Below are 72,089 nucleotides of genomic sequence, written 5' to 3'. Positions count from 1 at the left end.
AGACAGATCAGAATATAATCAGAGAAATACAAGCATACCTGTAACCCATGCAAAGCAGGGAGCATGGCGTTCACAGATAGACATGGAAACTTGCCTGGAACCCATGCGGAACAGGGAGAATGGCGTTCGCAGACAGACATGCCTGGAACCAGGGGCGGATTGTCCATAGACCTTACAGAGAAACCTCCCGGTGTGCCGATGCCCAGAGGGCCACCAGCCTGATTAGTAATGATCTGATGCTTCCCTCCTGACTCCTGAATTCAACTGTTATGCCATCCTTAGGCAATTGGAGTAGGAGGACAGAACATGGTAGCTGATGCTGGCAACCACAAAGGGGCAGATATAGGGGAGTTATATTGTGTTTCTCCGGCATTATATTGTGCTGCACTGTGGTATTTGAGGTATTTGACTCTACCTGGGTTGGTATTATGTCCCGCAGTTTGTTAAGGTTGGCTCCATCTTCTTGTATTGGTCCTGCCTTCTGTCAATTTGGACCTGCCTACAACATGGGGCTACTTTTAGTTTTTTTCCAGGGCCACTTTAAGTTAAGTTATATGGCCAAGAAACTGTGCATGCACTTTAGCCACCCTTACTGTTCAAAACATGCCCTCCTTGAGCTGCAAAGGCAGAATGGTGTTCCCCAACAACGCCTCATATGTGGATGGAACTCCACTCTCCACATGTTGGACCAAATACAGGTAGAGGCGTCTGCTTTTACATAGCTTCTAAATGTAAGACAGCTTCCTACCAGGCATAGAAAGTGGTAAAGGAGACGGGCCTGATGGCATGTCCCCTTACCTGCCCTGCCACGCCCATTTTTTTAGATCTGGCATGAGTGGGGAAAAGTCGCAGATTGCCGCAAAAGATTTTGCACCGCAATCTGCGCCAGAACTACGCCTAATATAGGTGTATTTCTGGTTAGGAAATGACCCCTATGAGTCCTAGGACACTAGAGGGTGTTATAAACCAATTTTTAGGGAAATTGGAGCCATTTAGGGCAAAATACTTAATTTGCGGCCTTGTCTGCATTTGTCAGTGTGAGATACACGCTTTAGATACTGCTGTGCTATTCTGGTATTAAAAAAAACACCCATTTTGGGCAAAGTACTTAATTTGCGGCCTTGTTTGCATCTGTACATGTGAAATTCAAGCGTTACATACTGCTGTCATATTCTGGTATTAAAAAAACACACATTTAGGGCTAAAATCTTAATTTTGCAGCCTTGTCTGCATCTGTACGTGTACACCCTTTAGGTACTGTTGTTCTATTCTGCTATTAAAAAAACACCCATTTAGGACAAAAATCTTAATTTTGCATCCTTCGCTGCATCTGTCATTGTGAGATACACCCTTTACATACTGCTGTGCTATTCTGGTATTAAATAAACACAAATTTAGGGCAAATACTTAATTTGCGGCCTTGTCTGCATCTATACGTGTGAAATTCAAGCGTTATATACTGCTGTTATTTTCTGGTATTAAAAAAACACCCATTTAGGGCAAAAAAAAATATTTTGCAGCCTTTGCTGTATCTGTCATTGTGAGATACACGCATAAGATACTGTTATTCTATTCTGTTATTAAAAAAAACACCAATTTTAGGCAAGATCCTAATTTTGAGAAATATGAAGAGAGCGTCAAATAAGTGACGTGGCCCCGGTCATGGTGCTGCTGGTGGAGCTCCTGTTGCAGGGAGAGGTCGTGGTCGATCTGTGCCAGCTACACGCACAATTAAAAAACCTTCCTCAGGTGCTAGTAGGCGACAGAACCTTCAGCGGTATTTGGTCGGCCTAATGCGGCTCTACGAATGGTGAGGCCAGAACAAGTACAGGCAATAATAGATTGGGTTACTGACAGTGCCTCCAGTTTCTTCACATTGTCTCCCACCCAGTCTCCTGCTGAAAGATCAGAGATGGCACCTGCAGCCGATGTCCATCAGTCTTTCACCTCACCCCCTTGCAAATCAGCCAAGCAGTCTGAGCCCCAAGTCATGCAGCAGTCTCTTCTGCTTTTTGATGACTCTGTTAGCAGGGTTTCCCAGGGTCATCCACCTAGCCCTGTCCCAGAAGTGGAAGGGATTGAGTGCACCGATGCCCAACCACTTATGTTTCAAGATGAGTACATGGGAGGACCATCGCAGCACATCTCGGATGATGACGAAACACAGGTGCCAACTGCTGGGGCTTTCTAAAGTGTGCAGACCGACAAGGAGGGCAGGGGTGAAGACTGGGTGGAAGATGATGTGGAGGACGATGAGGTCGCACAGAGCCACAAGCACAGCAGAAGAGGGAGCAGGGTGCAAAAGCGGAGCGGCCGTCCCCTAGACAGTACGCCTCCTACTGCCCACCGGAGCAAGGGACTGTGCACACCAAAGCCAGCTCCAAGTAGTTCCCTGGCGTGGCAGTTCTTCAGACAAAGTGCTGATGACAAGACACAAGTGGTTTGCACACTGTGCAATCAGACCCTGAAGAGAGGCATAAACATTCTCAACCTGAGCACAACCTGACCAAAGCACAAGATGCAGTGGAGTAGACACCTTAAAAACCAAGAAAGGTCTCTGGCTCCTCCTGCTTCCTCTTCTGCTGAAGTTTCGGCCTCTTCATCCACCTCTGGAGTGATAGTGCCATCTGCCACCCTGCAAACAGAGGATCTGCCAGCAACACCACCATCTGGGTCACCAAGCATCTCTACAATGTCCCACGGAAGTGTTAAGCTCTCCATCTCCCAAACAATGGAGCGGAAGAGGAAGTACTCCCCTACCCACCTGCTATCTCTGGCCCTGAATGCCAGCATTTCAAAATTACTGGACTTTGAAATGCTGTTATTCCGTCTGGTGGAGACAGAGAGTTTTAAAGGCCTTATGGCGGTGGCTGTCCCACAGTACGTCGTGCCCAGCCGCCACTACTTTTCCAGGCGAGCCATCCCTTCCCTGCACAATCAAGTGGGGGACAAAATAAGGTGTGCACTGTGCAACGATATCTATGGCAAGGTGCACCTCACTACGGATACGTGAACCAGTAAGCACGGTCAGGGACGTTATATCTCCATAACAGCACACTGGGTAAATGCAGTGGCAGCTGGGCCTTAAGCGGAAAGCAGTTTGGCGCATGTCCTTCCACCACCGAGGATTGCAGGGCGCTTCAGTTTGCCTCCTGTTGCTTCTTCCTCCTACTCCACTTCCTCATCCTCTACCGCATCCTCATCCAGTCAGCGTAACACCTTCACCACCAACTTCAGCACAGCCAGGGGTAAACGACAGCAGGCAAACGTATCTGTTTGGGGGACAAACCCCACACTGCGCAGGAGCTGTGGACGGGCCTTGAACAACAGACCAATGAGTGGTTGGTGCCAGTGAGCCTCAAGCCCGGCCTGGTGGTGTGCGATAATGGGCGAAATCTCGTAGCAGCTCTGGGACTAGCCAGTTTGACTCACATCCCTTGCCTGGCACATGTGCTGAATTTGGTGGTGCAGAGATTCCTTAAAAATGATCCCGATATGTCAGAGCTGCTGCATAAAGTGCGGGCTGTCTGTGCGCGCTTTTGGCGTTCTCACCCTGCTGCTGCTCGCCTGTCAGCGCTGCAGCGTAACTTCGGCCTTCCCGCCTCATATGCGACATGCCAGACTGTGCGAGCAGCAGCAGGCGATAGTAGAGTTGCAGCTCACACGAGTCAATCGCTCTGTTGAACATCACCACTTCATCACCAATGACTGGGCTTCCATGCGAAACCTGTGTTCCTTGTTGCGCTGTTTCTTATTTTTTTGGCGTGGTGGGAGAAATGGTTTCTTTTTTCTGACACCAACCCTTTCTCTGAAGCAATAAGGTGGTATGGCCGTTACATTGATGACCTGCTCTTCATCTGGTCTGGTGATGTGGCCGCCATACCAACCTGTTTTGCCTATCTTAACCAGTGTTTGGAAGCTATTTCCTTTGACTGCCAATATGACACTGAATGCATCCACTTTCTGGATCTGTCCCTTAGGGGTAATGCTGACATGTCCGGTATCCATGTTTCCTTCTACAGGAAAGATACAGCAGGCAATACAATGGTGTTGGCAACTTCGTGCAATCCATCACATGTTGTGCGCAACATCCCTAAGGGGGAAATGATCCGTACCAGGCGTAATTGCACTGATGTGCACACATTTAATAGGGAGTCCAACAAAGTCAAGGGGAGATTAAAGCAGAGGCTCTATCCCCCAGAATTTTTAACTGGTCAGAGGAACTTGGCGCTATCATTGGATAGAAAGGCTCTGATTTTTCCTGAGAGCAAACAACGATCGAAACGGAATGGAGGTGGTCTGTCCAATGATAACGCTATCATGTTCTCCACAGTTTATAGTGAGGAGTACAGGGACATATGCCATATAATCAAAAAACATCTCCCTGTTCTGAGTTTTGATAAGGATTGGTCCAAGTTCACAAGTGTATTGTGCGACGGGCACCAACACTGGGAAATCTACTTAGCCCTAGTCTCTACATGGAGGGTCCCAAGTTACAATCAACCTGGTTATCCAACAAAGGCAGTTTTAAATGCAGGCGTGCTAGATGTATTTGCTGTGGCCACATGGAGAGAAGCAGCACTTTTACATCTACGGCAAATGGGAGACAATTTGCAATCAAGACTTTCTTGAATTGCAATACCAAATATGCCATTTATTGAATTACTTGTCAAGTCTGCTTACTCCAATATGTGGGTTGCACAACAAATACAATAAATACCAGGATCAGGAAACATCGGATTTTTATATACTGCATTTATATACTTTATATACAACAAGAAACGTCTCCGCTGTTAGTCTGCATTTTGCCCTAGAGCATGGAGGCGACTCTTCAGCCTTGAAGGAGCTGGGTGGGGACCATCGGAGAAAGCTTCTCAATAGGAAGACTTTCTGGATGTTCCAGCTTAATACCCGCATTCCAGCAGGTTTAAACAAAAGACAAGATTTAATCTTACAGTACAATTAGTTACTTTTCACACCATATTGCGAAGTATAAGCTTCTGTGTTTTTTGCTGTGTTTCGATTTTATTAGTATATGCACAAGCTGTTTTAGTAAAATGTTTGTTCTAATCCTACTGAGGGGTTAATAACCATGTGACATCTTAATGGATTGGCGTGGGAGGAGTATATTAGTAACTGCTCAGTATGTGTTATCCATGTCATGATTAAGGACTGAAATATGAATGTCCGAAACGCGTAGACTGTACTCTTGCCTATGAGGATTGGAAAGTTTTTACCGCATTAATAAAAGTGTCTCCTGGGGCGTGGCTAGGCTGCCGAACGAGATGGCTGCCTGAGTGAAGAGCTCCTGCACCTTCTGCTACTATAATCCAGCCTGCTCGTTATCACCCACTGATACCAGTGAACAGCCTACCTCCCCAGATGCTTTACGCCTCAGCAGTCACGATGGGGAAATCAAAGAAGCACCTACAGAAGCTGCAATATGGGAATCTGGAGAATTACTTCGACTGGGGACGGACTAAAGATGGCGCCGATGGTGCAGACAGGCTGGCATCGGGATCTCCCGTCGGCGCGATGTCACCAGCGCTTGCAGCCCGTTCACCCTCCCCACCGATTCTACCAGGCAGCACTGACCTGCTACAAGTGTCTCCCCCGTCGCTTCCACCGACTCCAGAGGAGGCCAGAGTCCCGCAGCACCGCATACAGGGGATCCAAGATGGCGCCCGCTCCCTGGCGCGGCAAGAACAGCCGCTCGGCCTCCAACGCCAGCAAGTGATACAGCGGCAGCTGAGTGAGTACACCCCGCACAGTACTGAGCCCCTGGACCCATTTCAAGCGCTCCCTGCCTCAGATAAGCCTGTCACTGAGGATTCGCTTAAGACCATGCTTCTTGCCCTGAAGTCTTCCCTGCAGGCAGACATAGTGGGACTGATTAACCCTCTAACCGCCAGACTGCAGTCCACAGAAGATAAAATACAGCATGTAGAGGTGAAAATGGGCGAATTTGCCGAATCACAAAACGCCATAATAGATGCCCACAACGCCATGGCTGATGAGCGGGAGGCTATTAAATGGAAAATGGCGGATCTAGAGGACCGTTCCAGGCGGAACAATGTCAAATTCAGGGGCATTCCTGAGGATGTGGCCCCACAAGATCTGCAAGCATACCTGAAAGGGTTAATAAAAGCTTTACTGCCACAGATCCCGATCCCTGATATGATTATTGATAGAGCCCACAGGCTTCCCAAACCTCCACACCTGGGCCCTAATATACCGCGGGATACTTTGGCGCGGATTCACTTCTTCCATACCAAAGAGGCAATCATGACAGCGGCAAGAAATAAAACTGCACTACCTGCGCCATACCAGAAGATTAAACTATTCACAGACCTCTCCATGGTCACCCTTCGTCGACGCAGAGCACTTCAACCTATAACTGCAGCCCTTAGGGATAATGACTTTCCATACAAATGGGGCTATCCTCTAAAGATCCTCGTCCGCAAGAATGGACAGACACACGCCATTAAAACCTTAGAAGAAGGAAAGAAATTACTCCATTTATGGCAGATTCCAATGTCTTCCAGCACTGTGGGATCTGACCCCACCACCAAGGCCTCCGAGGATCCACTTATAAGGGAGGGTGAGCCCTGAGCCCTGGAGCCTAGCAATTGAGAACCTCCACAAGTGAACAGTTTTGTTCTTCACCATATCGGGACTCCCTGTGTTTCCATGTTCGGGCGCTAAACCAGCAGAGTCTATATGAATGGGTGCAGGTCCCTCTGACACCTTCACCCTTTTGAATTTACCTCAATCTAATGTTGAACTTTCGCCCTGTTCTCGCCTAGACGGTTATATCCGTCTTGTTCAATACCCACTAAGCCTTAAACGAATACTTAAGCTTCATTCGTTGTTTGTTATTCTCTCCTCCCTCCCTCTCTCCTTCCTCTCTTCCCCTTGTTGTTGAACCACAGGTGCCAGCAATCCTTGTCTCAGTGATATTAAATTCTAGACACGGTGTTCACACACTGCAATCTGCATTGGTAGTTCCCTCTTGACACCATGGGTCTTAAAATCATGTCCCTTAATGTTAAAAGCTTGAACTGCCCTCAGAAAAGGTCGTATATGTGGAAAGAGGCTTTAGCAGCTAATGTTGATGTTTTGTGTATTCAGGAGACCCATCTGCTACAAGCAGATGCTGACAGAGTGCGCCATCGCCTATTTCCTGAGGTCCTGCATTCACACTGTAACAAGAAAAAGAGAGGTACCCTGATTGCGGTGAAAAACACTGTCGCCTACACTCAAAATAAATCTAAAATTGACCCACAAGGTCGATACATTATCCTAGTCTGCTCCATTAATAACATCATATATATACGCTAGTTAACTTGTATGCCCCAAATTCGCATCTGCTAGCTTTCTTACATAAACTGATGCGCAACGTGAACAGGCTTAAACAGGGGAAATTGGTTATGTGCCGGGATTTCAACACTGTTCTACATCCCAATATTGACTCCTCATTTTCGGCCAGACGCTCAGATGTGGGAGTTGCCACTTTCCTGCACTCTGAGGGTCTCGCAGATGTGTGGAGAGCACAACACAGCCTTGAGAGAGACTATACCTTTTTCTCCCCAATACATTTGTCTTACTCGAGAATAGACATGTTCATGGTGGACCATACAACCTTACTTCATACTATTTCAACTGATATTGGCCTCATTAAATGGTCCGACCATGCCCCAATTACTATCACCCTAGAAGAGCAATTTCAATCCACCAGACCCCCTATTTGGAGGAATAATACATTTCTCTTTAATAACCCAACCCACGTCTCTGAGCTTTCTGCACAGCTGGATGAATTCTTCCAATTTAACAAAGGTTAAGTTTCTAATAAATTTATCTTATGGCAAGCCAATAAAGCGTATATACGAGGCTCTCTAATTAAACTGAACTCTGTTGTGAGGAAGCGCAGAGAACGAGACATCGCACAAACCTTAGAATGTATCGCCAAACTGGAAGCTACTAATAAACTGGCCCCAACATATCTGTGCTCCAATGAGCTTAGAGAGGCACGTAACAAGCTTAGCAGCCTACTTCTTCAAAACTATCATAAATCTCTTCTAAGACTTCGCTCTAGATACTATCACCAAAGCAATAAAGCTGGCAGACTTCTAGCACAACAACTAAAATCTCAACAATCAAAATCTAAGATTCCACATTTGCTACACCCCGAAACCAAAGCAAAACTAACGGACCCCCGAGACATTGCTAGCCAATAGAGTTGAGCGAACACCTGGATGTTCGGGTTCGAGAAGTTCGGCCGAACTTCCCGGAAATGTTCGGGTTCGGGATCCGAACCCGATCCGAACTTCGTCCCGAACCCGAACCCCATTGAAGTCAATGGGGACCCGAACTTTTCGGCACTAAAACGGCTGTAAAACAGCCCAGGAAAGGGCTAGAGGGCTGCAAAAGGCAGCAACATGTAGGTAAATCCCCTGCAAACAAATGTGGATAGGGAAATGAATTAAAATAAAAATTAAATAAATAAAAATTAACCAAAATCAATTGGAGAGAGGTCCCATAGCAGAGAATCTGGCTTCCCGTCACCCACCACTGGAACAGTCCATTCTCAGATATTTAGGCCCCGGCACCCAGGCAGAGGAGAGAGGTCCCGTAACAGACAATCTGGCTTCATGTCAGCAGAGAATCAGTCTTCATATCATAGCAGAGAATCAGGCTTCACGTCAGCCACCAGTGCAACAGTCCATTGGCATATATTTAGGCCCAGCACACAGGCAGAGGAGAGAGGTCCCGTAACAGAGGATCTGGCTTCATGTCAGCAGAGAATCAGTCTTCATATCATAGCAGAGAATCAGGCTTCACGTCACCCACCACTGCAACAGTCCATTTTCATAAATTTAGGCCCAGCACCCAGGCAGAGGAGAGAGGTCCCGTAACAGACAATCTGGCTTCATGTCAGCAGAGAATCAGTCTTCATATCATAGCAGAGAATCAGGCTTCACGTCAGCCACCAGTGCAACAGTCCATTGGCATATATTTAGGCCCAGCACACAGGCAGAGGAGAGAGGTCCCGTAACAGAGGATCTGGCTTCATGTCAGCAGAGAATTAGTCTGCATGTCATAGCAGAGAATGAGGCTTCACGTCAGCCACCACTGCAACAGTCCATTGGCATATATTTAGGCCCAGCACCCAGGCAGAGGAGAGAGGTCCCGTAACAGACAATCTGGCTTCATGTCAGCAGAGAATCAGTCTGCATGTCATAGCAGAGAATCAGGCTTCACGTCACCCACCACTGCAACAGTCCATTGTCATAAATTTAGGCCCAGCACCCAGGCAGAGGAGAGAGGTCCCGTAACAGAAAATCTGGCTTCATGTCAGCAGAGAATTAGTCTGCATGTCATAGCAGAGAATGAGGCTTCACGTCAGCCACCACTGCAACAGTCCATTGGCATATATTTAGGCCCAGCACCCAGGCAGAGGAGAGAGGTCCCGTAACAGACAATCTGGCTTCATGTCAGCAGAGAATCAGTCTTCATGTCATAGCAGAGAATCAGGCTTCACGTCACCCACCACTGCAACAGTCCATTGTCATAAATTTAGGCCCAGCACCCAGGCAGAGGAGAGAGGTCCCGTAACAGACAATCTGGCTTCATGTCAGCAGAGAATCAGTCTTCATGTCATAGCAGAGAATCAGGCTTCACGTCACCCACCACTGCAACAGTCCATTGTCATAAATTTAGGCCCAGCACCCAGGCAGAGGAGAGAGGTCCCGTAACAGAGGATCTGGCTTCATGTCAGCAGAGAATCAGTCTGCATGTCATAGCAGAGAATCAGGCTTCACGTCACCCAACATTGGAACAGTCCATTGGCATATATTTAGGCCCCGGCACCCAGACAGAGGAGAGGTTCATTCAACTTTGGGTAGCCTCGCAATATAATGGTAAAATGAAAATAAAAATAGGATTGAATAAGGAAGTGCCCTGGAGTCCAATAATATATGGTTAAGGGGAGGTAGTTAATGTCTAATCTGGACAAGGGACGGACAGATCCTGTGGGATCCATGCCTGGTTCATTTTTATGAACGTCAGCTTGTCCACATTGGCTGTAGACAGGCGGCTGCGTTTGTCTGTAATGACGCCCCCTGCCGTGCTGAATACACGTTCAGACAAAACGCTGGCCGCCGGGCAGGCCAGCACCTCCAAGGCATAAAAGGCTAGCTCTGGCCACGTGGACAATTTAGAGACCCAGAAGTTCAATGGGGCCGAACCATCAGTCAGTACGTGGAGGGGTGTGCACAGGTACTGTTCCACCATGTTAGTGAAATGTTGCCTCCTGCTAACACGTTGCGTATCAGGTGGTGGTGCAGGTAGCTGTGGCGTGTTGACAAAACTTTTCCACATCTCTGCCATGCTAACCCTGCCCTCAGAGAAGCTGGCCGTGACACAGCTGCCTTGGCGACCTCTTGCTCCTCCTCTGCCTTGGCCTTGGGCTTCCACTTGTTCCCCTGTGACATTTGGGAATGCTCTCAGTAGCGCGTCTACCAACGTGCGCTTGTACTCGCGCATCTTCCTATCACGCTCCAGTGTCGGAAGTAAGGTGGGCACATTGTCTTTGTACCGTGGATCCAGCAGGGTGGCAACCCAGTAGTCCGCACAGGTTAAAATGTGGGCAACTCTGCTGTCGTTGCGCAGGCACTGCAGCATGTAGTCGCTCATGTGTGCCAGGCTGCCCAGGGGTAAGGACAAGCTGTCCTCTGTCGGAGGCGTATCGTCATCGTCCTGCCTTTCCCCCCAGCCACGCACCAGTGATGGACCCGAGCTGCGTTGGGTGCCACCCCGCTGTGACCATGCTTCATCCTCATCCTCCTCCACCTCCTCCTCATCCTCGCCCTCCTCGTCCTCCAGTAGTGGGCCCTGGCTGGCCACATTTGTACCTGGCCTCTGCTGTTGCCAAAAACCTCCCTCTGAGTCACTTCGAAGAGACTGGCCTGAAAGTGCTAAAAATGACCCCTCTTCCTCCTCCTCCTCCTCCTGGGCCACCTCCTCTTCCATCATCGCCCTAAGTGTTTTCTCAAGGAGACATAGAAGTGGTATTGTAACGCTGATAACGGCGTCATCGCCACTAACCATGTTGGTGGAGTACTCTAAACAGCGCAACAGGGCACACAGGTCTCGCATGGAGGCCCAGTCATTGGTGGTGAAGTGGTGCTGTTCTGTAGTGCGACTGACCCGTGCGTGCTGCAGCTGAAACTCCACTATGGCCTGCTGCTGCTCGCACAGTCTGTCCAGCATGTGCAAGGTAGGAGTTCCACCTGGTGGGCACGTCGCATATGAGGCGGTGAGCGGGAAGGCCGAAGTTACGCTGTAGCGCAGACAGGCGAGCAGCAGCAGGATGTGAACGCCGGAAGCGCGAACAGACGGCCCGCACTTTATGCAGCAGCTCTGACATGTCGGGGTAGTTGTGAATGAACTTCTGCATCACCAAATTCAGCACATGCGCCAAGCAAGGGATGTGCGTCAAATTGGCTAGTCCCAGAGCTGCAACGAGATTTCGCCCATTATCACACACCACCAGGCCGGGCTTGAGGCTCACCGGCAGCAACCACTCGTCGGTCTGTTGTTCTATACCACGCCACAACTACTGTGCGGTGTGGGGCCTGTTCCCCAAACATATGAGTTTCAGAATGGCCTGCTGACGTTTACCCCGGGCTGTGCTGAAGTTGGTGGTGAAGGTGTGTGGCTGACTGGATGAGCAGGTGGAAGAAGAGGAGGAGGAAGCCGAGAAGGAGGAGGTGGCAACAGGAGGCAAAGAATGTTGCCCTGCGATCCTTGGCAGCAGAAGGACGCGCGCCAAACAGCTCTCCGCCTGGGGCCCAGCTGCCACTACATTTACCCAGTGTGCAGTTAGGGAGATATAGCGTCCCTGGCCGTGCTTACTGGTCCACGTATCTGTGGTTAGGTGGACCTTGCTACAGATGGCGTTGCGCAGTGCACACTTGATTTTATCGGATACTTGGTTGTGCAGGAAGGCACGGCTCTCTTGGAGAAGTAGTGGCGGCTGGGAACAACATACTGTGGGACAGCAAGCGACATGAGCTGTTTGAAGCTGTCTGTGTCCACCAGCCTAAATGACAGCATTTCATAGGCCAGTAGTTTAGAAATGCTGGCATTCAGGGCCAGGGATCGAGGGTGGCTAGGTGGGAATTTACGCTTTCTCTCAAATGTTTGTGAGATGGAGAGCTGAACGCTGCCGTGTGACATGGTTGAGACGCTTGGTGACGGAGGTGGTGGTGGTGTTGGTGGTACATCCCCTGTTTGCTGGGCGGCAGGTGCCAACGTTCCTCCAGAGGCGGAGGAAGAGGCCGAGGCGGCAGCAGCAGAAGAGGTAGCAGGGGGAGCCTGAGTGACTTCCTTGGTTTTAAGGTGTTTACTCCACTGCAGTTCATGCTTTGCATGCAGGTGCCTGGTCATGCAGGTTGTGCTCAGGTTCAGAACGTTAATGCCTCGCTTCAGGCTCTGATGGCACAGCGTGCAAACCACTCGGGTCTTGTCGTCAGCACATTGTTTGAAGAAGTGCCATGCCAGGGAACTCCTTGAAGCTGCCTTTGGGGTGCTCGGTCCCAGATGGCGGCGGTCAGTAGCAGGCGGAGTCTCTTGGCGGCGGGTGTTCTGCTTTTGCCCACTGCTCCCTCTTTTGCTACGCTGTTGGCTCGGTCTCACCACTGCCTCTTCCTCCGAACTGTGAAAGTCAGTGGCACGACCTTCATTCCATGTGGGGTCTAGGACCTCATCGTCCCCTGCATCGTATTCCACCCAGTCTTGATCCCTGACCTCCTGTTCAGTCTGCACACTGCAGAAAGACGCAGCAGTTGGCACCTGTGTTTCGTCATCATCAGAGACATGCTGAGGTGGTATTCCCATGTCCTCATCATCAGGAAACATAAGTGGTTGTGCGTCAGTGCAGTCTATGTCTTCCACCGCTGGGGAAGGGCTAGGTGGATGCCCTTGGGAAACCCTGCCAGCGGAGTCTTCAAACAGCATAAGAGACTGCTGCATAACTTGAGGCTGAGACAGTTTCCCTGGTATGCATGGGGGTGATGTGACAGACTGATGGGGTTGGTTTTCAGGCGCCATCTGTGCGCTTTCTGCAGAAGACTGGGTGGGAGATAATGTGAACGTGCTGGATCCACTGTCGGCCACCCAATTGACTAATGCCTGTACCTGCTCAGGTCTTACCATTTTTAGAACGGCATTGGGCCCCACCATATATTGCTGTAAATTCTGGCGGCTACTGGGACCTGAGGTAGTTGGTACACTAGGACGTGTGGATGTGGCAGAACGGCCACGTCCTCTCCCAGCACCAGAGGGTCCACTAACACCACCACGACCATGTCCACGTCCGCGTCCCTTACTAGATGTTTTCCTCATTGTTATGGTTCACCACAACAACAAAAATATTATTTGGCCCAATGTATTGTATTCAAATTCAGCGGGATATAAATTTGAGGCCTAGTATTTAGGCGCTGGGTGACCGGTATGGATTTAGTGACAGAATTAGACTTGGAAATGCACAGTAGCGTGTGTGTGAAGTTATTCTGAATGACCCTATGTGCACCTTGAATATTATATACCCTTTTAGGGATAGATTTAAAATAGCTCTGATATAGCAGGAACCACTAAATTATGAAATTGCTAAATTGGGAATTGTATTTCAACCCAGAACAAAAAATGTGCTTTGACGGACACTAAATAACTTTCCCAGCCACAACAGGACAGCGGTAACGAGAGATTTAGCGGGCTATAAATTTGAGGCCTAGTATTTAGGCGCTGGGTGACCGGTATGGATTTACTAACAGAATTAGACTTGGAAATGCACAGTAGCGTGTGTGTGAAGTTATTCTGAATGACCCTATGTGCACCTTGAATATTATATACCCTTTTAGGGATAGATTTCAAATAGCTCTGATATAGCAGAAACCACTAAATTATGAAATTGCTAAATTGGGAATTGAGCGGGCTATAAATTTGAGGCCTAGTATTTAGGCGCTGGGTGACCGGTATGGATTTACTAACAGAATTAGACTTGGAAATGCACAGTAGCGTGTGTGTGAAGTTATTCTGAATGACCCTATGTGCACCTTGAATATTATATACCCTTTTAGGGATAGATTTCAAATAGCTCTGATATAGCAGAAACCACTAATTTATATAATTGCTAAATTGGGAATTGTATTTCAACCCAGAAATTGAGTATCAGCAGCTCAATGACCCACAGCTGCAGATCGATCAATAATCAAGTCCTTTGGAGGAGTTAATCTGCCTAATCTCGCCCTACTGTCGCAGCCGCAACCTCTCCCTACGCTAATCAGAGCAGAGTGACGGGCGGCGCTATGTGACTCCAGCTTAAATAGAGGCTGGGTCACATGGTGCTCTGGCCAATCACAGCCATGCCAATAGTAGGCATGGCTGTGATGGCCTCTTGGGGCAAGTAGTATGACGCTTGTTGATTGTCTGCTTTGCAGCCTTTCAAAAAGCGCCAAGAAAGCGTCACAAAAGCGCCAAGAAAGCGACGAACACCGAACCCGGACTTTTACGAAAATGTCCGGGTTCGGGTCCGTGTCACGGACACCCCAAAATTCGGTACGAACCCGAACTATACAGTTCGAGTTCGCTCATCCCTACTAGCCAATTTAAATTATACTACCAATCGCTTTATAATTTAAAGGAGTCTACTCCTCTTCCCGGCGATTACTCTACGCTAGTGGAGAATTTTCTCTCTCACGCATCTCTCCCGACTCTCTCTCCGACACAATTACAGTCCCTCAATGCACAATTCTCGTTAGCTGAAATTGATAAGGTCATCAAATCCCTAAAGATGGGTAAGTCCCCAGGTCCTGATGGACTCTCCAACGAATATTTTCGCCACTTCCAGAGCACTCTTGCTCCCTACTTGCTTGAAATATTTGAGTTAGTGCAAGATGGCCACCCCTTCCCCCCAGACATGTTGGAAGCACTAGTAGTTACTATCCCGAAACCGGGGAAAACCCCAGACGTTCCTCAGAACTTCCGCCCCATATCGCTGCTTAATTCTGACGTGAAAATTTTCGCCAAAATTATTGCTAATAGATTAGCTCCACTCCTCCCCTCTCTGGTCCATCCTGACCAGACTGGGTTTGTGAGTGGCCGACTGGCGTCTGATAACACTCAACGGATTGTTGATTTATTCAACTATGCTGAGGTGCATGGCCTCCCAATGCTTGCGGTTACATTGGATGCGGAAAAGGCATTCGACCGCCTGCATTGGGACTACGCATTTTCTACTCTTCGCCAGATGGGTTTTTCAGGACAGATTTTGCAGTCTATCTACAGCTTATATTCCTCCCCAGCGGCGAAAGTCTGGGTTAATGGGGTGGTGTCAGAACCGTTTGAAATTACTAACGGAACAAGACAGGGATGCCCCCTGTCTCCCTTATTGTTTATCCTGGCGTTGGAACCCCTGGCACAATCCATAAGAAACTCACCTTCAATAGCCGGAATAGATATAGGTGGCAGATCCCATAAGATCACACTTTATGCGGATGATATTATCCTTACATTGACCAACCCCAGTAACTCGTTAGACGCTGCTATAGACATTATCTCACATTTGGGGTCTCTTTCCTATTATAAAATCAATGGCGCCAAATCTCAAGCTCTACCTATCAACATCCCGCCGGATGAGGTCGCCTCCCTGAAATCCTCCCAAGACTTAGACTGGCAAACTTCGGAAATCCCATACCCAGGGGTTAAGATAACCTCTCCGTGTTCCTTGCTCTACAATATAAACTACCTCCCCCTTCTTGATACCATGATAAAAGATCTTGGCAGTTTTTCTATGAAGGCTTTATCCTGGGTGGGAAGAGTGGCGTTGTTTCAAATGATGACACTCCCCAAATTAATTTACATATTTCGTGCCCTCCCAATCCCAATCCCTATGACATTTTTAAAAAAGCACAGATGACCTTGGGTAGGTACATTTGGAGTCCAACCAAGCCGAGAGTAGCACGGAGACTATTATCCAAAAAGAAGCAAGTGGGCGGACTAGGCCTCCCAGATATCAGAGATTATTTTCAGGCGGTGGCACTCTCCTTTGCCCGTGAATGGTGGTCCCCAGATATCAGTAAAGCCTGGATCCAGATTGAACAACACACCATCAAACGAGCCTCATTGAGAGACTACCTGATTCATCTGTTGTGAAGCCCAGCTAGGCCAGGTGAGGGTCTACTGACAATGAGACTAGCTAGTAGCCTATGGTCCTCCATACATAAATCACAGAGGGATAGTGTGGCCACTCTCCTCCCGCAAGCCACTTTAGGGACAATAGAACTGACTATCCCTGACATTAACTTGACAGTTTGGCGAGAGAGGGGTATCACTTCTGTCTCTCAGATCATGTCGAATGGCTCTTTTCTCCCCTTTGAATCCATTCATAGCCTGTTCGCGTTGCCGCATACAGAATTTTATAACTTCCTCAGAATTAGACATTTCATTGCCAAAATCACGCAGAATCCACCCTCCATAAACTCTGATATATGGAGATTGTTCCGCTCCCCGTCTCTTTTTAAAAAGCACACTACGCGCTATGTGTATGATGTTCTGGGGGAAAAAGCTACTTTTTCCAAAACTTTACCCATCACAAAATGGGAAGCAGAATTGGGGGAAACCTTTCCTGATGAACATTGGTCTCAAGCCATTAGATTCCTTACCTCCAATTTCAAATGTGTTTCCCACTATGAAGCAGGGCTGAAGACCCTCTTGCACTGGTACTTCACTCCACAGAGACTACACAAGATTTACCCTTCGTCCTCCCCCCAATGTTGGAGAGGGTGTGGAGCTAGAGGCTCATTACTCCATATCTTATGGACGTGCCCCACACTTACCCTGTACTGGCGCAGTGTTTTTGGCCTGATCACGGAGATAACTTCTCAGGTTGTTAACCCCCGGCCTGAACTGGCTCTTTTATTTTTAGGCATACATGGTATTCCCCCTGAATGCAGGAACCTTGTTGGTCACATACTACTTAGTGCTAAATTAGTTATCACACGGTACTGGAAGCAAACAGCTCCACCTGATATAGCAGAGGTTATTCTAGAGATTAACAAATCCTGTAGGTATGAAAACCTAATACCTGCCTCTATTCTACCGTTGAAATCTAGGTTGCTCACTTGTAGCCCATGGCTCAATAATTCTAATTATTCACCCTGAACTATAGAAGATTACTAGGCCTGAATTGAAACTTGAATGTAGCAATATGAACAAGATAGAAGGGCCCTTCGAATCAGGACGAACTGGGATTAGACTGCCTCACTCCCCCCCTCTTTCCTTCCCGGTCTTCCCTCACCCCCTTTTACCCTTTATATTTTGATATTAAGGTCCGAATGTTGAGGACCATGCTCTTATACTATTGCGTAAACTGCAAACCATTGATGTATTTGAATGTTTTTTCAGCAAACCTATTGTATAGGCGTATATGGTTACTTTTTCTAATTTTGCAAATTATGGCTTACTTGGCCAATCATTGAAAACACCAATAAAAAAGATTTACTCTAATAAAAGTGTCTCCTGTTGTTTAAGAGACAGATTTTTCTCATCAATTTTATTGAATTTGCTTCAACAGCCGTGTCCAGGCGGGTAACCGTGCTCACAGCAGGTGCCACAAGTGAGAGCTGCTAAACCTTTCTATTGATTCTTTCGGCATTCACAAAATGATCCAAACATGAAGTAGACATATGGGGAATTTAAAGTAATAACAATTTTTTAGGTATTACTATCTATCATAAAAGTAGAGAAATTGAAATTTGGAAATTAGTTAATTTTTCAAATTTTTGTTTTTTTAATAAATAAAAATTTATTTTTTTTACTTAATTTTACCACTGTCATGAAGTACAATACGTGATGCGAAAATAATCTCAGAATGGCCTGGATAAGTAAAAGGGTTTTAAAGTTATTACCACATAAAGTGACACATGTCAGATTTGCAAAAAATATCCTGGTCCTTAGGCCTCATGCACACGACCGTTTTTTTTTAAGGTCCGCAAAAACGGGGTCCGTAGGTCCGTGATCCGTGACCGTTTTTTCGTCCATGGGTCTTCCTTGTTTTGTGGAGGATCCACGGACATGAAAAATGAAAAAAAAATCTAAGTCAAGTTTGCCATTGAAATAATAGGAAAAAACGGACACGGATCACGGACACGGATCACGGACACGGATGCCAATCTTGTGTGCATCCATGATTTTTAACGGACCCATTAAAAGTCAGTGGGTCCGTGAAAAAAAAACGGAAAACGGCACAACGGCCACGGATGCACACAACAGTCGTGTGCATGAGGCCTTAAGGTGAAAATGAGCCTGATCGTCAAGGGGTTAATAGCCCCCTGTAAAATTCTTAAAAAAATCTCATCTTGGTACAGTATGGGAATATATTTATTTATGATGTTGACTACTTGTCTGTACTCCAAGCTGTATACTGTAGGAAAAAAAACAACACCTTTCTTTTTCGGGCCGGCTCATACTTGTACTCCTAGAAGATGAAGCCAATAAGTCCCTTCTGTTAGTTCGGGAGGCATATTCAACGCCTCGATCCAATGACCAGGTGGGATATTCTCTAGCTGAAAAACGACTAGAGATTATACTCTGAAAAGTTGCATCCTCTGAACAGTTACGTCTAGACCTTATAAACTCTCCCTTCGGGATATTTTTAATAATATGTAGCGGATGACAAGATTTCTCATGTAGTAAAGAACTTTCCACAGTGAGTTTAGTGTAAGTGGCAGAAACAATATCATGATTATATGCAGTAAGTGACAAATCCATTTTCTTCGAATAAAGTGACCAGTTTGGAATACCGCAGTGCTGGTCTTTTTCTCACTTGGATTCAAGTCTCTGCTCACCGTGACACGCCGACAGCCTTCTGGATGTTGTGGTTCTCTGATTGAGCTGGGAAGGGGGAGACTCCCTGTATCGTGTTTCTTTTTTATATGATTGCGTAATATGATGTATTTCTCGTGTATTGGGCGCGTCTTCCAACAGAGGAGGTTATGGTTGACAATATTTGGCAGCAGCAGGGCTAACCACCCTGTTCCTCCAATCTTGGTACAGGGGGGCTGATATTACTTCCTGCCAGGAGGGGGAGTTCCAGTCCAGAGAGAAAATGCAAAGGAAGCCACATATGAGAGCTACTCCTCTGAACCAGATCCAGTTCAACTATTAGACCAACAGTCCAGAGAGATCAGCAAAATCAAGAACACTGCATCAAGTGTGAGAAGCCAGCACGGTGATTAGCGAAATCCAGCTTTACAGACACTCTGCAAGGTGAGGGACTACGGCTCAGACACCCATCACCTAAACTACTGCAAATCGATTCGAGGAAACTTGGACGAAATTGGGCTTCACCGCAAATTGAATTCTCCCTGAAATTCGGAGCGAAGTCCACTTCTGATAATTCGCTCAACCCTATTAAGTTTACTGGCCACTAATGTCCTAAAGTCTTTCAGTGTAAGTTTTAAATTGAAAAATAGAGAATTAGTATACTGCTTATACTGCACAGACATATGCATGCTTTATACACTAATAAGCATGTACCCAGCATCTCTGCCACATATCACCTCCTATACTGTCTATATCTTCTCACACCAAGCCATTGCCTAGCCTGTGGTAGAAAATTATCTTTCCACTCTATCTATTAGGCCTCATGCACACGACCGTATTTTGTTTCCGTGTCCGATCCGTTTTTTTTGCGGATAGGATGTGGACCTATTCATTTCAATGGGTCTGCAAAAAACATGGAAAGCACAACGTGATGCCATACGGAACGTCATCCGTTTTTTTTTGCGGACCGCAAAACACATACGCTCATGTGCATGTAGCCTTAGAGGTACTTTTTTTTTCCATTTGATCTCGACTTTGATAACAGATTGAAAAAAATAGAAAGGCCAGCTTTATTTTTGTGCTTTTAAATGTCTATAACACAGAATGTTAATAAATAGAACTTTTTAACAAATATATAAATATACAAGTGATGCTCATAATTTTTAACATAAAATGTATAATAGTTATAGAGATACAAAAGTGAACCATGAAAGCATAGAAAGCCATAAAACATTATAACATTTGCTGCGGGATCCATTTTATAGCATAGTAAAATAATACATATACTGGTTAATTAAACATGTAAGTATCCTCAGATTGTAAACTTTTAACAACTCGTAAGGTAGCTATGAGAAAAGGTCCATCCTGCATTTTTTATTCTAGCTTCTCAAAATTGGTCAGCACCATATATGTACCTATTTTTTAAAGGGTTGTCTGCTCTGAGGAGGACAGCTCCCACAATTACCTGGAATTTGTGGGGGAATCTAAGTGCTACTAACTGTTCACTTCTCTGCAGTTCCACCACAAATTAAGTATTACATAGTGCCCATGGAAATGCTTAAGCTGTCTGTCTAATTCATAGGGATTCTGTGTTCTACAGAACCTCTCTGAAGGTTATGCACAGCAAACTTCATAGATTAAACATTTGTTTTGTACACCAGACAAGCCCTTCAAGATTTTAGAGAAACGCAGTCTTCTATATCTAAACCTTGCTGCTGTGTGGTCTGCATGATGAACAATACTAACTGGTATCATAATGACTTTTCTTCTCTTAAACCATAATTTCTTTGCAGCTAGATGACATTGCATCATATTCATAACAGCCATCTAGTGGTTGAAAAGTGCTGCAAATTATAGGCTTCTTGTATAAGCCAGATCTGTTGCCCCATGGAGTTTGCTAAGCTCAACTTCTCAAGATTTCTTCTCAGTCACTTAAAATTATAAACACCGCTTTTGCAGTCAGTGACCCTGCTTCCTCTATACCGCCATGACCAACTTTACCCTCTCCTACTGTGTCCTTCTGTAGATTGTAAGCCCTCACGGGCAGGGCCCTCTCTCCTTCTGTACCAGTTTGTAACTCGTCTTGTTCATGATTAGTGCAATTGTCTGTATTATGTATGTATACCCCTTTTCATATGTACAGCGCTAAGGAATGAATGTTGTTTTAATAATAAATAAATAAATAATAATAAGGATTGATACTGAAATCAATGCAATTTTCTGTTGAGATACGGTTTGAGAGGATTGAAGTGTTTTTAAGTACTTTTCTTTATAGTGTTCACGTAGTTGGCGGCCTATTATCTGTGGTGATATCACATAGACTTTACGCCGTCGTCTACTCATAACCGTCTGGAACAAGTCATTCTGTATTTCTACTTTTGACGCTGCCCTCTTTGGGATTCTTTGAATTGTTGGTAACGTTCTCCTCTTGAAGCTGGTGGCCATCTATGATGTTCTGTCAGTTCTGTTCCTGTTTCCAGGTCTATCACAGTGTTGCGCCAACTGTAATGTGTGAAATAACTTGGGTAACTTCTTACAGCATATGTGGAAGCAGAACGAAAACAAGCCAGTATCTGCAAAAATAGGGACAATAAAATCATTGGTATGTTAGGTATAAATCAAAGCTCTCAAGGACAGACATAGTAAGGGTCTCTATTGTGTAATACATTTCTGAGTCTCTCCAGAGGTAATCAGTGAGCCGTATGTTCTACATAAATCTTGTGGGACTGCTCTATGCCAATTATTGAATTTTCAACCTGGTTCTTATATGTGCTAGATTACTTTGTGCATTTTATGAGTATTCTTATTTGCTACTGAGTTTCACCTCGGACTGTTTAATGACCATTCTCCGGCCTTTGTCTCCCTTTGTTCTTACTCAGCTTGTTTCTGCAGGTGGCTCTGGCATAGGCATTGACTCTGTTTTGACTCCAGCTAGTATGACTACTCGACCAGTCCTCTCCTAGCAGCTACTAGGTATAGGATAGGACACCATCTGCAGGAATTACTCAGGGTTAACTGGTTAGTTTCCTGATTGGAATCACTGTTATGGAGGCCACTATTTCACTGTAGGCTGGGATCCTGTAGTTAAACGGTTCTTGCAGGGCCAGTTCTTGCTGAACCTGGTAGCTAGTGCCAAGTCTGGAAGTGGATATGTAGTTTGCTGGACAGGTTACCTCAATTATGCACAGAAAGTAACCCCTAGTTACATCAGTGCCCACAAGGCTATAATCGTACACTGTGCATAGACACAACACAAGACTTGAGACTTGATATAAACCCCCATGGTGTTCATGTACCACAGGCTGAAAACCTACCTATGTGACCTACATAACACATACAATACATGTAAATCTCAGACTTATTAAAGTACGGTATTTCTACTATGGTGATGAATTTTCTAAAAGAAACATGACAATAAGTGGCTAGCACTCCACTTAGAAGCCAAAAAATACTCTTCTGGTATGGCCACGCAGATTTTTAATACAGTTTTTGAAACAAAACAAAAATTTAGAACTGGATCTTAAAAGGAGCAAAAATATTTAGAACAGATTTTACTTTTGTATTATTGAACCCACTCCTAGTTTTATCCGTAAAAACTGTTTTAAAAAACTTGCCCATTTGGCTGTAATTGGTTTATGACACATGTAATTGGTGGAGTAAAGAAATAACACAGAAGGACTTACCCCACATAATAATCCTACAAGTAACACAACACCCAAGACAGCGATCAGTGAAAACAGAATGATTTGCCAGTATGTAACTACAAAGAAATATAAACAAATTAGATGTAACATAATTATGGACAACTTTCCAGCCACACATGAAACGTCCATCAATTAGTTTTCACTTATAAGATTTATTACACTAAGACGACATGATTACTCATTCTGGCAGACTGTAAAATATTATATTGTATTTACCTAAAAGATATTGAAAGACTATTAGGCTGTGATGGTGTATCTAAGGAACTTTGGCTAGCGTTTTTAGGGAAAGTCACTTAATAGGTCTACTTGCCCATCTCAGCACCAGTTCAAAATATTGAATAATTTTCCATTTTGCATATTTTGGCTATTAAGATGAGGCCCATCTATTGAGATTAATCCCTTGCTTGAGTTTGGATTGGCATTGACTGAGAAAAAGAAATGGGCCGGGTCTAAGCAAGCTTTGTTCAGTTCGGCAAAGCACATTAACTCTCACAAGTTCTGATATGCGCTCTTCAATATTGAAATTGCAAAACCAAAAAGGAAAAGTTGCAGAGTTATGGAAATCACAGGATCAGCAAACATGTTAATGATATGCAAATGATAAAAAAAAAACAGAAACAAAACATGGAAAACATCGGCATTTATTCAGTGTCGAGTATGAGCGAGAAGCACAGAAATACACAAACTTACATGCCTTGGCATGCCATCAGTGAGGTTATTAATGATTGCCTGAGGAATGTTCTACCAGGCTGAACGCACTTGGGCATTCAAATCATCAAGATTTTCTGCTGGCAGCTCCCTTTGCAATTGCTGACCAATAAAGTCCAAGATGTGCTTGATTGTAGTCAAGTCCAGGGAAACTGCTGGCCATGGTAGCACATTTGTCTACCATACATTGTGCTACCCCAAACCATAATCCAAGGTGTAGGACTAATGTAAGCTTTCCTTGTGAAGATCTCTTTATGGGGTTGCCCACATGGTCTTCACACTAATCTCTAGCTATCTTTGCTACCTCCATTCCAGCCTCTAATGCACCATGATAGCCTTTGATAGCAGTGATGTGAGGTCAGTGGAGCACTAGGAGCTGAATTACTGGCTTGTAACCCAGTGTGATGCAGATGCCATCTGCTGGTTTGTGTAGGCACTGTTTGCCTCCCTAGGCTTGGGTGAGGACATCCAAATTAATTTGCAGTACAGTACTATTCGCCATTCTTCTAATGAGAAAGTTCATTGTTGTCAACCAAAGGGACAAGCAATATTTAACTGTGCTGCCATCTCGGCCTAAACATGTAGCGATTGGTGTTGAGCGAATCGAGATCCAAATTTCAAGATAAATTTGATTCAACTTGAAGCTGAATTTCCTCGTGCTTTGTGGAAGCAAATCTATTTAACCTGAAATAGTTCAAAAGCCCCGAAAAAATCATATTTACCTGATCCATTTGCTTGTGACAGGCCAGCAACCGCCATCTTGCTTGAAGATCTCCCAGAAAAACCTGTGCATGGTGACTTATAATGTCATCATGTCGGCCAGGGAGATGACATCATTTCCAGCCAGATCTTCAAGCAAGATGGCGGCCGCCGATCCGTCGCAAGCAAATGGATCAAGTAAGTATGATTTTTTTATTTTATCATTTATTACCCTATTATGTCTATCAGATGCCATGATCATGTATGAACACGACATCTGAGTGGTACAATAACAGGGAGCGGCACAATCACACCTACTTCTTGCAAAGTGGTATTTTTTTTTTCCGTTAAATTCTGCAAAGCAGCCAAATCTAATTTTCCAATACCTCGCTTATATCTTAGTAGAGATTTGCCAGCGTGATAAACCAGGGTCTCAGTTCAAGGATTCTGTCCCTCTCAGTTTCCGAGCATAGTGAACATAACCGGCATGTCGATGAACAGGAGAGATTGCACAATCATCTTACATGACTTGATTTGACTTTTGAGGTTTCCGTCTAGTTCTACGCCCCTCCCACATGACCCAGATTGAACATAGGTGCTTGAAATCAAATCAGATCTTCATGACACCTGCTACTTGCTCAATGCGTATAACCTTACGGATTGTCCTTCTTGATGTTACAATTTCAATGTTGAGGAGGGTATGTTGCATTGATTTATAGTTTGCCATTTATCTTTTCATTAAGGATCATGTTCTTAATAATTTCCTTTTATGATTAATGAAACGTAAAAATTTTTTAACGTGTGAATGTTTTTTCATCGTTCAGTTAAATGCTGTTTTCCCCCCAAAAAATGTATACCTGGCCTTTGAGCGATTAAGACATGTTCTTCCATTAGTTAATGGTGAATGCCTCACAGTCAGTGAATTGAATTTAGTCGAACATCATAACCCAATAATGTTAAATCCCTCTGTCTGGGAATCAAACCCCGGTCTCCTACAAAAAGCCTCCTCATTGGAGAAATAAAAACCGGTCTCACAAAAAAGGGCTAAATTCTTCCACTTTGAAAAATCAAACCGCGGTCTCCCAAAAATGGTAAATGCCCACAGTTTATGAACAAAATTCTGGTCTCCCACAAAAAGTCTTATGCTTTCTAATTGGTGAAATTAAGCCCTTGGCTAAATTCCCCAATAGGGAAGAATTCAACATCTTAAGGTTTGCTATAGTTTACTCTTAGGGCTGTTTCACACGAGCGAGTCAGTTGCGGGAATCACACTCCGTGTATGAGCGTGGTCCTCAGTTCTGGACTTGCAGGAATGCAGGGCATTACCATTATTTATAATGCTATGTACCTCTGTGTGACTTTACTACTACAGGAAGATACTGACAGCTTGATGTCACTATGATTCTGTAGAAGTAAGGTCAAGCAGAGGCACACAGCATTATAAATCACAATAATACTGTGTGCTCCTGCAGGTCCAGAACTGAGGATCACACTTACACATGAAGTGTGATTCCCACAATGGCCTCACTCTTGTGAAACAGCCCTTAGACTTAGACTTATTATTAGTTTATTTACCTGCAAATTGGTCTGAGGTTGTTTGGGTGGAGGTGACAGAACTAAGGGTCGATGTTCCTCCATTCTGAGCTAAAAAAATGAAAAGATATACATTTTTAGAATACAATAGGACTGAACACAAATGGCACACAACACCTTTAGTATGGACAAAGTTCTTTGTACTTACTGGAGACTGGAGCAGACGAGCTTGTACTTGATGTGGCTGTGCTTGGTGCGGGATTAAACCTTGTAGTCGCTGAATTGCTAATGACTGTGCTTGATCCGGAATTAGCAGTAATGTTATTATTGTTTACATTTGTCCCAGAGGTAGTCGAATTTGTGATCGCTTTGGATTCAGTAAAGGCTACAACTATAGAACTAGAGGTTCCAGTATTCACAAAAGTTCTAGATCTAGTTATGGAGGTATTATTTATTGAGGTAGCAGTTACATTTGATGAAGTACCAGTAATCACTTCTGGTGTGTTAGTAGTACTGCCAACAGTAACTAAAACAGTTGATTGACTAGTAGTCATCCTACTGGTATTAATGGTACCAGGCACTGTTGTAGATGTTATACCTATATTTCCAACAGAAGGACCAATAGTGTTAGAAACATTACTTTCCGTAAAACTAGAGCTTGCGGTAGGAGTTATAGAAATACTTGATCCAGATATGACGGTCTGTGAAACAGTTGATTCACTATTAGCCATGGGACTGGCATTAATTGTACCAGGTGCTGTTGAAGATGCAAGAACTGAGTATCCACTGGCAGTAGAACCTGTGGTGTTAGAAACAGCATTTTCACTAAAAGTAGAGATTGCAGTCAGAGTAATGGAAGTACCGGATCCAGATGTGGCAGTATTATTAACTGTATTAGCAGTTAAGTCTGATAAAGTACCAGTGCCCATATGACTCACTCCTGGTGTGTTAGTAGTACTGCTAACAGTCCCTGAAGCAGTTGATAGTTGACTAGTAGCCATGCTTGTGGTATTAATGGTACCAGGTACTATTGCAGACATAATGATTCCACTAAAAGTAGAATCTGTGGTGTTAGAAATCTCACTGGTGAAAGATGAAGTGGTACTCACTGTTCTTGATTCTTCACTTGGTAACATTTTTGTAGTTGAAGTGTTTGTTAAAGATTGGGATGTTGCAACCATTGGTTTTATTGTTCCGGTGCTGGAAAGAGTAGTTGTATAGTCACCGGTGACAGATGTAGTTGTAATTAATACTTCCGACGTACTTGATTCTGTACTTGGTAAAACTGTAGTAGTTGAAGTATGACTTGAAGATTGGGTTGTTGCAACTGTTGATATTGTTTTTTCATTGGTGAATACTGTAGATGTAGACTCACTGGTGACAGATGTAGCTGTAATCGATGTTGCTGATGTACTAAATTTTGTACTTGGTAATATTGTAGTAGTTGAGGTGTCAGTTGAAGATTGGGTTGTTGCAACTCTTGGTGTTGTTGCATCCTTAGCGGATAGAGTAGCTGCTAATTCACTGGTAACAGATGTTCTAATTGATCTTGCTGATGTGTTTGATTCTGTACTTGGTATCACTGTAGTAGTTGGAGACTCAGTTAAAGTTTGTGTCGTCAAATATGTAGGTGTTGTCTGACTGGTTGATAGACTGGTTTTAGATTGACTGGTGAGAGATGTAGTTGCAGTGGATGGTGCTGCCCTGCTTGATTCTGCACTTGATATCATTGAAGTAGTTGGACTGTTTGTGAAGGATTGGATTGTTGCAACTGTTGGTGTTGTTATCTCATTAGTAGATAGATCAGTTGAAGATTGACTGGTGACCATTGCAGTCGTAGTCGACGTTGCTAGTGTGCTTGATTCTGTACTTGGTATCATTGTAGTAGTTGGAGTGTCATTTGAAGATTGGGTTATTGCAACTGTTGGTGTTGATGTGTCACTGGTTGATACAGTAGTTGCAGAGTCACTGGTGACAGATGTTGTAATCAATGCTAGTGACATGCTTGACTCTGTATTTGGTATCATTGTAGTTTTTGAAGTGTGTTTTGAAGTTTGGGTTGTTGCAACTGTTGGTGTTGTCTCACTGGTAGATAGGTTACTTGTATTTTCACTGGTGAAAAATGTAGATGTAATCAGTGTTTTAGACGAGATTGATTCGGTACTTGGTATCATTGTAGCAGTTGGAGTGTCAGTAAGAGATTGGGCTATTGCAACTGTTGGTGTTGATGTGTCACTATTTGATACAGTATTTGTAGATTCACTGGGTACAGACGTTGTAATCAATGCTTTTGACGTGCTTGATTTTGTACTTGGTATCACTGTAGTAGTTGGATTCTCAATTGAATATTGGGTTGTTGCAGTTGTTGGTAATGTCTCACTGATGGATAGAGTACTTGTAGATTCACTGGTGACAGATGCAGTTGTTATCGATGTTTTAGGCAAGCTTGATATCATTGTAGTAGTTGAAGTGTCTGTTAAAGATTGGGTTGTTGCAACAGTTGGCGTTTTCTCACTGGTGGATAAGGTACTAGTAGATTTACCGATTACAGATGATGTAGTAATCAATGATTCAGAAGTACTTGATTCTATACTTGGTTCAATTGTAGTCGTTAGAGTGTCACTTAAAGATTGGGTTGTTGGAACTGTTAGTGTTGTCTGAGTGTTTGATAAGGTATTAGTAGATTCACTGGTGACAGATGCAGTTATAATCAATGATTTAGATGTGGTTGATTCTGTACTTGGTACCATTGTAGTAGTTGGAGAGTCACTTAAAGATTGGGTTATTGCAGTTGTTGGTGTTGTCTCACTGGTTGATACAATAGTTGAAAATTCACTCATGACAGATTTATTCAATGCTTTTGATGTGCTTAATTCTGTACTTGGTATCATTGTAGAAGTTGAAGTGTGCGTTAAAGATTGGGCTGTAGTAACTATTGATTTTGCCTCATTGGTGGAATTGGTACTTGTAGATTCAATAGTGACAGATGTAGTTATAATCAATGTTTCAGATGTACCTGATTCTGTACTTGATAACATTGTTATAGTTGGAGTGTCAGTAGAAGATTGGGTTGTTGCAACTGTTGGTGTTGTCTCACCGATGGTACTGGTCACAGATGCAGTTGTATTCGATATTTCAGATGTGCTTAATTCTGTACTTAGTACCATTGTAGTAGTTGGAGAGTCACTTAAAGATCTGGTTGTTTCAACTGTTGGTGTGGTCTGACTGGTTGATAGTGTATTTGTAGATTCACTGCTGACAGATGTAATAGATGCTTCTGATCTGCTTGATTCTGTACTTGCCACCATTGTTGTATTTAAAGTGTCAGTTAAAGATTTGGCTGTTGCAAATGTTGGTATTGTCTCACTAGTGGATAACGTACCTGTAGATTTACTAGTGACAGATATAGCTGTAATCAATGTTCCCGATGCGCTTGATTCTGTGCTTGATAACATCGTAGTAGTTGGAGAGTCACTTGCAGATTGGGTTGTTGCAACTGTTGGTGTTGAAGTGTCAGTGCTTGATACAGTAGTTGTAGATACACTGGTGCTCGATGTTATCAATGGTTCAGATGTGCTTGATTCTGCACTTGACAACATTGTTATAGTTGGATAGTCACTTAAAGATTGCTCCGTTGTAACTGTTGGTGATGTTGTCTTACTGGTAGATAGAGTACTTGCAGAATCACTGGTAAAAGATGTAGTTTCAATCAAGGCTTCAGATGTGCTTGATTCTGTACTTGGCATCATTGTAGTAGTTGGAGTGTCACTTAAATATTGGGTTGTTGCAACTGTTAATGTTGTTGTCTCGATGGTTGATGCAGTAGTTATAGATTCACTGGTAACAGATGTTGGAATTGATGCTAATGATTTGCTAGATTCTGTACTTGGTACGATGGTAGCAGTTGAAGAGTCACTTAACGTTTGGGTTTTTGCAACTGTTGGTGTTGATGTGTCACTGGTTGATAAATTAATTGTAGAATCACTGGTGACAGATGTAATCGATGCATCTGACGTGATTGATTCTATATTTAACACTATTGTACTAACTGGATTGTCTGTTGAAGATCGAGTTGTTGCAACTGTTGGTGTTGTTGTCTCAGTGTTTGATAAGGTATTTTTAGAGTCACTGAAAACAGATGCAGTTGTAATCGATGATTCAGACGTGCTTGATTCTTTACTTGGTACCATTGTAGAAGTTGGAGAGTCACTTAAAGATTGCATTGTTGCAACTGTTGGTGTTAATGTCTCACTACTTGATACAGTAGTTGATGATTCACTGTTGACAGATGTAATAGATTCTTCTAACGTGCTGGATTGTGTACTTGGTACCATTGTAGTAGTTGGAGTGTCAGTTGAAGATCGGGTTGTTTCAACCGTTGGTGTGGTCTGACTGGTTGATAGTGTGCTTGTAGATTCACTGGTGACAGATGTAATTGATGCTTCTGATCTGCTTGATTCTGTACTTGCCACCATTGTTGTAGTTAAAGTGTCAGTTGAAGATTTGGTTGCTGCAAATGTTGTTATTGTCTCACTAGTGGATAACGTACCTGTAGATTTACTAGTGACAGATATAGCTGTAATCAATGCTTCCGATGTGCTTGATTCTACGCTTGATAACATTGTAGTAGTTGGAGAGTCACTTGAAGATTGGGTTGTTGCAACTGTTGGTGTTGAAGTGTCACTGCTTGATACAGTAGTTGTAGATTCACTAGTGATCGATGTTATCGATGGTTCAGATGTGCTTGATTCTGCACTTGACAACATTGTTATAGTCGGATAGCCATTTAAAGATTGCTTCGTTGTTGGTGTTGTTGTCTTACTGGTAGATAGGGTACTTGCAGAATCACTGGTAAAAGATGTCGTTTCGATCAAGGTTTCAGATGTGTTTGATTCTGTACTTGGCACCATTGTAGTAATTGGAGTGTCAGTTGGAGACTGGTCTGTTGCAGTAGTTGCTGCTGATGTGTCACTGGTTGATACAGCAGTTGAAGATTCACTGGTGACAGATGTAATCGATGCTTCTGACGTGCTAGATTCTATACTTGGAGCTTTCTCACTGGTTGATAAGGTACTTTTAGATTCAGCGGTGACAGATGAAGCTGTAGGTATAATTAATGTACTCGATTCTGTACTTGATAGCACTGTAGTGGTTGGAGAGTCACTTAAAGATTGGGTTGTTGCAACTATTGGTGTAGTCTCAGGGGTGACATCTGTCACTGATGACAGATGTAGTGGTAATTGATGATTCTGACATGCTTGATTCTCTACTTTGAACCATTGTAGTAGTTGGAGAGTCACTTAAAGATTCGGTTGTTGCAACTGTTGGTGTTGTCTCACTGGTGGCTAAGGTACTTGTAGTTTCAATGTTGACAGATGTAGTTGCAATTGATGTTTCAGATGTGCTTGATTCTGTACTTGGTACCATTATTGTAGTTAGATTGTCAGTTGAAGATTGGGTTATTGCAACTGTTAGTGTTAATGTGTCACTAGTTGATGCAGTAGTTGTAGATTCACTACTGACAGATGTAATCGAAGCTACTGATATGCTAGATTCTGTACCTGGTATCACTGTAGAGGTTGGAGTGTCAGTTGAAGATTGGGTTGTTGCAACTGTTGGTGTTGATCTCTGACTGGTTGATAGAGTAGTTGTAGATTCACTAGTGACAGATGTAATTGAAGCTGCTGACGATTCACCAGTGAGAGATGTCGTTATAATTAATGTTTCAGATGTGTTTGATTCTGAACTTGATAACACTGTAGTAGTTGGAGAGTCACTTAAAGATTCAGTTGTTGCAACTGTTGGTGTTGTCTCACTGGTGGTTAAGGTACTTGTAGTTTCAATGTTGACAGATGTAGTTGTTATCAATGTATCAAGCGTGCTTGATTCTGTACTTGGTACCATTGTTGTAGTTGGATTGTCAGTCAAAGATTGGGTTGTTCCAACTATTAATGTTGTCTCACTGGTTGAAGGGGAACGTATAGATTCACCGGTGACAGATGTAGTTACAATTGATGTTTCAGATGTGCTTGATTCTGTACTTAATAACATTGTAGTAGTTGGAGAGTCATTTAAAGATTGGGTTGTTGCAACTGTTGGTGTTGCTGACTCAGTGGATGATACAGCAGTTGAGGATTCACTGGTGACAGATGTAATCAATGCTTCTGACGTGCTAGATTCTGTACTTGGTACCATTGTTGTAGTTGGATTGTCAGTTGAAGATTTGGTTTTTTCAACTGTTGGCATTGTCTCACTGGTTGATAGGGTACTTTTAGATTCACCAGTGGCAGATGTCGTTATAATTAATGTTTCAGATGTGTTTGATTCTGTACTTGATAACATTGTAGTGGTTGGAGTGTCACTTAATGATTGGGTTGTTGTAACTATTGGTGTTGTCTCAGGGGTTAATAAGTTATTTGTAGAGTCACTGGTGACAGATGGAGTGGTAATTGATGATTCTGACATGCTTAATTCTGTGCTTTGTACCATTGTAGAAGTTGGAGAGTCACTTAAAGATTTGGATGTTGCATCTTATGGTGTTGTCTCACTGGTGGTTAAGGTACTTGTAGTTTCAATGTTGACAGATGTAGTTGTTATCAATGTTTCAGACGTGCTTGATTCTGTACTTGGTACCATTGTTGTAGTTGGAGTGTCAGTTAAAGATTGGGTTGTTTCAAATAATGGTGTTGTCTCACTGGTTGAAGGGGAACTTATAGATTCACCGGTACTTAAAATTGATGTTTCAGATGTGCTCGATTCTGTACTTGATAACATTGTAGTAGTTGGAGAGTCACTTAAAGATTGGGTTGTTGCAATTGTTGGTGTTGCTGTATCAGTGGTTGATACAGCAGTTGAGGATTTACTGGTGACAAATGTAATCAATGCTTCTGACGTGCTAGATTCTGTACTTGGTACTATTGTTGTAGTTTGAGTGTCAGTTGAAGATTGGGTTGTTTCAACTGTTGCTGTTGCCTCACTGGTGGATAAGGTAGTTGTAGATTCATTGGTGACAGATGTAGTTGTAATCAATGTTTTCGATGTGCTTGATTCTGTACTTAATAACATTGTAGTAGTTGGAGAGTCACTTAAAGATTCGGTTGTTGCATCTGTTGGAGTTGTCTCACTGGTGGTTAAGGTACTTGCAGTTTCAATGTTGACAGATGTAGTTGTTATCAATGTTTCAGACGTGCTTGATTCTGTACTTGGTACCATTGTTGTAGTTGGATTGTCAGTTAAAGATTGGGTTGTTTCACTGGTTGAAGGGGAACTTATGGATTCACCGGTGACAGATGTAGTTACAATTGATGTTTCAGATGTGCTTGATTCTGTACTTGATAACATTGTAGTAGTTGGAGAGTCTCTTAAAGATTCGGTTGTTGCATCTGTTGGAGTTGTCTCACTCGTGGTTAAGGTACTTGTAGTTTCAATGTTGACAGATGTAGTTGTTATCAATGTTTCAGACGTGCTTAATTCTGTACTTGGTACTGATGTTATAGTTGGCTTGTCAGTTAAAGATTGGGTTGTTTCACTGGTTGAAGGGGAACTTATAGATTCACCGGTGACAGATGTAGTTAAAATTGATGTTTCAGATGTGCTCGATTCTGTACTTGATAACATTACAGTAGTTGCAGTGTCACTTAAAGATGGGGTTGTTGCAACTGTTGGTGTTGCTGTCTCAGTGGTTGATACAGCAGTTGAGGATTTACTGGTGACAGATGTAATCAATACTTCTGGCGTGCTAGATTCTGTACTTGGTACCATTGTTGTAGTTGGAGTGTCAGTTAAAGATTGGGTTGTTTCAACTATTAATGTTGTCTCACTGGTTGAAGGGGAACTTATAGATTCAACGGTGACAGATGTAGTTACAATTGATGTTTCAGATGTGCTCGATTCTGTACTTGATAACATTGTAGTAGTTGCAGAGTCACTTAAAGATTGGGTTGTTGCAACTGTTGGTGTTGCTGTCTCAGTGGTTGATACAGCAGTTGAGGATTCACTGGTGACAGATGTAATCCATGCTTCTGACGTGCTAGATTCTGTACTTGGTACTATTGTTGTAGTTGGAGTGTCAGTTGAAGATTGGATTGTTTCAACTGTTGCTGTTGCCTCACTGGTGGATAAGATAGTTGTAGATTCACTGGTGACAGATGTAGTTTTAATCAATGTTTCCGATGTGCTTGATTCTGTACTTAATAACATTGTAGTAGTTGCAGAGTCACTTAAAGATTGGGTTGTTGCAACTGTTGGTGTTGCTGTCTCAGTGGTTGATACAGCAGTTGAGGATTCACTGGTGACAGATGTAATCAATGCTTCTGACGTGCTAGATTCTGTACTTGGTACCATTGTTGTAGTTGGAGTGTCAGTTAAAAATTGGGTTGTTTCAACTATTAATGTTGTCTCACTGGTTGAAGGGGAACTTATAGATTCACCGGTGACAGATGTAGTTGCAATTGATGTTTCAGATGTGCTCGATTCTGTACTTGATAACATTGTAGTAGTTGCAGAGTCACTTAAAGATTGGGTTGTTGCAACTGTTGGTGTTGCTGTCTCAGTGGTTGATACAGCAGTTGAGGATTCACTGGTGACAGATGTAATCCATGCTTCTGACGTGCTAGATTCTGTACTTGGTACTATTGTTATAGTTGGAGTGTCAGTTGAAGATTGGGTTGTTTCAACTGTTGCTGTTGCCTCACTGGTGGATAAGATAGTTGTAGATTCACTGGTGACAGATGTAGTTGTAATCAATGTTTCCGATGTGCTTGATTCTGTACTTGGTACCATTATTGTAGTTGGAGTGTCAGTTGAAAATTGTGTTTTTTCAACTGTTGGCATTGTCTCACTGGTTGATAGGGTAATTTTAGATTCACCAGTGGCAGATGTCGTTATAATTAATGTTTCAGATGTGTTTGATTCTGTACTTGATTACACTGTAGTGGTTGGAGTGTCACTTAAAGATTGGGTTGTTGTAACTATTGGTGTTGTCTCAGGGGTTAATAAGTTATTTGTAGAGTCACTGGTGACAGATGGAGTGGTAATTGATGATTCTAAAATGCTTAATTCTGTGTTTTGTACCATTGTAGTAGTTGGAGAGTCACTTAAAGATTCGGTTGTTGCATCTTTTGGTGTTGTCTCACTGGAGTTTAAAGTACTTGTAGTTTCAATGTTGACAGATGTAGTTGTTATCAATGTTTCAGACGTGCTTGATTCTGTACTTGGTACCATTGTTGTAGTTGGAGTGTCAGTTAAAGATTGGGTTGTTTCAACTAATGGTGTTGTCTCACTGGTTGAAGGGGAACTTATAGATTCACCGGTGACAGATGTAGTTACAATTGATGTTTCAGATGTGCTCGACTCTGTACTTGATAACATTGTAGTAGTTGCAGAGTCACTTAAAGATTGGGTTGTTGCATCTTTTGGAGTTGTCTCACTGGTGGTTAAGGTACTTGTAGTTTCAATGTTGACAGATGTAGTTGTTATCAATGTTTCAAACGTGCTTGATTCTGTACCTGGTAAAATTGTGGTAGTTGGATTGTCAGTTAAAGATTGGGTTGTTTCAATTGTTGTTGTTGTCTCACTGGTGGATAGGGTACTTGTAGATTCATCGGTGACAGATGTAGTTACAAAAGATTTTTCAGATGTGCTCGATTCTGTACTTAATAACATTTTAGTAGTTGGAGAGTCACTTAAAGATTCGGTTGTTGCATCTGTTGGTGTTGTCTCACTTGGTGTTAAGGTACTTGTAGTTTCAATGTTGACAGATGTAGTTGTTATCAATGTTTCAGACGTGCTTGATTCTGTACTTGGTACCATTGTTGTAGTTGGAGTGTCAGTTGAAAATTGGGTTTTTTCAACTGTTGGCATTGTCTCACTGGTTGATAGGGTAATTTTAGATTCACCAGTGGCAGATGTCGTTATAATTAATGTTTCAGATATGTTTGATCCTGTACTTGATAACACTGTAGTGGTTGGAGTGTCACTTAAAGATTGGGTTGTTGTAACTATTGGTGTTGTCTCAGGGGTTAATAAGTTATTTGTAGAGTCACTGGTGACAGATGGAGTGGTAATTGATGATTCTAACATGCTTAATTCTGTGCTTTGTACCATTGTAGTAGTTGGAGAGTCACTTAAAGATTCGGTTGTTGCAACTGTTGGTGTTGCTGTCTCAGTGGTTGATACAGCAGTTGAGGATTCACTGGTGACAGATGTAATCCATGCTTCTGACGTGCTAGATTCTGTACTTGGTACTTTTGTTGTAGTTGGAGTGTCAGTTGAAGATTGGGTTGTTTCAACTGTTGCTGTTGCCTCACTGGTGGATAAGATAGTTGTAGATTCACTGGTGACAGATGTAGTTGCAATCAATGTTTCCGATGTGCTTGATTCTGTACTTAATAACATTGTAGTAGTTGCAGAGTCACTTAAAGATTGGGTTGTTGCAACTGTTGGTGTTGCTGTCTCAGTGGTTGATACAGCAGTTGAGGATTCACTGGTGACAGATGTAATCAATGCTTCTGACGTGCTAGATTCTGTACTTGGTACCATTGTTGTAGTTGGAGTGTCAGTTAAAGATTGGGTTGTTTCAACTATTAATGTTGTCTCACTGGTTGAAGGGGAACTTATAGATTTACCGGTGACAGATGTAGTTACAATTGATGTTTCAGATGTGCTCGATTCTGTACTTGATAACATTGTAGTAGTTGCAGAGTCACTTAAAGATTGGGTTGTTGCAACTGTTGGTGTTGCTGTCTCAGTGGTTGATACAGCAGTTGAGGATTCACTGGTGACAAATGTAATCAATGCTTCTGACGTGCTAGATTCTGTACTTGGTACTATTGTTGTAGTTGGAGTGTCAGTTGAAGATTGGGTTGTTTCAACTGTTGCTGTTGCCTCACTGGTGGATAAGGTAGTTGTAGATTCACTGGTGACAGATGTAGTTGTAATCAACCTTTCCGATGTGCTTGATTCTGTACTTAATAACATTGTAGTAGTTGGAGAGTCACTTAAAGATTTGGTTGTTGCATCTGTTGGTATTTTATCACTGGTGGTTAAGGTATTTGTAGTTTCAATGTTGACAGATGTAGTTGTTATCAATGTTTCAGACATGCTTGATTCTGTACTTGGTACCATTGTTGTAGTTGGAGTGTCAGTTAAATATTTGGTTGTTTCAACTGTTGCTGTTGTCTCACTAGTGGATAGAGTACTTGTAGATTCACCGGTGACAGATATAGTTACAAAAGATTTTTCAGATGTGCTCGATTCTTTACTTGATAACACTGTAGTGTTTGGAGAGTCACTTAAAGATTGGGTTGTTGCAACTATTGGTGTAGTCTCAGGGGTTGATAAGGTACTTGGTAATGTTGTACTAGTGAAAGTTGGGTTTAAATCAACATTGGTAAATTGAGTACTCATAGATTTAGTAGTGATAGGCTCAGTTGGAAATTGTGTCTCTGAATTACTTGTTTCTGTAGTGTTAGTTTCAGATGAAGTCTTTGATGTTACATCAAGTGTGTGTAGATTAGCTGTAGTTTCACTAGTGATAGATTCGATTGTAGTTGATGTTACTGAAGTGCTTGTTTCTGTACTTGTTTGGAATGTTGTGCTAATTGTATCTTCTGATGTGGTTGGTTGAGTAATAGTCAAAGTTTCTGAAGTTATTATTAGGTTTTCACTTGTGGTTGCAGGTGTAGAACTTGTAGACTCACTTGAACTGGGTGGTGTTGTAACAATGGATGTTGCAGTGGATTCACCAGTAATACTATTATTTGGATCTATCCCTAGGAAAAACACAAATAAATGACCAAAGAAAAGTCATGAAATGTTGAATTGATTGAATATTTACATCTTTTGCTGCTAATTGTCATATTAGTCTGATGTTTGACTGATTTGATATTCCTTCTAGAGATGAGCTAACCTGTCAAGATTTAGTTTGGTTCAGGTTTCCTCAAAAAAAAAAAAAAAAAACTTGATTAGGGACAAACGAAAGTGGCTCCAATTTCCCTAAAAATTGGTATATAACACCCTGTAGTCTCTTGTCTCTGTTTAAAAACACACCACACAGTCAAGTGTTATTCTTATTCCAAAGCTTCCATAAATTGCCCGTTATGAAACATAACATGCAACATATGAAATAAGTCCACAGGGAAATAATAATACAAGTAAAATACCGACCAGTGTAACTCCAACCCGGACGTATCCCCTGCGGAAGCTCGGGGCAAAAGGTACTTGGGGGTTGGAGTTACACTGGTTGGTATTTTACTTGTATTATTTATTTCCCTGTGGACTTATTTCATATGTTGCACTGGTTATGTCTATATGAATTTGCGCTGAAGGATTGTACTGTATTTAATGAGATTATTACGTTTACTACAACCTGCGTTCTGCATTGCACTAGGCACTTAACATGTGAATATTGGGGGTGTGTGATGATAGAAGAGGGCGCTAAACTCTTGTGCACTGATTTAAACATTGGGATGATCATTGGGGTCACACGTCCTATGTATCTCCATTTAGTGTATATGTATGCCGCTGTTATATGATGAATTTTAATACTATGTAATGGGCACTAATAAAGTTATAGATTTTTCTAAATTCCTTGAGAACTGTGTGGGAGTTGGCTTTTTTAATTGGAGCCGTATAGGAGTGTACAGCTTCTAAGGCGTTATAGACATATCATATTCATGTGTCTATTTTGTGATGAAAATTAAAAAAATATGCATTATGTGTAATTTTAATAAAATTGTTTAAACACTTGATAAATTATAAGTTTAGTTATATTTACTGGTATTAGAAAAAAAAAGGTATTTAAAGAGTATTGCCACTAGGGGTTAGCAAATCGAACTTCGGATCTAAGATCCGAAGTCGATTTCTTCCCAACTTCGTTTTAATGCTGTACAAAGACCTGTCTCTGTACAGCATTAAAATGTATAGGTTTCTCTGAGGCAAACTTAGTTAAGTGCGAATGAATGGGGCTGAGCTGTAGGCCACATGACTGATAAACGTGTCATTACTGGCCTAGCAAAAGCAGAGAGAAGGCTGTGACACTCACGGGAAAGCCGCAGCCTTCTCGGACAGCTAATCGGCGAGGGGCCTGAGTACCGGACCCCCACTAATCAAATACCGACGACCTATCCAGAGGTTAGTTCATCTTAAAAAAAATAAAAAATCACGGAAAACCCCTTTAAGAATCAAGAGCTCCATTAAAGGAGTTTTTGTGTTCCTAACAGAGAAAGGTTTCATTCTGTGCGAAAGGGAACAAAACTGAAAAAAATAAAGAAAGGAGGAACATATGAGAGGAAGAGAATGAGGTGAGTAATAATAAGATAATTTACGGTACCTGGTGTAGAGCTCTGTGCACCTACAAGACAAGCAGAAGATTAAAAGTCATACAATGTGCTTATTGTCATAAATGACTAGTTTTACAAAACGTTCTTCCTTTTTCACACGTATGGGGCACAGTCATTTATTTATTTTTTAAACATGTTATTCTGTTATTTTATGACCAAATATATAATTTTATATAATGCAAAATACCATGGTGTAGTACAGGCATCCTCAAACTGCGGCCCTCCAGCTGTTGTAAAACTACAACTCCTACAATGATCTGCTGTAGGCTGATACCTGTAGGCTGTTCGGGCATGCTGGGAGTTGTAGTTTCGCAACAGCTGGGGGGCCGCAGTTTGAGGATATCTGGTGTAGTACATACTGTACTGCAATGTTCTGGCGTTTATGTATATAGGACATACATTTGACTCCATGACTGCAAGTATACTTTTTATCACTGGTCTCAAATATTCAAGCCTAAAAACTTAGCAATGACTGCTGTAGTATGTTAAAGGGTTTGTCTCACTTCAGCAAATGGCATTTACCATGTAGAAAAAGTTAAAGAGGTTGTCCTGTCCTAGATACAAATTATTTTTATGTGCTCCTAACACCCCTCACCATGCATACCTATGCCCCCAATACCAGTTTTACATGCCGGTGCTTTCTTTCCCCCTGTCCGGCCATCAGCCTATCCTGGCGGAACTGTTTAAATTCACAGCGTCCTGTTTATGTGGCTGCCCTTCTGAGTCACAGGCTGGCCCCATCCCCACACTGTTTAGTCTGCAGGAGCTCCGCCCACTACACCTTCTGTGGCCATATTACTGCACCTATACACAGTGGCGTACACAGAGAAGTAAGGGCCGCATAGCAAGGATAAAACCAGACCCCCCACACAGGACAGACCCTTGGGTCATCTGCTTAAAGTTGTTCCTTTAGAGGGTGAAGTTCTGACCAAGTTTTCACCCCAAGTAGAAGAGGAGATAATCTCAACTAGTACTGAGCGCCCACTTGCCCTGGGCCCCATAGCAGTCACATGGTCTGCCACTATGGTAGTTATGCCCCTGCCCATACATGAATCCTGATAGGTTATTTCTCACTTCAGTCCACAGGCTCTTCCCTCACCATCTCAAAGTCCAATAAACATGAAAATACATCAGCGCTCAATACTGTTCACTGTGCCTCTGTATCTCATTCTATCATCTATGATATAGTCTACTGTTCCTGTGCCAACGATTCTCATGTGTGATACTGCCTGCTGAGTTGTGTATCTAATCCTATCCTGTATGATACTTTCTGGTGTGGTGTGTATTCTAGGCTTGTCATGTCAGATACTGTGTGCTGTGCCTATGTATCCAAGTCTATCATGTACAGTACAGTCTAAAGATCCTTTATCAAACGTATTTGTACTGGTCTAAGGCCTTATGGACACGACTGTATAAGGATACCATCCGTGTGGGATACACATTAACTTCAATAGCACGTTATATTTTTTGTGCAACTGACGTACTGATGCGGACATCACATATACATTATTTGTTTGCCTTCCCCACCCGTACGTCAGGTCTGCAAAAGATAGAACATGTCCTATTCTGGTCCACAAAATGCAGAAATATAAAACATATGTGGTCGTGTGCATGATGCCTAATCCTAGCTTCTTTGCTATTGCCTGCTGAAGTGTTTATTTAGGACTATCATGCGAGAAACTATCCGATAAGCCTCTGTATCTAAGGGCTCACGATCGTAATCGGCCCAGGAATCTTGGTCCGTGTGTTGGCTAGTGATGAGCGGCAGGGGTTATATTCGAATTTGTGATATTTTGCGAATATTTTATAGACTATTCGTTGAATATTCGCAAATTCGAATATTCGTTATATTCTACATTCTTTTTTTTTACTTGAAAATCGGCAAGGTAATGATTGCATAATGTGCGAATATTACGCGATCAATACAGGCATGGGTCGAAAACAAATATATAGCACTATAGAATATAATGCTCTATATTCATTTTTTAGAATATTCGTCATTTTTTCCATCTGAAGTTATGATTCCTCCCTGCTTAAGTTGCTTGTGGGCCAATGGCTCGTTGGCCCACAAGCAAGAAGCAGGGAGGAATCCTGTGTTCAGATGGAAAAAATGCTGAATATTCGAAAAAGGAATATATAGCACTATATTCAAAATATTTGCAAATTCTCAAAGTGCCGATAATTACGATTAAAATTCGTAATTCGAATATTCGCGCTCAACACTAGTGTTGGCGTCATCTCCCATACGCGACACTCTATAAGAGTAATTTATGATACAGTCAGTGTCTATCTGATCGCAGGGCTGCATGACTATGTGAGGACATTGCAATAGACCCACAATCAGATAGAGACTGATCCACTGATCATAATTTACTGTAATACAGTGTCTGTCCCCATAACAGTAACATGAACAGAGCCCTCCATAACAGTGGCATCCACAGTGCCCCCATAACAGTGACATCCACAGTGCCCTCCAAACCAGTGACATCCACAGTGCCCTTCATTACTATGACATCCACAGTACCCCATAACAGTGACATCCACAGTACCCCATAACAGTGACATCCACAGTGCTCACATAACAGTGACATTAACAGTGTTTCCATAACAGTGACATCCACAGTGACATCCACAGTGCCCTCCAAAACAGTGACATCCACAGTGCCCTCCATTACTATGACATCCACAGTACCCCATAACAGTGACATCCACAGTGCCCCCATAACAGTGACATCCACAGTGTCCCCATAACAGAGACATCCACAGTGCCCCCATAACAGTGACATCCACAGTGCTCCCTTAACAGTGACATCCACAGTGCCCCCATAACAGTGACGTCCACAGTGCCCTCCATTACTATGACATCCACAGTGCCCCCATAACAATGACAACCACAGTGTCCTCCATTACTATGACATCCACAGTACCCCCATAACAGTAACAACCACAGTGCTCTCCATAACAGTAACATCCACAGTGCCCCCATAACAATGACAACCACAGTGCCCTCCATTACTATGACATCCACAGTACCCCCATAACAATGACAACCACAGTGTCCTCCATTACTATGACATCCACAGTACCCCATAACAGTAACAGCCACAGTGCTCTCCATAACAGTAACATCCACAGTGCCCCCATAACAATGACAACCACAGTGTCCTCCATTACTATGACATCCACAGTACCCCCATAACAGTAACAACCACAGTGCTCTCCATAACAGTAATATCCACAGTGCCCTCCATTACTATGACATCCACAGTGCCCCTATAACAGTCACATCTTTACTGCCCAATTACTGTCACATCCATAGAGCCCCCATAAGTCAAATTTTTATTGCCCTATTACTGTCACATCTGCAGTGTCCCTAATACAGCCTAGTGCAGACTACTCATAGAAGCCTTCTGGGCACCACTGAATGGCCCTGTCAGCTCTGACAGCCCCTTCAGTGCAGAGATGCAAAATACAGGCTTCACACTGAAGCCTGCAAGATAACATTGACCTCAATAATACGTCCGCTGAAGAAGTCCCAGCAATAGTATTTTGCTTGCATGCATGCGCCGGGAACTAAAGATGTTGGTGCTTTGGTCTCCCTTGTGTAGTAGGCGGTGACATCAGTGGTGATGCAAAGTCTACTGCTGAAGGCAGGAAGATAGAAGACGGGATCCCACTGAAGGGGTAGAGAACTCAGAAGAGGTGGTCACGTGACCATAAACAGGATCTGGGTAACGGCAGCACTGCTGATGGTGAGTGCTGACCGTCGAATCTTCCCTCTTCCCTCCACTGGTTACATCTACTCAACACCTATTTATATTTGGCTTGGAGAACCCCTTTAGCACAAGGCACTTACTAATATATTGTGATTGTCGATATTGCCACCTTTGCTAGCTTTTTTCATCACATTATACACTACTCGTATCTAGGGGTTACAACCAACCTGAAAGCCAGCAATGGTGGACGTGCTTGCATGGGACCTTGGGATCATGCATAGGCACACATGCTCAGAAACTCCTGTCCTGGTCACCTAATATCTGTGCTGCAGCGGTGGCCTTAACCCCTGGATATGAGCAGTGTATAATACAATGGAAAAATGAATCAAGCCAGCAAAGGAGGCAATATAGACAAGCACAATACATTAGTAAGTGCCTTGTATTTTTCAGACTATAAGACGCACCTAGAATTTGGAGGAGGAAAATATGAAAAAAATATGTTCCATCGGACCTCAGAGAAGACCTCCAAATTAGATCATCATTCTTTATCAGACATTAGATCAGACCCTAATCAGACCCCCAATTCTTAACAGACCCCTATTCTTCATCATCAGACCCCAAAATCAAATATAACCTCCATTATTCTCAGATCTGAACCCCCATCAGCCTCAAATCAGCCTCCCATCAGACCATCAGTCTCAGATCAGAACCACAAACCTCCATTAGCCTCAGATTAGCCCCCCATCGGACCCCCCACCCCATCAGACTCAGACAAAACCCCAATCAGCCTACGATCGGACCTCCAGACCCTTCAGACCTCAGATCATACGTTATAAAAAAAATAAAAAATACTTTGCTTGCTCCTAACTTGCACTGCAGATCCAGAACTCACCACTTCATCCCTTCTTCCTGGTCCCACTGTGTACTGTGACCTGATGGCGCACAGCGCATTACATCCTGAAGCTGTTCATGGTCAGGACACAATGCACAGTGGGACCCAGAAGAAGACCAGGGATGGTGATTACAGCCAGCGCAGCACTGCCTTCACCTCCCTGTGTCTCTCGCCTGCTAATGACCGCTTCCATAATGGAAACGGTCTTCAGCATTCGGATTATAAGACGCACTTTTCCCTCATTTCTGGGGGGGAAATTGAGTCTTATAGCCCAGAAAATCCTGTAGCTCTGTCTAGATAAATAAATAAATGCCATATTAATGCTACAAGAACAGGATGATCCAACATCAAGCATCAAGTGAAACCAGCAATTCTCTTATTCATAAAAGTTAAAAATGACTAAGAACACAGGTAAGAATTTTTTTATGTCTTCTCTTGGTGAAGCATTGTGTTCTTAAAATTTTCTTGTCATGGCTGTTTTAGTGAGTACTTGTATTAGCCATAAATGAAACATTTTGTTGCATCTTTTTTTAGCTTCCCGTGTTTTACTGTTCCACTATTACTGTAATGCTGTACTTTATATACTTTATATTATCGGGAAGGAAGCGTTCCTTCCAAACAATTGGCTACTTGCTCAGTGGGGGTGAAGCACTGCATTTCCATGTAGCGACCACCTCCATAGTATGAGGACGAGAGATGGCTACTGCTGTCGCTCGTCCTTATGCAGCTGCATTGTCTGTGAGCAGCAGATCGCAGTTCAGATGATCTGCTACACAGGAATGATAATTTACTTGTCTGCTTGTCTAATTTACTTGTCAACTTTTTCAACTGATGAACGAGCGCGTCTTTAGATGAGCAGATTATTGGGAACGAACATTTGTAGAAATATTCGTCCCCAATAATCTGCTTCGGCAGGTAAATCCACCTTAAAACTGTTCTCATTCACCCCTTCATAGGAAATGCAATTATTTACTAAAACCGGTCAGGGGAGTTGACAAGTGCTCTTTAAATTCTTGCCATGCTTTACTTCCTTACACCCGAGGCGTAACATAATAGTTCTGTTTTGCCTGGGATGCTCCTTTGAGGATTTTGTGTCTTGCAGATCATAGCAGGTTGGTAAGATAATGATTTTCCTTACCCATCTAATGAGTTAAAATGGTAAAACATAAAAAAATGACTTTTAGGGCTTTATAGTTGAACAGATCATGGTATTATTTACTGATTATTTTCCCTTTATTTCTTCTAGTATATTTTAGTGTCAGTCGAGCACCAAAGTGCTTGTGTGCTCTGGTGCTCGAGTAGAACACTTTCCTCTACAGAGCACCCGAGCACAATGGAAGTCAAAGAGAGAACCCGAGCATTAAACCAGGCACCCCTGCTCTGAAGAAGGGAGGGTGTCGGGACTCTATTTCGGCTTAGGAGTCCCTGCTCTGACTCCATATATAGCTATGTCCATATACGGAGTCAGTGCTTGGGGACACCCAGTGTATTTAAAGTATTATTTACTGATGTTGGAGTTTAAGTACAACAATGTTGGTCTGGTCTGGATACCCTATATGTAAAAAAATAATTAGCACACAGTGAGCCGCTTCAAAATGTATTTATTTAGAAGTAGTATTATTTTTATTATTAATAAAAGTATTGGTAAAATTACTTTTAATATCATTATTAGTAGTAATTGTGTCGATATTATTATTATTATTCTTATTAATAGAAGTAACAGTAGAACTATTTAAATATGATTAGTTGTAGTAATAGTGGTGATATCACCCGATACAGCCCCACACGCAATCGCTGAACCTCACAAGACCTCCTTTTCTTCTCTCCTCTTATCACCTCCTCCCACAGTTGCCTCCAAGATTTCTCCCACGCATCCCCCATTCTCTGGAACTTGCTACCCCAACATATTAGACTCTTACCTACAGTGGAATCCTTAGAAAAAAAGAAACTTAAAAACCCACCTCTTCAGACAAGCCTACAACCAGTGACCCTGCTGCCTCTATACCGCCATGACCAGCTTTACCCTCACCTACTATGTCCTTCTCCCATACCATGTAGTTTGTAAGCCCTCACAGGCAGGGCCCTCTCTCCTTCTGTACCAGTCTGTAACGTGTCTTGTTTATGATTAGTGCAGTTGTCTGTATTATGTATGTATACCCCTTTTTCATATGTACAGCGCTATGGAATGAATGGCGCATTAATAATAAATAATAAATTATTATTAGCCTTATTAGAAGTAGTATTAGTACTATTGTTATTATTATTTCTATTATAATTTTATTATAAATTAGTAGTAGTAGTCTTCATAGTATTATCATTATTTCCAGTAATAGAAGTAGTAGTAGTACTATTGTTAGTAGACATGAGAAAAAGAGCTCTCCATGTATCCAGTTGTGAACTATGGATTACCCAAAAGATGCTTATTTCAGATAATCAGAAACTTTTGTGATTTGTCCCGCACGAATTGCTGAAAATAGCTTCCACCCTTTTACGGATAAGAAGACAGAGAATTCCTCTGCCACCAAAAAGGTATAATTTTTGCACCATTTTTTAATGGAAAAAAAAATCGACCATGGAGTATGTTATTTAACATGTTAGTATGTTGGCTTTCTTATGTGGGTTTTTCAGAGGCCCAAAGTCCTTCATAACTAAGAGTCATGATGAGAACATCCACTCATCCCGGCCTAATGAAACATAATCTAAGGGTTTTATGAGCCAGACATCCCTCCAAATGAAATGCCAAACAACTTACCTATATCACCTACAAATGCTACAAGGACCATAGCTGTGGATGCTAGATAGAGTAGGTAAGTCTTCATGATATCTCGTCCTTCAGTATCAAGTACCAGTCTCCAGAAGCAATACCCACGTATCTGATATACAAATCTTCTGACGGTCAGAGGTTTTATGTTTGGGTGTGTTGGACTGATGACAACCGATGTGTGTCATTGCTCAGAGTTGACACCCTATGATACTTATATAAGTAGATATCCATTGTTTTGGCTAAATATTTATTTGATTACTACTAGAAGTTTAGACCTTCATCTTGTCACATCATGTAAATGTGAATGGCTCATGGTCGGACCCCTTTTAATGTAAAAAATTTGAATGGCTCATGGTCGGACCCCTTTTAATTACAGCGGGCTACAATACAGGCTTGCCCCCTTTCTCCCTTGTTGTTCACCATCTTTTTAGAGCCCCTGGCATGTTGGATGAGACAGGATGATGGTATTCAAGGTTTTGTAGGGAGGGATTTGCAGGACAAAATCAGCCTCTACGCAGATGATATTCTTTTTTTTTTTTTGAAGACGGCTATCTTGCTCTTCCTCATGCTTAAAGTAATTAATGAATATGGTATCTTCTCAGGGTATGAGGTAAATTGGTCGAAGTATGTCCTTCTTCCCATGAATAGACCCTCCCCAATTGGAAATTAGGTCCCTATCCTTAACCGATTCTTTGGAGTATCTGGGAATCAGGATCAGTCCATCTCTGCTGGACTATACCAAATTAAACATTATTCCACTGATTGATAAGGTGAAAGATAAAATCCGTGTCTGGCAGAGATTGACATTAGGACAAGCGGATAGGATCTCCTTCGTCAAAATGATCCTGCTTCCACAGATACCCTATAAAATAACTCCCTGTCCCATCTGGATTGAGGACTCCTTTAAAGGGAGTCTGTCACCACATTTTAACATGTTAGACCGATCAAATAGGGTTATGTGATCCACCCAGAACATAAAAACGGTACCATTGTTGTAGAAAACTGACTTTTCTTTTTGCCGAGAATGAACTTATAAGATTATGTCCTGAGCCCTCTCAAGTGCCCAGGGCGGTCTCTCAATCCTCGGAGCCCCAGGCAGCACCTCCTAAACGGCTCATAACCCCGCCCTCCGTGCTCCTCTGCCCGCCCGTTTACTCCCCTCCCCTGTCCTTTTCCACTGCTGCTGTGCGGTCCAAATCGTAGCGGGCGCATGCGCAGTAGGTATTGCGATGCCCTGCCAGGAGCGGGCATCGCATTGCGCATGCGCCCGCTACGATTTGGACCGCACAGCCACAGTGGAAAAGGACAGGGGAGGGGAGTAAACGGGCGGGCAGAGGCGCACGGAGGGCGGGGTTATGAGCCGTTTAGGAGGTGCTGCCTGGGGCTCCGAGGATTGAGAGACCGCCCTGGGCACTTGAGAGGGCTCAGAACATAATCTTATAAGTTCATTTTCGGCAAAAAGAAAAGTCCGTTTTCTACAACAAAGGTACCGTTTTTATATTCTGGGTGGATCACATAACCCTATTTGATCGGTCTAACATGCTAAAATGTGGTGACAGACTCCCTTTAAACTACTGGAGAAACTCTTTAATGACCTAATTTGGGGCAGAAAGAGAGTTTGAATTAAATAAAATTTCCTTTCGCTCGCAGAGAAGGATGGGGGATTATCTCTCCCCTTTATCCAAGGTTATTATTTGGCAGCTCAGATCCAATGGTATTTAAATGGTTTAGATAATATATTTTCTCAGCCTATTAGAAAGTATGTGGGAAGTCAGAGAGATGTATTAAGTGTCCTAGAAACTGGGTATTTGGGATCACGAGGGAAAAAGTAACCCTATGCAATTAGTATGGAATAAACTTAAATCAATATTAGGAATCACTTACACGCTTAATTTTACTCCTTTATGGCATAATTTAAATTTTAGGAAATGTATGATGATTGAAGATCCCAAGTTTTGGGAAAAGATAGGAATTATTAGAGTTGAGCATTTAGTTTACACAGGACACATTAGAAGTAGACGATATATATGGGGACAAAATGATTAGCACTTTACTAAAATATAAATATATTCAGATTAAACATGCCTTTGTTAGTACTAAAGATAAAGATTTATTTCTGATCAAAGCACACGATTTCACGGATTGGTGTTATAATTTGCAACATAATAGAGTGTCTATTTCACAAATCTATAGTAAGTTTAGGAAAGGAATAGGTAGAATTACTAAGTTTAAAAGTGAGTTAAAATGGGGACAAGATATAGGGAATAATATTGCACTTATTTGGGAGCCTATATATAAAAATATTAGGAAGACATCTGGGAATCATAGATTAATTCAGTTCAAAATCCTACATCGCCTATATTACACTCCTGCGTCGCTGTCTAAGTTTTATCCACTCATCATATACCGTAGATGTCGGAAGTGCAATAGTGAGCAAGTTGATTTTCTACATTTGATCTGGTCCTGCCCCGTTAATTCAGACCTTTTGGGGAAATGTTTTTAGGGAGCTTGATAGCAGCTCCTCATGTAAATATACAAGGGATATTGTACCGGCGGTGTTGGGTGCCTCCCTTTCTGACATTGGGGGACGAGAAAATGTATTCTGGATGAAGGCTCTGATGCTGGCTAGAGTAATAATTGCTAGAAATTGGGGCTCAAGCAGATCTCCAGATGTTGTAGAATGGTTCCAACTAGTTAGCAAGGTTGAGAATTACAGTCATGTGAAAAAATTAGGACACCCTTTGAAAGCATGTGGTTTTTTGTAACATTTTTAATAAAAGGTTATTTCATCTCCGTTTCAACAATACAGAGAGATTAAAGTAATCCAACTAAACAAAGAAAACTGAAGAAAAGTCTTTTCAAGATCTTCTGTAAATGTCATTCTACAAAAATGCCTATTCTAACTGAGGAAAAAGATAGGACACCCTTGCCCCTAATAGCGAGTGTTACCTCCTTTGGCTGAAATAACTGCAGTGAGACGGTTCTTGTAGCCATCTACCAGTCTTCGACATCGGTCTGAGGAAATTTTACCCCACTCCTCAATGCAGAACTTTTTCAGCTGTGAGATGTTTGAGGGGTTTCTTGCACGTACAGCCCTTTTCAAGTCACCCCACAGCATCTCAATGGGATTCAAATCTGGACTTTGACTTGGCCATTCCAGGACTCTCCATTTCTTCTTTTTCAGCCAATCTTTGGTTGATTTACTAGTATGTTTTGGGTCATTGTCATGTTGCATGGTCCAGTTCCGCTTCAGCTTTAATTTTCTAACTGATGGTCTCACATGTTCTTCAAGCACCTTCTGATACACAGTAGAATTCATTGTGGATTCTATGATGGTGAGCTGACCAGGTCCTGCTGCAGCAAAGCAGCCCCAAACCATGACACTTCCACCTCCATGCTTCACAGTTGGTATGAGGTTCTTTTCTTGGAATGCTGTGTTTGGTTTACGCCAAACATGTCCTCTGCTGTTGTGTCCAAATAATTCAATTTTGGACTCATCTGTCCAAAGAACATTATTCCAGAAGTCCTGGTCTTTGTCAACTTTATCTCTGGCAAATGTCAGTCTGGCCTCGATGTTTCTCTTGGAAAGCAAAGGTTTCCTCCTTGCACACCTCCCATGCAAGTTAAACTTGTACAGTCTCTTTCTGATTGTAGAGGCATGTACTTCTACATCAACAGTAGCCAGAGCCTGCTGTAGTTCTCGAGATGACACTTTAGGGTTTTTGGAGACCGCTTTTAGCATCTTGCGGTCTGCTCTTGGGGTGAACTTGCTGGGGCGACCAGTCCTGGGCATGTTGGCAGTCGTTTTGAAAGCCCTCCACTTGTAGACTATCTTCCGGACAGTGGAATGGCTGATTTCAAAATCTTTTGAGATCTTTTTAAATCCCTTCCCAGACTCATAGGCTGCTACAATCTTTTTTCTGAAGTCCTCTGACAGCTCTTTTGCTCTCACCATGGTGCTCACTCTCACTTCAACAGTCAGGAGCACACCAAACTAAATGTCTGAGGTTTAAATAGGGCAAGCCTTATTCAACATGCAGAGTAACGATCTACTAATTATGTGCACCTGGTGTGATATACCTGTGTGAGATCTGAGCCAATTTAAGAGGGAATACATGTGAGGGTGTCCTATCTTTTTCCTCAGTTAGAATAGGCATTTTTGTAGAATGACATTTACAGAAGATCTTGAAAAGACTTTTCTTCAGTTTTCTTTGTTTAGTTGGATTACTTTAATCTCTCTGTATTGTTGAAACGGAGATGAAATAACCTTTTATTAAAAATGTTACAAAAAACCACATGCTTTCAAAGGGTGTCCTAATTTTTTCACATGACTGTATGTGGGACTTGCTATACAAGAAAATAGCCATAAAATAAAGTGGGATAAAACCTGTACTTATTAGCCAGAATAGTGATGATTATACTAGTTGGTATTATATCTAGTTTATTTTTGAACCTTGTATATTTTCCCTGTATTGTGGATGTCTACTTTTGTGGCAATTCCCTGGCCCCGGAGACAATAATGAGTGTGGACAGGGGAGGGGGAGGGGGAGAGGGTTGTCATAAGAGTTTCTGGTCATTTATTTATACATTGTTTATGGTTTTTAAACATTCTGAAATGATTTGATGTATGTATGGCCAGATCATGGTGTATATACAGTTTATTTTTTCTTATCTTTTTCTAACAAAATTTTTTTTGAAGCAGGCGGGGCAGGCGTGTGACAGAGTGAGTGGCGTTACTATTCCGGCTGGCCTGCCTGCTATGGTAGTTTGCGCTACTGCAAGGGATTGTGATACTTTAACAAAGCTCCCATGACTACATATTACATATAAAGACTGCTGTGTGCGGGGCCCGGTGTAATAGAGTCTGCACCGGGCCCCGCCGCGATTTTAACAGCAGTTGCCAGCCTCCAACACCCTGTATTGGGGGTCACTATTTACACAGGGACACTGTTATGTGGGGGGATCTGTGGATGACACATATATAGCAAGATGCTATATATGTGTCATCCACAGGTCCCCCCCTAGGCAGTGTCATCCACAGATCCCCCCATAACAGTGTCATCCACAGATCTCCCCCATAACAGTGTCATCCACAGATCTCCCCATAACAGTGTCATCCACAGATTCCCATAACAGTGCGTCATCCACAGATCCCCATAAAAGTGTTATCCACAGATTCCCATAACAGTGTCATCCACAGATCCCCATAAAATGTCATCCACAGATCCCCATAACAGTGTGTAATCCACAGATCCCCATAACAGTGTAATCCACAGATCCCCATAACAGTGCGTAATCCACAGATCCCCATAACAGTGTCATCCACAGATCCCCTATAAGAGTATCATCCACAGTTACCCATAACAGTGTCATCCACAGATCCCCCATAACAGTTTTATCCACAGATCCCCCATAATAGTGTCATCCACAGGCTACCATTAGTTCAAAACCCACCAGAAGCACACCTTTAGGTTCAAAATATTTTTTTCTTATTTTCCTCCTCAAAAACCTAGGTGCGTCTTATCATCAGATGGGTCTTATAAAACGAAAAATATGGTATATCGAACAATTATAGATGTCAACAAACTAGCATGAATTTTGACTTTAAAAAAACATTTCCAGACCATGAATGATTCTTTTGATAATTTTTGCGATGTCAGTACACATTATATTTCAAATACTTCTATTTCTTCCTTAGATTTCAGGGAATTAGTACAAATAGCTTCTCTGCAGGAAATGCACCAAGAGCAGGATGAGACTCACAAACAAAATACATCAACATTGATTTTTATCCATTACAGTCGAGATCTCCTGCTCTGGATCCAGGAGCGTAGCTAAAGACTCATGGGCCCTGGTGCAAGAGTTCAGCTTGCCCCCCCTTTCACTCAGCGCTGGTGCACCTAGCTGTTCTGCTGCCTCCCATGCAAAATTCTCAACCTAACCCCTTCCCTCCAGTCCTACTGTTAAAGGGGGTGTCCTCTTTTTACTACTGATGACCTATCCTCAGGATAGCTCATCAATATCAGATCGGCAGAGTCCCCCAGCACCCCCGCCAATCAGCTGTTTGAAGAGAGGGCAGCGCTCAAATGAGAGCTGCTTTCTCTGCTCTGTTCACCTGCTCGCCGTAGCATTTGCAGTGATGAGTAGGTAAACAGAGCAGAGAAGGCAGCGCTCATGCAAAAAAAAAGCGGACAACCCCTTTAAAGACATACTTGGAAAACATTACATACAGCGCTACAGAACATACAGGGTAATACAGCGCCACATATGTACATCTTACATCCAGTGACTTCTCTTCTCTAATGTTGATATTCTCTTTTCTCTTCTACTTCTCCTCTCAGACCAGACCACCTTGGTGACTTCTTTCAGCCGTGCCTCATCCCTGCAGAGTTTAAAAACAGACATCTTACTTTCCTTCCTCCAATACTGTGGCCACTGTGCCCCCAATGTTATTCTGCAGAAACAGTCCCCCTGAAAAAAGCGTCAGTGCAAAAACACCCCTTTATATTGTGCGCCAGTACAAAAAATACCCCTTTCAGATCAGACCCCCATATAAAACCCTAAATGAGACCCTCCATCTCAGACCAAACCCCTATTAGACCTCTTTGTCAGACCCTAGTTTTAGACCTCAGATCATACCCCCCATTAGACCTCCATTTAAGACCCGACCAAATATCAGACCTCAGATATGACCCTCCCATTAGACCTCTAAACCCCCATTAGACCTCGAGACCCCCAATCAGACATCTATACCTCTATAAGACCTCTCCAGACCCGCAGTCCGACCTTCAGACCCCATTAGACCTCTCCAGACCCCCAATCAGATGTCTATACCCCCAGTAGACCTCTCCAGACCCCCAGTCAGACCTCCAGACACCCCCATTAGAACTCTCCAGACCCCCAGTCAGACCTCCAGACCCCCCAGTCAGCCCACTCCAGACCCCCCAGTGAGACCACTCCAGACCCCAATGAGACCTCCAAGAACCCCCATTAGACCTCTCCAGATCTCCAGACCTGGAGATAATAAAATACCTTACCTCTCCTGTCTCCTGCCTCCACTCTCCCTGTCCTGGTTCTCTTCTCAGGTCCCACGCTGCACAGTTACCTGACCTCCTGCAGCATCAGGTCAGAGTGCGCTCTGTATGTGCTGACTCTGCAGGCAGCCAGTACACAGCAGCGCGGGACCTGAGAAGAGCAAGCAGGAGGAGGGGTAAGTACAGTGCTCACAGCTCATACTAGTGAGCGCTTACATTATGGCTTAGGGGTCCGGTTGCAACTGCGACCGCTGCGACCCCTATTGCTACGCCACTGTCTGCATCGTTTCCAGGATCTAGTGGAAAAAGATTTATGTGCGTTACATGAAAAAATATTACTGAGAAAGAAAAGGATGGGGTGCACAATTCCACATAAGAATGGTTTCAACATATCCATGGATGGACACAATGCAGTAAGTGAATTAATAAAGAGATTGGATATAGCAATTAAAGAAGCTAAGGATGGAGCAGTTGTTCTAATGGATAGTTATCTGTAAAAATCAAGAATTTTGAAAATGTTGGGAGATTCAGCAACTTACTCCCTACCGAAGAGCAATCCTGCAAAAAAAATGCAGGATTTGGTGCAGTGTGGTTTTGCCATGGGTATTTTGAGCCAAAAAGAAATGGAATATATATATATATACAGTATATGGAACATCCCATCGTTTCTATCTTTCATGCTTTACCTAAGATACATAAAGGAGAGTTTCCATCCCCTATGAGACCAATAGTTATTGGTTCTTACTCTGAGAAATTATCAGAGTGGGTGGATTCTCTACTACAACCTTTGGTACCGCTAATTCCCAGATATTTGAGTTTCCCGTACTGTATTGCAAGCTTGCGACAGTTTAGAGCGGACTGCTAATTATGAATGGATAACAGCAGATGTGGGATCGCCATATGCCAATATTCCTCATCAATTAGCGATACAACTTTTACAGTGGTTTTTGGTTTCTTATAGTGATTATACAACACAGCTCCAAGATTATATTTGCAAAGTTACGCAATTTTTACTCAAGCATCATTTTTTCATGCTTAATGGGGAGTATTATTTGCAGGTGACAGGAGTCAGGGGGTGAAATTTTTGCCTTCCGTAGCTAATATTTTCATGGCTTGGTGGGAAAAACTGTTTTTATTTATGGAAGCTAACCCTTTTATAGATAATATCAAGTGGTATGGACCCTACATAGATGATCTGTTGATTATACGGGTCTGCGATGTGGCGGACGTTCCAGCTTTAGGTGAATACTTTAATGAGGGGATAGATACAATCAAATTTAGCATCCATCATGATCCGAAATCTATGGTATTTTTGGACCTGCATTTATATGGTGATGCCGCCAATTCAGTAATTTCAACATCAACCCATAGAAAAGAGACGGCTGGCAATACTACCCTTTTAGTGACTTCATGTCTATAGGCCAAGCAATGGTCTCTCTCTTTAGACAGAAAGAAATTAATATTTCCCCAAAAGGCAGTTTTGGGTAGAAAAATAACAAAAAAAAGGGAAGCTAGCAACTTTTGTGACAGGTTACAGTAAGGAATACACAGAGATTTGTAATTAGTGTTAAGCGCGAATATTCGAATAGCGAATATTAATCGCGAATATCTCAACTTTGCTCATTTGCAAATATTTCGAATATAGTGCTATATATTCGCTATATCAAATATTTTTTAACATCTGAAAACATGATTCCTCCCTGCTTCTTTCTTGTTGCATATGGAAAAAAAAATAAAAAATATTAAAAAAAACTAATATATAGCAATATAGTGAATATATTGGTTTAGAATATTCGCCTTTTTTTCCCCCAATCTGTACAGTTGTTTGCATACTCCTCCCCGACAAGCGCCCCCGTCACCATGGGAACGCCTGTGGGTTAGAAAATGAGATTGTGAAAACTCAGATCCAATGGTATATTATAACCCACAGGCGTTCCTATGGTGACGACCGGGACGCTTGTCGGGGAGGAGTATGCCACAGTGGAATAACAGTACAGATTGAAAAAAAAAAGACGAATATTCTAAATAACGAATATATTCGCTATATTGCTATTACTTTGTTTATTAGAATATTCTTCATATTCGTCATATTCTAAAAAACAAAGTTCTAGCAATATAGCGAATATTCCTAAAATACACATATAGACTGCAATTTAGCTAATATAGTGCTATAGTATTTTTTTCCAAATCTGAAGTTCAGAAGAGACAAAAAAAATTAGACTATAAAAAAATTGATTATAGCACTATATTAGCTAAATTGCAGTCTATATGTGTATTTTACATATTTTACAAATATTCGCTATATTGCTAGAACTTCGTTTTTTTGAATATTCGTCATATTCTAAAACTAGAATATATAGCAATATAGCGAATATTCGTAAAATACACATATCAGCCGATAGCCATAGCCAACCAATAGGAAAGTTGCCTTATACAGTAAAAAAAATATATATAGCAATACTCGAATAATTACATTTCATATTATTCGCGATAAATAGAATAATGACGAATATTAATATTCGATTTCGATAAATATAAGACGAATAGTCAATCAAATATTCGTGAAATATCGCCAAATCGAATATGGCACCTCCAGCTCATCACTATTTGTAATATCATACAGCGACATTTTCCTGTAATAAATTTTGTCCAGGAGTGGAAAGGATATAGTCAATGAGGGGGTTAAATGTGTAGCCCGCAGAGCCACAACCATAGGACAAAAAATCTGCCCCAGTCTTTTCCAGGACCGATCAGCAACTCCACCTATAAAGGGAGCTACAAATGTGGTAGTAACAGATGTATCTGCTGTAAATACACGTCAGTGTGTCAAAATGGGACATCTCCTGTCAATGGCAAGAATTACACCATGAAACAATATCTGAACTGCAACACAGATTATGCAATTTATTTATCACCTGCAGAGATTGTCTTCTACAATATGTAGGTTGCACTACAAAAAAAAATAAAAAGCAGAATACGCAAACATTTATCAGATATACCATATTATAAAACTCCAATGTATCTGCAGCTAGCCTTCACTTTGCCACCGTATACAAAGGAGATACAAGAGCGTTTTCGGTTCAGGGAGTGGAAAGGGTTACTCTTCCCATTAGAGGAGGAGATCACAAACATAAGCTCCTCAGCCGTGAGGCATATTGGATGTTTGAATTGAGAAGTTGCTTTCCCACAGGTCTAAACAGAAAACACAATCAGATTTTATAATATCGTTAAAAGAACTATCATTATAGTTTTTCAGCACTACATACAGGTGAAACTCGAAAAATTTGAATGTCCTGCAAAAGTCCATTTATTTCAGTAATGCAACTTAAAAAGAATTGCATTAATGCAGCTTAAAATTAGAATTTTCTGAAAAGGTTGAATATTCTCGGCTCAACGTGTCGCACTCTAGTCAGCTAATTAATCCATACCCCCTGAGCAAAGGGGACCTGAGATTGTGACATTGGGGTTTCATAAGCTGTAAGCCGTAATCATCCAAATTATAACAAATAAAAGCCTGAAATATCTCGCTCTGCCTGTAATGAGTCTCATATATTAGTTTCACCTTTTAAGTTGCATTACTGAAATAAATGAACTTTGCACGATATTCAAATCTTTCGAGTTTCCCCGGTACATGTTGTCTTTTCTCTCTGATGCACCGGGTGTTGGATTTTGGTGTCTGATTAGTTCTCCTCCCTTTTTCAGCATGTGCTGCCGAAGTCTTGATTACCTGGTGCACCACATGTTTAAAGAGAGGTGAGCATTCACTTTTCTGTATGTCATGAGTAAGGACCGAGATTGTGGAGTCTGAAACGTGTAGACATTGAGGAACTTGTATGAGATTTGTGTTTGGATAACAGTTTTTTTATTGTTATTAATAAAGCTGCAGGTTTTTATGGGAAGCTGGACCACATTTTTTCTTTGGATTACATTTGTATACAGCCAAGTCCTGACTGGTCCCGTGCTTCCGTGAAAGCAAAAAAGGGTGAGAGCTGTCTTATTCTATCATGTGTGATACTGTCTGCTGAGCTGTGTATCTAATCCTATCCTGTGTGATACTGTCTGCTGAGCTGTGTATCTAATCCTAGCATGTGTGATACTGTCTGCTGAGCTGTGTATCTAATCCTATCCTGTGTGATACTGTCTGCTGAGCTGTGTATCTAATCCTATCCTGTGTGATACTGTCTGCTGAGCTGTGTATCTAATCCTAGCATGTGTGATACTGTCTGCTGAGCTGTGTATCTAATCCTATCCTGTGTGATACTGTCTGCTGAGCTGTGTATCTAATCCTAGCATGTGTGATACTGTCTGCTGAGCTGTGTATCTAATCCTAGCATGTGTGATACTGTCTGCTGAGCTGTGTATCTAATCCTATCCTGTGTGATACTGTCTGCTGAGCTGTGTATCTAATCCTATCCTGTGTGATACTGTCTGCTGAGTTGTGTATCTAATCCTATCCTGTGTGATACAGTCTGCAGAGCTATGTATCTAATTCTATCACGTGTGATGCTGTCTGCTGAGCTGTGTATCTAATCCTATCCTGTGTGATACAGTCTGCAGGGCTGTGTATCTAATCCTCTCCTGTGTGATACTGTCTGCTGAGTTATGTATCTAATCCTATCCTGTGTGATACTGTCTGATGAGCTATGTATCTAATCCTCTCCTGTGTGATACTGTCTGCTGGTCTGTGTATCTAATCCTATCATGTGTGATACTGTCTGCTGAGTTGTGTATCTAATCCTATCATGTGCGATACTGTCTGCTGAGTTGTGTATCTAATCCTATCATGTGTGATACTGTCTGCTGAGTTGTGTATCTAATCCTATCCTGTGTGATACTGTCTGCTGAGTTGTGTATCTAATCCTATCCTGTGTGATACTGTCTGCTGAGCTGTGTATCTAATCCTATCCTGTGTGATACTGTCTGCTGAGCTGTGTATCTAATCCTATACTCTGCTGCTGTATATCCTGTGTGATACTGTCTGCTGAGCTGTGTATCTAATCCTCTCCTGTGTGATACTGTCTGCTGAGTTATGTATCTAATCCTATCCTGTGTGATACTGTCTGCTGAGCTGTGTATCTAATCCTCTCCTGTGTGATACTGTCTGCTGAGTTATGTATCTAATCCTATCCTGTGTGATACAGCCTGCTGAGCTTCGTATCTAATCCTATCCTGTGTGATACTCTCTGCTGAGCTGTGTATATAATATCCTATCCTGTGTGATACTGTCTGCTGAGCTGTGTATCTAATCTTGTCCTGTGTGATACTGTCTACTGAGCTGTGTATCTAATCCTAAGGGTTGGGAGTGGAACTGAGGGAGGTGGGAATTTTGTTAAACAGTGGCTTATTTTAAATTCCCAGCTTTTCCTGTCCCTATCATTCTTAGGATTGCCTCTAGAGACAGATCTGAGCAGGAGGTCAGATGGAGGGAGAGATAAGAAGCTGCTTGCTGGGTTCAGGGGTTTTAGGGGATGCAATCCTGGTATAATTAGATTTTGTGCACTTAAGAAGTGACCACCAATACGTGTTTTTACTGACGTAAACAAAGGGGGTTTTAGCTAAACGGCTGGCTTTAATCAATCATTACATGTACTTAAAATTGTGCATTAAAAACTATAACTTGTCCTGCAAAAAATAAGACCTCATACAAGTACATTTATGAAAAAACAAAAAAGTTCTTGCTCTTGGAATGCAATTTAAAAAAAAATGTGCTTGGTCACTAAGGGGTTAAAGAACAGCTGGATACACGGGTGAATAGTCAGATCACACACACAGGTAATAAAGACACAGGGAATGGAGACTGGAACATTGACATAAGCAGTAAATATGAGGCCTGGACACATAGATGATAGGAAAGTTGTGAGAAGCTATAATGCTGAATGCTGAGAAACTAGGGCTAAACCCAGAAGTGGATGCAGCATAGTAAGTATAGAGTATAAATCCTTCCTTTATATTTCTAATTTCTTTCCAAACCATTTTTGACTTTGGCTGAAAATCCTGTAGGCAGGTCTGCTTCAAATCCTCATCCAAAAAACTCCATGTGAATTTAAGCCTTAGTGCAGTCACATGACCAGATTTCGCAATAACGCCTGTACAAGCGTCATAGACGCCTGTTCAGGCTATTTTACTTCCTGGAAAAAAGTCTAAGGCTTACCAATACGCCTTAGACTTTTCCCTGCTCTTCATCAGTGCAGGGCGCACTATGAACGGCACAGGCAGCAAAGCGATGGTGCCTGTGCCTGCAATAACCAATAGCAAAGCTCCGGACAGCAAGGAGCTTTGCTATTGGTTAGTTTGGGCAGGCGCAAGAGCCATACAGTGCCCTGCAGCAGGGAAAGCTGGAAGGAGGAGGGGCCGGCTCCCGGGGGTGGCTGCGCAAGGACACCGAGAAATATGGCGGCGTAGGAGCTGAAGCCTACAGCTCAGACATTAAGGTGGACCTGCAGAAGAAGGTGACAGCGCAGGGTGTAATGTATTGATGTGTGTAATGTATGTAGTGCAGTGTGTGATCATCAAATACGGCACTACATACATCACACACATGTAAACATCACACACTGCACTACATACATCACACACATGTATACATCACACACATGTATACATCACACACTGCACTACATACATCACACACATGTATACATCACACACATGTATACATCACACACTGCACTACATACATCACACACATGTATCCATCACACACTGCACTACATACATCACACACATGTATACATCACACACTGCACTACATACATCACCCACATGTATACATCACACACTGCACTATATACACATCACACACATGTATACATCACACACTGCACTATATACATCACACACTGCACTACATACATCACACACATGTATACATCACACACTGCACTATATACATCACACACTGCACTACATACATCACACACATGTATATATCACACACTGCACTACATACATCACACACATGTATACATCACACACTGCGCCACATACATCACACACTGCGCCACATACATCACACACTGCGCCACATATATCACACACATGTATACATCACACACTGCACTACATACATCACATACCTGTATACATCACACACTGCACCACATACATCACACACATGTATACATCACACACTGCACTACATACATCACACACATGTATATATCACACACTGCACTACATACATCACACACATGTATACATCACACACTGCGCCACATACATCACACACTGCGCCACATACATCACACTCTGCGCCACATACATCACACACTGCGCCAAATACATCACACACTGCGCCACATACATCACACACTGCACTACATACATCACACACATGTATATATCACACACTACACTACATACATCACACACATGTATACATCACACACTGCACTACATACATCACACACTGTGCCACATACATCACACACATGTATATATCACACGCTGCGCCACATGCATCCCACACTGCTCCACATACATCATGCGCATGTATGTGTTGCAGCGTGTAGTGAATGCAGGCAGGCAATTATAGCCAATTGGTAAAGTACAGGTAAGATCCGCCATATGAGACTGGACTTTATCACTTGGCTATAATTGCCTGATGTTAGACCAGTAATGGTCCCCCTGCACACCCACCTCTTAGGCGCACGTTCACACCAGCGCTATTTATTTCTGTTGTTCTTCTCATCTAATAGAGCAGAACAATGAAAATAACGGAAGTGGGTTTTTGTCATATGTTCAACACACAACAGACGTCATACTGTGGCATCCAGCACCATGGAGATCCATTGGAAAAAAAATAAAATAAAAAAGTATACTCTGCAGGATGGGAAAGCCTAGTGTACCACGTTTTTCCATCCTGCAAAGGCCAACAAAAAAAACGCGTAGGCTAACGTATATATTTTTTTAAACAATGGAATTCTATGGTGACAGATGCTACAGTATGGCGTCTGTCTGAGGCGTCTGGTGACACATATATACATGTTTTGTGTGTACATTAAATGTATGACAAAAGTGTGATGTGAACCCGGCCTAACTGACAGGGAAGAAGCTGAACAGACTCCGCCGACTATGATGAGATTGTTCAGTTTCCGTTCGGGATCTCTCTTTTTACCAGACAAAAAAGTCCTTCAAATATTGCTTTTTTGTCTGGCCTTTTTGACACAATCTGCAACAGAGGCTCCAAACAGATCTGAGCAAGTGCAGGCCTATAGAGATCGCCTTGGCGTGCGGCAGACGGGCTAAAAAAATGTTGTACAAAATGTATTTGCTAAGCATCTCTAATTTATTAGCATAGCATTTGCAATACAATATACCTTTGCACTTTATTTGGTTGGTAGAGTGCTGTTGCATTATGTGTTGTTCTAGATGTGAGCAAGTGCAGGCCTATATATCATGTATCTGAATTACAGCAAATTTCGTGCTCCTCCTCGGGTAATAATACTCCTCCAAAATGATTATTTTTTTCAATTATACGCGCATGACAGTTGATAGTTATGATCAGCTGCTGCAGCGCATTTCTTCACGCATTAAAAGACAGGATACCCGCTACAGAAGGGCCATTTCTCCTGCAGAGCGGCTAATGGTGACAATAAGGTAAAAGATTTGTCTTTTTTGGATAGCTGTGTATATATTGTCTAGTTTTTATTTTTTCATATATCTGTATTCTTTTTTTTAAAGATTTCTTGCTACTGTCATCGTTACATTACCAATATCGCATGGGAATTTCTACGATCTCCAGAGTAGTCAGAGATACTTGTCGTGCATTGTGGGAAGTTTTGCATTAGGATTTCTTCCCACATCCAACAACAGAACGGTGGCTTCAAATAGCAGACAAGTTCATGGAAACAAGCCCGTTCCCTAATTGTGTAGGAGCTGTGGATGGCAAACATATAAGGATTGTAAAACCTACAGGAAGTGAATCTAAATTTTTGTAATTATAAAAAAAGAAAAATTCTCCATTATCTTACTGGCCATTGCAGATGCTAATTGTGGGATTTTACTAGTTATACGACGTAAAGTCATGATTTTAGTAAGACACGGAGGCGAGTATTGCTATTCTCTTTCTTTACTAAAATTATAGCAGCAAATACACAGGAAGAGAAAAAAGTGCCCCGGTAACCAAGGCAACCAGCCACTCCCCCGGACTAGCACAGTCCTCCTCTTTCTTTGTAACCCATCACAGCGAACAGGAAGAAACCAACAACTGGAAACTGTGGAACTCCAATCATCTTGGTAGACACTTGACCGCATCAACCGGAAACCGAACAGTCCTGGCACGGCTTGTCAACGTAGAACTAATCGCCAGGTAGCGAAAACAAAGGAACATCTGGAACTGCGAATCCTGGAGATACTTCCGGAACTGCGACCTCTGGAGGTGTCAACCTGAAAGTCAAAAAATACAAGATGCGGTGACTCGACACCGTCCTACCACGGAAGGAACCTCTTATGCATGCAACCGGCAAAATAGATAACATCCTCAATAACCACATCATGCAGAGAAGCACTTACCATACCCAAGAACCAACTAGGGTGGGAGCAGAAGAAACAGGGAGGGCAATACTCGCCTCCGTGTCTTGGCAAGCACCCGACAGCATAGGGAGGGTGATTAGAGACTGGGGGTCCTCCCCTACCCCTTGTGCCCCCAGATGTTTAAGGGTCAGGGCGAATATGGCAGTAGGGACAGGTTGGAGGTTATGGTGTGGAAGGGGTTAAGTCTGAAACCTTTCCTGGGTTTCATCAGAGGAAGGGGCGGTTCTGGGGGGTTATATATATGCCTGTTCTTCCCCCTCTACTTCCTCTTGGCGGTGGACGAGCTGGTTCCCTCCCGCCCTCCCTGTGAAGTGGGGGTGGTGGTTGGACAGTGTCCAAGGTTCCTTGTTGTAAGAAAACATTACAAAGAAGAAAAAAAAAAAAAAAAAAAAAAAAAAAGAATGAGAAATGTCATACAAGGTTGATGGATATTGGAGACTACGTTGACTATGTAAGAGTGTGATAAATAAAGATTGGTATTGTAATGTCGAAAGTATACAAGTCACAGCTGGCGGTATATAATTCAGTTGGAAGTGGTTATGGCACATGGCAGACTTGCCCGCTGGGAGGCCAGCGGCCGGCATACTGCGCCATTGACAGTTATGTTGTTATGGTTAAATAAAGAAAGCTGTGGCCGATCATCACCCAGCATTAAAAGGAATACGTTTGTCAGTCTCTTATTTAAAGGTTGATGGTTTTAGGAGGCCTGACTGTGTGCCCTTCCCCCATGGGGGTTAATCCCTAGATACCTACAGTCTACTAAAATCATGACTTTACGTCGTATAACTAGTAAAATCCCACAATTTTAGAACAGACACGGAGGCTTCGTATTGCAAGTTCAAAGCTGCATGACTACCGCAGAAAAAGCGTGAGGAGACGGGCGGAAGTAGAAATCCCGGAAAGTGGACTCTCGCGACCAATCGGCCACCCTAAGGATATCCTGTAACCGAGCCAAAGAAGTCAACATAGCAGTGGCCGAAGCGCTGCGCGTGGAATGAGCCGAAAAGGTGGAAGTGTCCACCCCAGCCAGAGAAAGAATCCACTTGACCCAACGGGCCAAGGTGGTGGTAGAGACAGGGGCAAAGGGAGCGCGCCAGGAGAGGAAAAGATTCAGGCAGGTAGGAGAGCGGTGTGCCTGGGTCCTAAACTCATACTCACGAAGACATGTGACTGGACATAAGTCCGGCCTAGCCACAAAAGTCGGGTAAGAGACTGAACGAGAGGAAGACTTAGTGCACCTAGAAACTATAAAGGACACCCCATCGGGCGTAAACGACCTAGCCGTAAGGTCCAAAGCTTGGACGTCGGAAAACCGCCTGCAAGAGACCAAACACAGGAGGGAGACGAGCTTGGCTGACAGATGGCGCAAGGAAAGATCCGAGTTAGACGGCCAGGACGAAAAAAGCGACAGAACTAATGAAACGTCCCAGGTAGAAGTATACTTAGGCTTAGGGGGACGAGACAACCGTGCGCCCTTCAGAAGATGGCACACTAGGGGATGCTGTCCGACCGGACGACCATCGAAAACCCTGGTGGGCTGAAGAAATTGCAGACTGATGCACGTTGATGGTCCGGTAGGCCCGGCCCTCCTCAAACAAAGCCGTCAAGAACCTAAGGACGGCCGGCACAGATGCTGATACGGGATCCAAGTCCCTTCCCATGCACCAACTAGCCCAAGCCTTCCAGGCGGAACGATATGCGCGTCTAGTGCCGGGGGCCCAAGCGTTGGCCAGTAGGCATCTAGTCGAGACCGGAAGTCCCTGGAGTTCCCCGGAGATCCCGAGATCCTCCAAGCCAGGAGAGACAGGGATCCCCCCGTCAGAAGGGGGTGAAATTGACCGAGGGGGCCCAAGACCAGGTCCGGAAGGGCCGGCAACAACCTGGGGATATCCACTGCCAACTCTAGGAGCTGAAGGAACCACGCCTGAGACCTCCAAAATGGGGCCACCAAAACCAATTCAGCCAATTGGCGTCTGACCTGCAGGAGAACCCTGGGAATGAGGGCAAAGGGGGGAAAAGCATAAAGGAGCGCGCTGGACCAATCCTGGAGGAACGCATCCACTGCTTCCAGCTGAAGAACCGCGGGAGTTGGGCATTGAGCCGAGAGGCAAAAAGGTCGACAGATGGAGGGCCCCACAGAGAGCAGATATCCCAGAAGACTTCTACCTTGAGTTTCCAATCGCTGGAGTCCGCCCAATGGCGAGAGCTCCAGTCCGCCTCGGTGTTGTGGAGGCCCGGAAGGTAGTCTGCACGGACAACCAGATTCTTGGAAAAACAATAGTTCCAAAAATCCTTCGCCAAACGCGCCAGCAAGGCAGAGCGAGTGCCGCCCAAGTGATTGACATACCTCACCGCGGACACGTTGTCCATGCGGAGGCGAATGCAAGCATTCACCTTGTCGCACGTAAAACTCCGGATTGCGAAGGATTCGGCTAGCAATTCCAGGGCATTGATATGGATGTTGGACTCCTCCTGAGACCAAAGGCCCCCCGTGGGCACCCCATCCTAGAAGGCTGGCATCGGAGTCCACGGTGAACTCCGGGCGAGAGCCAAAAATGGCCCTGCCGTTCCAGGCCGACAGGTTGTGGATCCACCAAGATAGCTTGTCTCGTGTCTCGACATCAAACGAGACGACATCCGCATAGGAGGCACCCCCCCGAAGGTGGGCGATCTTCAGGCGCTGGGAAGACCGCCTGGATGGATGCTGAAAGGAGGCCGATTATGCGGGCCAGATGGCGCAGAGAAACCTGGGGGCGCCGTAAAGTTCGCCGCAACTCCTTGTGTATGGCGCGCACCTTCTCCAAAGGGAGGCTGAAAGACTCGGATTCCGAATACACTAGGAAACCCAGGAATTCCATGCGTCTGGACGGTGACAGGCATGACTTCTCCCAATTGAGCAGGAAACCCAGCTGCGAGAGCAGGTCCGTCGCTCACCGAAGGTGGGACAAAAAAAAGCGTATTCCTGCTCTGGGCCATTATCAGGATGTCGTCCAGATAGATAATGAGACGGACACCCCTGGCCCGAAGCCAGGCCACCACCGGTCGCAGGAGATTGGTGAAACCCCAAGGAGCAGAAGAGAGGCCAAAAGGCAGACAAGTAAAACGCCATGTCTCCCCGTTCCAGAGAAACCTGAGAAGGTCTCGGGACTGAACAGCAATCGGGACCGTCAGATAAGCATCTTGGAGGTCCAGCTTGACCATCCAGTCCCCCGGGAGAAGAAGGTCCCGCAAGAGATGGATGCCCTCCATTTTGAAGTGCCGGTAGCGCACTAGAGCATTGAGGGCGCGGAGGTTGATGACCGGCCGCATCTGACCCCCCTTTTTCTCGACCAGAAAGATGTTGCTTAGTACCCCTGGAGAACAGGTGAGAGCCCGCTCCACGGCTCCTTTTTCGCAAAGGGTGGAGAGTTCCTGCTGGACCAAAGCGCGGTCCGCAGCGGAAAGAACAATTGGGTGGGGGCGCGGAATGCGGCCTGGAGAAGCAATTAGCTCTATCCGGAAGCCCCGGACCGTGGAGAGGACTCAACTGTCCGATGTAATGGTCTGCCAGGCAGGGAAAAAATGTTGGAGTCTGCCCCCTACAGGTGGATTGAAAGAAACATGAGGAAACGGCAATCTTACCATACGGGCTTCTAGATCCGGGAGTGCCTCTGAAACCTCGGGAACGCCATGGTCTCCCACGGGAAGGCAAGAACGGGGTTTGTTGACGTGAGTCCTGGTAGGAAGATCCTTGGAAACCAGGTGGCTGGGAGAAGGAGCCTCGGCCCCCGGTATGGGCCTGGTAGGATGAACGGCCGGACAGGCGGCCCCTGACACTGCCGGCCCTGGAAGAGACCCGTCCATGAAACACCCTCCTCATGGAGGATTGCGCCTTGTCCAAGGCTGTAAAGGCACCTACGTAGCAACCCAGATCTTTAATAAACAAGTCCCCGAATAAGAGGCCTTGAGCGTCTTTGCCCGGTTCAGTGAGGGCGAGATTCGCCAACTTGGGTTCTATTTTAAACAAGATGGCTATACGCCTCTCGATGGACAGGGATGTATTGACGCTACCTGCAATACAAATTGCCCGCTGTACCCAACCCCGGAGATCCTCCGGATCCACTTGCCTATTTTCCGCTCTTGCGGATTCCGCCAGGTCAAATAATTTTTCCAGAGGCCCAAAGATATCGAGCAGCTTGTCCTGGCAAGCCTTCAACGCAGAATCCAGGCCTTTACGTGGATTCCATCCCAGATTGGCAAGAAATTGTGTCATTTTGGGGTCCACTGTAGGGGTGTCACACACTTTATTGGGGATAATTGGTCTAGGGCATTCAGCCTTAAGTTTATTCCGTGCTGCTTTGCTAAGCGGACGACGGACTCAATTTTCCAGGTAGAAGGGCGTATGGCTAGAGGCGGAGGGTCAGAGGGACCCAAGCCCTCTGTTTCTGTGGCGTCCCCAGAATCGTGAGTGTACTCATCCTCAGCCTCCTACCTAGACCCGATTTCTGAGTCGGAGTCGCTCTCAAATTGCGCTGTAGCGCATTTCCACTGCCACGCCCGTTCCGCCTGGCATGGTAAGGCTCTTTTGCGTGCCCGCGGCACACTATCCTGTGGGTGAGACAAGTCACCAGTCATAAGGGTTCTGGAGGCCTGAGTATCCTGTAGGGGCTCATTCACAGCCGTGAATGAGGTAAGTCCAGAGGGTGACCCCTGCGCCACCTTCTGCGCGTCACCGGAGTGGGTCCGGAGCGCTTGGGACAAGGTATGGGAGATGGTGGCTGAAACCGAGCCCATAGCAGAAGCAATGGCATCCGCCACCGCCTTCTGAAAGAATGAGGCAGCATCAGGGACCGGAGCAATGCCGGTGGAGGATGGGGCATTAGACAACCCAGACAGAGAGATATTAGGGGTCAGAGGAGGAGCACCATCCCCAGGGGAAGAAGGGTTAATAGGTGGGGCAGACATGGCACAGACAACCCTAATATGGTCACAACTAATGACACAGATAACCCTAATATGGTCACAACAAAGGACACCTAATTGGAGCAATGCGCTGAATATGGCCGCAAACAATCAGACCTAACTGAACGGAGGAGCAGGGTCAGCAGGGCACGGCAGGCAACGGACGAATCCCCAAGATGGATGCCGAAGTCAAGCGAGAGGAGACGCACGCTGCCGTGATCTCGCGAGACTTCCGGCGCAACCGCCGGAGCCATGGCGAGACTACCAGGGATGGAAACTGAGAGTGGGGAGAGGCAGAGAGGCTAACCTAGAAGAAAAAAGAGAGACCCCACCTGGCGAAACAACGCACAGGGGGGACGGCAAGACGGCTAACAATAAAGCACTGTAAGGAAAAAACCAAAACTCAGGTAAACGATATTACATATGACAGGTATAAAGACAGATACTCATCTTCCTGTGAGCAGCAAAGAAAGAGGAGGACTGTGTGGTGGAGCTGGTTCTTATACTGGCTAGTCCGGGGGAGTGGCTAGTTGCCTTGGTTACCGGGGCACTTTTTTCTCTTCCTGTGTATTTGCTGCTATAATTTTAGTAAAGAAAGAGAATAGCAATATGAAGCTTCCATGTCTGTTCTAAAATTATCGATTTGTCGCAGTTGACATTGGAGCGTATGGACAGACAAATGACTCGATGGCTTTCAAAACCTCCTCTATGGGTCGCCTTATGTATTCAAAGCAATTTGAATTACCACCTCCATGACCTTTGCCAGGTACTGATGGACCTCCAATGCCATTTGTCGTAGTAGGGGATGAGGCGTTCCAAATGTGTTAGAACCAGTGATGGCCAGTTCGCAGTGTTCGCCAGCGAACACATGCGGGCTGCCATCTTGACTCACAAGTCCGGTGATGCACAGGTAAGCCCTTACCTGTCCCTGTGCCGCGAGCCGGTCTGAAATTAAATGCGGTCACCGGGAGCAGGCAGTTCCAAGAATAGCTTGATGAAGACCCCCGGCGGCTGTTCTCGAAACTGCCTGCTCCCGTTGATTGCATTTGATTTCAGACCGTTTCCCGACACAGGCACAGGTAAGGGCTTACCTGTGCATCGTCGGACTTGTAAGTGAAGATGGCAGCCCACATGTGTTCGCTGGCGAACACTGCGAACTGGCCATCACTGGTGAGAAACTCATAAAGCCATACTCCAGCCGTGACTTGAACTCTACAAAGCGCGTGTATAACTACAGACTAACACAAGCTAGACGACTGGTGGAGTGCACCTTTGGCATTTTAGTTGCCGAATGGCGGATTCTCACCAAAGCCATTAACCTCAAAGTGGAAACCATAGACCATGTAGTCAAGGCTTGTGTAGTTCTACATAACTATCTTTTATCTGAAGAACCACTGCACCTGGACCTGCAAGAGGTTGATTGTACACTCACCAAGATGCAACATTTGTCATATCGGTGAATCCTTGCCGTTTCCAGAATGAGGGACCGTTTTGCCCATAACTTTGTTTCAGATGTGAGTAGAGTGAGTTGGCAGGATAATGTTTTTTAATTGTTTTTAATTTTTTATCTTATACTAAATAAAAATTCGTTTTTTATTACACCTGTCCTCACCTTTTTAAAATCAACCAACAAGAATGGTTATACTAAAGTTGTGATATTTAATATTTTATGACAAATCATAATTGTTTACTGCTTTCAAATTATATGCTATGCATACCTCTTAATGTAGTGGGCTGACAGAAACAGAGGTGTCAAACGATCCTCTGTCTCAGACAGCCCCTTGCAGATGAAAATTTAGAACAATTGTCCATCCAGCCGTAGGGGGCTGCATAAAACAGAGGTGTCAAACAATCCTCTGTCTTAGACAGCCCCTTGAAGACAGAGGGAGAGGAAAGCAAAATCATTTTATATTAATTTATAGAAAAAAATAATAATTACCTTCTAAGCACCAGCGTACGTCGTAAGAACACCAAGGACTTTGTTGTTGTAGTCTCACTTGAAGCGGTCCCGGATTGACCACCACTGAGTCATAACCTTGTCAACTGTGAAAAAAAAAAATATTAAAATAAATTAATATAATATTTGCTGTATTTGCCATATTCTTTCTGAGCCCCCCAGGCAGTGTGGTCCCATAAAGCGGGATGCGCCTCCACCAGCTGGATAAGGAGTTTGTTGTCTATATGAGGGACAACAAACTCCATATCTTCCCCGGTGGAGACTCTGGAACCCTGGAAGAAAAAAGGAGAAGAAAAAATGTAAGAACGTACAAAAGAAAAATGCAAATTCAAAAAACTATGTATTCTTTACTTACACGTCCCCGACCGCCACGGGCTCTCCCACGGACTCTGGAGGAGACTGGTGGATCCTGCCTGGTGGCTCTACGTTAAGGTTCCTAAAAAAACATTTAAAAAAAATAAATGTTAAAACATAATAAGATTATTTTAATATAGAAATATACTTACTGGCTGCCAGTCCTGGTCCGTGGTATGTCCACCTCCCCTCAGTGACGATGACGCCTGCGCTGAGCCGGCCCCAGCAGGTGAGGGTGCAGCTGTGGCGTTAGAGCTGGTCGATGATGAAGACCAGAAAAAAAGATAAATAATGATTAATGCAAAGATTCTTATTGGGTTATTAAAAAACTATTGTCACTTGTGCTTACCGGTTCTTGAATGCGACGGCGCGTCCTTAGTGGCCTTCGTGGCTGATGTTCTGATGCTTCAGACATCTGTAGAGACATACAAAAGTATATATAAACATGCTATACACCAAAAATGACATAGATATCACATATTTATTTAAATAACTTACTTTTGCATGCTATTTTCAGAGCTTCAATCAAAATAAAATATTGTTTTGATTGTAGATGCTAAAAAAAAAGAATTTTTTTTTTTAAAACATTATTCACATGAACTCGATTTTGATGCCCACCCCCCATCTTCACCCATACCAGTGCCATCAACTCCCCCATACCATAATCTGCCCACATGCCAACAGACCCCCCATTGCCATATGCCCCCCACTCAGTGCCATCTGCCCCCTCCATTACCATCAACTGAACCTCCCCTGCCATAATCTACCCACATGACTTGAGGCCACAACAGTGCCTATTCCATCCCCCTGCTATCAGCCACACCTCGAAAATCTGCCCCAACTCAGTGCCATCTTTGCCCCCCCCAACTGCAATAATCTGTCCCCTAATCAATGACCAAACCAAAGTGCGTTGTTCCCCCCCAACTTGCCATCTGCCCCACCTCTGAGCCATCTGCCCAAGCAAACCCACCCTCCCCTTGCAATAATCGGCCCCCAATTCCATGACCCTCCACATTCACCACCCCTCTGCCATCAGCCACACTGCTCGTCAATCTGCCCCCACTAAATTACATCTTCCCCCCCCCCTGCAATAATCTGGCCCCTGATCAAAGACCCAAACAAGTGCATCATCCAACTTTGCCATCAGCCCCACAACACTTCGGTACATCTGCCCATGCACCCCCATCCCAGTGCCATAATATGCTCCCATGACAGCCAGGACAGATAGATAATTAAAGAAAGAAAGAACTTTCTATACATTTCTGTTTGTGACTTGTGTTTGCAGGGGGAGGGGACATTTATTGAGCATGCTCAGAAAGGAAAATGAATGGAAAAGGATTCGCCTTAGACGGAGCCATCACAGACGGATTCGTCCTCATTGACTTCAATTGTGTGTCAGGACAGATCCGTTTGCCTCCGCATCGTCAGGCGGACATCACAACGCTAAAAAGCAGCGTTTTGATGTCGGCCTCCAGAGCAGAATGGAGGCAGAACGGAGGCAAACTGATGCATTCTGAGCGGATCATCCATTCAGATTACATTAGGGCAAAACTGATCCGTTTTGGACCGCTTGTAAGAGCCCTAAAACGGATCTCACAAGCGGAAATCAAAACGCCAGTGTGAAAGTAGCCTTATCTCAGCAGTGGCCGCTCAGGAGTGTATGTACACAAAGCTGAGTTCCTTATCTCTGCATCACATTCTATACAGACACATACAATAGTTTCAAAAACAGTATCACACCTGCTAGGATTAGATACACATCTGAGCAGACTGTATCACACATAATAGGTTTAGATACACAGCTCAGCACACTCCTCTCATGAAATACTCTGTGCTGCTTGGATCCTTCTCCTTCCAGTATGTAACTCTCACCCTGTGACCAGTGATGGCCAGTTCGCATTGTTTGCCCGCGAACATATGCGGGCTGCCATCTTTTTTTCACAAGTCCGGCGATGCACAGGTAAGTCCTTACCTGTGCCGCGAGCCGGTCTGAAAACAAATGCGGTCACCGGAAGCAGGCAGCTCCGA

General features: G+C 43.5%; 1 protein-coding gene across 1 annotated transcript; it reads right to left on the bottom strand.

Annotated features, from left to right (window-relative positions):
- Positions 1-21,257: 21,257 nt before the first annotated feature.
- LOC122946665 (serine-rich adhesin for platelets-like) lies at positions 21,258-70,821 on the bottom strand. The gene is made up of 11 exons (XM_044306427.1): positions 70,798-70,821; positions 70,411-70,476; positions 69,847-69,979; positions 38,860-38,880; positions 34,456-37,300; positions 32,093-34,368; positions 30,800-32,002; positions 25,738-30,747; positions 25,572-25,640; positions 22,569-22,645; positions 21,258-21,458 (listed from the first exon to the last, which is right to left on the bottom strand). Exons 1-11 carry the CDS (start codon positions 70,819-70,821, stop codon positions 21,258-21,260), a joined length of 11,925 nt encoding a protein of 3,974 aa, XP_044162362.1.
- Between the last annotated feature and the right edge of the window lie 1,268 nt (positions 70,822-72,089).

This window comes from Bufo gargarizans, chromosome 9, assembly GCF_014858855.1.
Source record: "Bufo gargarizans isolate SCDJY-AF-19 chromosome 9, ASM1485885v1, whole genome shotgun sequence".
Lineage (NCBI taxonomy): Eukaryota > Metazoa > Chordata > Amphibia > Anura > Bufonidae > Bufo > Bufo gargarizans.
Note: the sequence above shows the minus strand (reverse complement) of the source record. Positions and strands in the feature narration are given on the sequence as shown.

Bases quoted from the DNA above. Each gene is read 5' to 3' on its own strand.
- LOC122946665 (XM_044306427.1), bottom strand. From the start codon at position 70,821: ATGGCAGGGGAGGTTCAGTTGATG. The intron at 32,003-32,092 runs GTACCTTAACCA...TACAAAGCACAG, and splicing joins TGTCAACATTGAAACTACAA to AATTAAGCATGTCAGAATCA. The intron at 21,459-22,568 runs GTAAGTCCTTCT...CTATTTTTGCAG, and splicing joins TTGTAGGATTATTATGTGGG to ATACTGGCTTGTTTTCGTTC.